Raw genomic sequence first — 72,089 nt, 5'->3', positions numbered from 1 at the left:
GTCTTTTTCTGTGGAAATATGTTCATTGGTAGAAATCTTAGGATAACATGTATAAATGATATCATAGGATATTTGTTATTCCCTTTTGAATAACTTAACCTAATATGATTATTTCTAGGCTCATCTGTAGTCCTGAAAACGGCACTGTTCATTTTTTTCTGAGGCTACTATTCCATTCAGTACGTATACCACTTCTTCTTTGTCCATTTATCTGATGATGGACATTTTGTTTGTATCCATGTCTTAGCTATTGTAAATACTGCTGCAATACACGATTTTCCATCCCGTGTCTTTTTGATTCTGGCTTTCACAAGTGACAGGCCCAATAGTGGGCCTTCCGGATCATATGGTGACTCAATTTTTACCTTTAAACGCACTGCCATTCTGTTCCTATTATTGGCTGTTACCAGTTTACATCCCACTTAGACCGAGAGGTTACACTATTCTCCACAACTTCTTCAACATCTATTGTTTGTTGACTTTTTGCTGATGGTCATTGTGACTGGTGTTAGGTGATACCTTTGTGTAGATTGGATTTGCATGCGTCTAATAATTCCTGATGTTTTGCATTTCTCAGTGTCCTTTTCATTTTTTTTAAGATTGAGCTAAACTTACAACTTCAAATTGCCTTCTTGAAAAATTTACCGCGTTTGGATTTTTATGGCCATTCCCTACCCCAGGACATTTTTTGAGGGCATGAGTCATTTACAGCCCTGCCGTCCTTGTGAATATTAGTGACCATGAGCAGTAGATTTAAAGCTGCTCTTTGAGGAAACGGCCTTAGGGTGGCAGCATTTCTAAGTTGCCAACTCTGCTTGCTAGGGAAACAGAACCTTGCTGCAAGTTGTGCTTTGAGGTTGCAGATTAGAGTGGAATGTGCCAGGACAAACCCCGATAAGTTTTAGCCTCCTTAATTCTTGTTTGTGTCTTTAAGTTGTAGTTTTTATCAGAGCAAATTTGATTGAAAAATGTCTTTTGTTCTAGGTGTACAGAATCTTGTTCATTTACACATATACATATATCTATTGATCTTTGGGTCCTTTTCCATGTCGGTTATTACAGAGTGTTGAGTAGACCACTCTTGGTATTCCATAGGTCTTTGGGGATTGTATTTTTTATATGTATTAGTATATGTGTGTTAACCCCAATATCCTAATTTATCCATTCTTCACACCATTTCTTTGGCTTAACCATAAGTTGTCTTCTCAGTCTGAGATTGTCTTTCTCTATGGAAATATGTTCATGTTTATGAATTTTCAGATAACATAAGGGATATCATAGGACATTTGTCTTTCGCATTCTGACTTACTTCACGTTGTGTGATTATCTCTAGGCTCATCTGTGGTGCTGCATATGCCATTCTTTTATTTTTTTCGTGACTGATATTCCATTCTGTCCATATACCACTTCTTCTCTGTCCATTCATCTGTTTATGGACCTTCTTTTGGCTTCCATGTCGTGGCTATTTCAATATTGCTGCAGTGCACATTTGCCTGCCTCTGTCTTTCCGATTCTGGTGGTCTTCGGTTATAGGCCCAAAAGGTGCCCTGCCGCATCATATGGTAGCTCAATTTTTACCTTTTAAAGCAGCTGCATTCAGTTTTCGTTAGTGCTGTTACCAATTACATCCCACCAGCAGCTAGAAGGTACACAGTTCTCTAAAACCCCTTCAGCATTTCTAGTTTGTAGACTGTTTGCTGATGGTCATTTGACTGGTGTGAGCTGAAACCTTTTTGGAGGTTGGATTTGTATGTGGCTAATAATTCCTTGTACTGAGCTTTAGGCATGTCCATTTTTTTGTTTTCCTTTTTTTTTTAAAGTGTGAGTACAACTTCCCTCTTCATGTTGACTTCTTGAAAGATTTGTCATGTGTTGAATTTTCTTGCCTATTCCCTACCCCAGGGCATTTTTTGAGGGCAGATGCCATTTACAGCCCTGAGTCCTTGTGACTATTAAGCAACCATTAGCACTGGGTTTAAAGCTGCTGTTGTGGGAAACACCCACTAGGCGGCAGCATCATTACGTTCTCAACTCTTGTTATTAGGGCACCAGAGTCTTCCTGGACGTAGTGTTCCGAGGTTGTAAATTAGAGGGGAATGTGCTGGGACAAGCCCCCAGAAGTTTATGTCTCCTTACTTCTGTTTGTTTTTTAATTTAATTTCTATTTCTTATCGGAGAATATTGGATTAGAGTGTTGTGATTGTCTGGCTGTACAGAATCTGCTCAATGATTCATACATATGTCTGTTCATGTTCGGATTCTGTTACCATGTGTCTTATTACAGAATGTTGAGTAGACCTTGCATGGTATTTGGTAGGTGTTTTGTCATTATATATTTTATATGTATTGGTGATTATATAATTCATAGAGTTTATATGTTATATGTTTATATACATTTAACATACATTAGGATATGTATGTTAGCCCCATAATCCTAATGTATCCATCCTCCCACCTTTCATTTTGGTTAACCAGTAGTTTCTTTTATAAGTCTGTGAGTGTCTTTTTCTGTGGAAATATGTCCATTTGTAGCAATCTTAGGATAACAGGTATAAATGATATCATAGGATATTTGTCATTCCCTTTTGACTTACTTAACCTGATATGATTATTTCTAGGCTCATCTGTAGTCCTGAAAACGGCATTTTTCATTTTTTTCCCGAGGCTACTATTCCATTTAGTCCGTATACCACTTCTTCTTTGTCCATTCATCTGTTTATGGACCTTTTTTTTGCTTCCACGTCTTGGCTATTTCAGTAATGCTGCAGTGCACATTTGCCTGCCTCTGTCTTTCCGATTCTGGTGGTCTTAGGTTACAGGCCCAGAAGGTGCCCTGCCGCGTCATATGGTAGCTCAATTTTTACCTTTTAAAGCAGCTCCATTCAGTTTTCGTTAGTGCTCTTACCACTTTACATCCCACCAGCAGCTACAAGGTACACAGTTCTCTAAAATCCCTTCAGCATTTACAGTTTGTAGACTGTTTGCTGATGGTCATTTGACTGGTGTGAGCTGAAACCTTTTTGGAGGTTGGATTTGCATGTGACTAATAATTCCTTATACTGAGCTTTAGGCATGTGCTTTTTATTCTTTTCCTTTTTTTTTTAAAGAGTGAGTACAACTTCCCTCTTCATATTGACTTCTTCAAAAACTTGTCAAAGAAAACTTGAATTTTCTTGCCTATTCCCTACCCCAGGGCATTTTTTGAGGGCAGGTGTCATTTACAGCCCTGCAGTCCTTGTGACTATTAAGCAACCATTAGCACTGGGTTTAAAGCTGCTGTTGTGGGAAACAGCCACAAGGCGGCAGCATTATTACGTTCTCACCTCTTGTTACTAGGGCAACAGAGTCTTCCTGGAGGTAGTGTTACGAGGTTGTAAATTAGAGAGGAGTGTGCTGGGATAAGCCCCCAGAAGTTTATGTCTCCTTACTTATGTTTGTTTTTTAAATTTAATTTCTCTTTCTTATCGGAGTAAATTCGATTAGAGTGTTGTGATTGTCTGGCTGTACAGAATGTGCTCAATGATTCATACATATGTCTGTTCATCTTCGGATCCTGTTACCATGTAATTTTTTACAGGATGTTGAGTAGACGTCCCTTGGTATTTGGCAGGTGTTTCGTGATTATATATCTTATATGTATTGGTGATTATATAATTCATAGAGTTTATATGTTATATGTTTATATACATTTAACATACATTAGTATATGTATGTTATCCCCATAGTCCTAATTTATCCATCCTCCCACCTTTCATTTTGGCGAACCATTCGTTTGTTTTATAAGTCTGTGAGTGTCTTTTTCTGTGGAAATATGTTCATTGGTAGAAATCTTAGGATAACATGTATAAATGATATCATAGGATATTTGTTATTCCCTTTTGAATAACTTAACCTAATATGATTATTTCTAGGCTCATCTGTAGTCCTGAAAACGGCACTGTTCATTTTTTTCTGAGGCTACTATTCCATTCGGTACGTATACCACTTCTTCTTTGTCCATTTATCTGATGATGGACATTTTGTTTGTATCCATGTCTTAGCTATTGTAAATACTGCTGCAATACACGATTTTCCATCCCGTGTCTTTTTGATTCTGGCTTTCACAAGTGACAGGCCCAATAGTGGGCCTTCCGGATCATATGGTGACTCAATTTTTACCTTTAAACGCACTGCCATTCTGTTCCTATTATTGGCTGTTACCAGTTTACATCCCACGTAGACCGAGAGGTTACACTATTCTCCACAACTTCTTCAACATCTATTGTTTGTTGACTTTTTGCTGATGGTCATTGTGACTGGTGTTAGGTGATACCTTTGTGTAGATTGGATTTGCATGCGTCTAATAATTCCTGATGTTTTGCATTTCTCAGTGTCCTTTTCATTTTTTTTAAGATTGAGCTAAACTTACAACTTCAAATTGCCTTCTTGAAAAATTTACCGCGTTTGGATTTTTATGGCCATTCCCTACCCCAGGACATTTTTTGAGGGCATGAGTCATTTACAGCCCTGCCGTCCTTGTGAATATTAGTGACCATGAGCAGTAGATTTAAAGCTGCTCTTTGAGGAAACGGCCTTAGGGTGGCAGCATTTCTAAGTTGCCAACTCTGCTTGCTAGGGAAACAGAACCTTGCTGCAAGTTGTGCTTTGAGGTTGCAGATTAGAGTGGAATGTGCCAGGACAAACCCCGATAAGTTTTAGCCTCCTTAATTCTTGTTTGTGTCTTTAAGTTGTAGTTTTTATCAGAGCAAATTTGATTGAAAAATGTCTTTTGTTCTAGGTGTACAGAATCTTGTTCATTTACACATATACATATATCTATTGATCTTTGGGTCCTTTTCCATGTCGGTTATTACAGAGTGTTGAGTAGACCACTCTTGGTATTCCATAGCTCTTTGGGGATTGTATTTTCTATATGTATTAGTATATGTGTGTTAACCCCAATATCCTAATTTATCCATTCTTCACACCATTTCTTTGGCTTAACCATAAGTTGTCTTCTCAGTCTGAGATTGTCTTTCTCTATGGAAATATGTTCATGTTTATGAATTTTCAGATAACATAAGGGATATCATAGGACATTTGTCTTTCGCATTCTGACTTACTTCACGTTGTGTGATTATCTCTAGGCTCACCTGTGGTGCTGCATATGCCATTCTTTTATTTTTTTCGTGACTGATATTCCATTCTGTCCATATACCACTTCTTCTCTGTCCATTCATCTGTTTATGGACCTTCTTTTGGCTTCCATGTCGTGGCTATTTCAATATTGCTGCAGTGCACATTTGCCTGCCTCTGTCTTTCCGATTCTGGTGGTCTTAGGTTATAGGCCCAAAAGGTGCCCTGCCGCATCATATGGTAGCTCAATTTTTACCTTTTAAAGCAGCTGCATTCAGTTTTCGTTAGTGCTGTTACCAATTACATCCCACCAGCAGCTAGAAGGTACACAGTTCTCTAAAACCCCTTCAGCATTTCTAGTTTGTAGACTGTTTGCTGATGGTCATTTGACTGGTGTGAGCTGAAACCTTTTTGGAGGTTGGATTTGTATGTGGCTAATAATTCCTTGTACTGAGCTTTAGGCATGTCCATTTTTTTGTTTTCCTTTTTTTTTTAAAGTGTGAGTACAACTTCCCTCTTCATGTTGACTTCTTGAAAGATTTGTCATGTGTTGAATTTTCTTGCCTATTCCCTACCCCAGGGCATTTTTTGAGGGCAGATGCCATTTACAGCCCTGAGTCCTTGTGACTATTAAGCAACCATTAGCACTGGGTTTAAAGCTGCTGTTGTGGGAAACACCCACTAGGCGGCAGCATCATTACGTTCTCAACTCTTGTTATTAGGGCACCAGAGTCTTCCTGGACGTAGTGTTCCGAGGTTGTAAATTAGAGGGGAATGTGCTGGGACAAGCCCCCAGAAGTTTATGTCTCCTTACTTCTGTTTGTTTTTTAATTTAATTTCTGTTTCTTATCGGAGAATATTGGATTAGAGTGTTGTGATTGTCTGGCTGTACAGAATCTGCTCAATGATTCATACATATGTCTGTTCATGTTCGGATTCTGTTACCATGTGTCTTATTACAGAATGTTGAGTAGACCTCGCATGGTATTTGGTAGGTGTTTTGTCATTATATATTTTATATGTATTGGTGATTATATAATTCATAGAGTTTATATGTTATATGTTTATATACATTTAACATACATTAGGATATGTATGTTAGCCCCATAATCCTAATGTATCCATCCTCCCACCTTTCATTTTGGTTAACCAGTAGTTTCTTTTATAAGTCTGTGAGTGTCTTTTTCTGTGGAAATATGTCCATTTGTAGCAATCTTAGGATAACAGGTATAAATGATATCATAGGATATTTGTCATTCCCTTTTGACTTACTTAACCTGATATGATTATTTCTAGGCTCATCTGTAGTCCTGAAAACGGCATTTTTCATTTTTTTCCCGAGGCTACTATTCCATTTAGTCCGTATACCACTTCTTCTTTGTCCATTCATCTGTTTATGGACCTTTTTTTTGCTTCCACGTCTTGGCTATTTCAGTAATGCTGCAGTGCACATTTGCCTGCCTCTGTCTTTCCGATTCTGGTGGTCTTAGGTTACAGGCCCAGAAGGTGCCCTGCCGCGTCATATGGTAGCTCAATTTTTACCTTTTAAAGCAGCTCCATTCAGTTTTCGTTAGTGCTCTTACCACTTTACATCCCACCAGCAGCTACAAGGTACACAGTTCTCTAAAATCCCTTCAGCATTTACAGTTTGTAGACTGTTTGCTGATGGTCATTTGACTGGTGTGAGCTGAAACCTTTTTGGAGGTTGGATTTGCATGTGACTAATAATTCCTTATACTGAGCTTTAGGCATGTGCTTTTTATTCTTTTCCTTTTTTTTTTTAAAGAGTGAGTACAACTTCCCTCTTCATATTGACTTCTTCAAAAACTTGTCAAAGAAAACTTGAATTTTCTTGCCTATTCCCTACCCCAGGGCATTTTTTGAGGGCAGGTGTCATTTACAGCCCTGCAGTCCTTGTGACTATTAAGCAACCATTAGCACTGGGTTTAAAGCTGCTGTTGTGGGAAACAGCCACAAGGCGGCAGCATTATTACGTTCTCACCTCTTGTTACTAGGGCAACAGAGTCTTCCTGGAGGTAGTGTTCCGAGGTTGTAAATTAGAGAGGAGTGTGCTGGGATAAGCCCCCAGAAGTTTATGTCTCCTTACTTATGTTTGTTTTTTAAATTTAATTTCTCTTTCTTATCGGAGTAAATTCGATTAGAGTGTTGTGATTGTCTGGCTGTACAGAATGTGCTCAATGATTCATACATATGTCTGTTCATCTTCGGATCCTGTTACCATGTAATTTTTTACAGGATGTTGAGTAGACGTCCCTTGGTATTTGGCAGGTGTTTCGTGATTATATATTTTATATGTATTGGTGATTATATAATTCATAGAGTTTATATGTTATATGTTTATATACATTTAACATACATTAGTATATGTATGTTATCCCCATAGTCCTAATTTATCCATCCTCCCACCTTTCATTTTGGCGAACCATTCGTTTGTTTTATAAGTCTGTGAGTGTCTTTTTCTGTGGAAATATGTTCATTGGTAGAAATCTTAGGATAACATGTATAAATGATATCATAGGATATTTGTTATTCCCTTTTGAATAACTTAACCTAATATGATTATTTCTAGGCTCATCTGTAGTCCTGAAAACGGCACTGTTCATTTTTTTCTGAGGCTACTATTCCATTCGGTACGTATACCACTTCTTCTTTGTCCATTTATCTGATGATGGACATTTTGTTTGTATCCATGTCTTAGCTATTGTAAATACTGCTGCAATACACGATTTTCCATCCCGTGTCTTTTTGATTCTGGCTTTCACAAGTGACAGGCCCAATAGTGGGCCTTCCGGATCATATGGTGACTCAATTTTTACCTTTAAACGCACTGCCATTCTGTTCCTATTATTGGCTGTTACCAGTTTACATCCCACGTAGACCGAGAGGTTACACTATTCTCCACAACTTCTTCAACATCTATTGTTTGTTGACTTTTTGCTGATGGTCATTGTGACTGGTGTTAGGTGATACCTTTGTGTAGATTGGATTTGCATGCGTCTAATAATTCCTGATGTTTTGCATTTCTCAGTGTCCTTTTCATTTTTTTTAAGATTGAGCTAAACTTACAACTTCAAATTGCCTTCTTGAAAAATTTACCGCGTTTGGATTTTTATGGCCATTCCCTACCCCAGGACATTTTTTGAGGGCATGAGTCATTTACAGCCCTGCCGTCCTTGTGAATATTAGTGACCATGAGCAGTAGATTTAAAGCTGCTCTTTGAGGAAACGGCCTTAGGGTGGCAGCATTTCTAAGTTGCCAACTCTGCTTGCTAGGGAAACAGAACCTTGCTGCAAGTTGTGCTTTGAGGTTGCAGATTAGAGTGGAATGTGCCAGGACAAACCCCGATAAGTTTTAGCCTCCTTAATTCTTGTTTGTGTCTTTAAGTTGTAGTTTTTATCAGAGCAAATTTGATTGAAAAATGTCTTTTGTTCTAGGTGTACAGAATCTTGTTCATTTACACATATACATATATCTATTGATCTTTGGGTCCTTTTCCATGTCGGTTATTACAGAGTGTTGAGTAGACCACTCTTGGTATTCCATAGGTCTTTGGGGATTGTATTTTCTATATGTATTAGTATATGTGTGTTAACCCCAATATCCTAATTTATCCATTCTTCACACCATTTCTTTGGCTTAACCATAAGTTGTCTTCTCAGTCTGAGATTGTCTTTCTCTATGGAAATATGTTCATGTTTATGAATTTTCAGATAACATAAGGGATATCATAGGACATTTGTCTTTCGCATTCTGACTTACTTCACGTTGTGTGATTATCTCTAGGCTCATCTGTGGTGCTGCATATGCCATTCTTTTATTTTTTTCGTGACTGATATTCCATTCTGTCCATATACCACTTCTTCTCTGTCCATTCATCTGTTTATGGACCTTCTTTTGGCTTCCATGTCGTGGCTATTTCAATATTGCTGCAGTGCACATTTGCCTGCCTCTGTCTTTCCGATTCTGGTGGTCTTCGGTTATAGGCCCAAAAGGTGCCCTGCCGCATCATATGGTAGCTCAATTTTTACCTTTTAAAGCAGCTGCATTCAGTTTTCGTTAGTGCTGTTACCAATTACATCCCACCAGCAGCTAGAAGGTACACAGTTCTCTAAAACCCCTTCAGCATTTCTAGTTTGTAGACTGTTTGCTGATGGTCATTTGACTGGTGTGAGCTGAAACCTTTTTGGAGGTTGGATTTGTATGTGGCTAATAATTCCTTGTACTGAGCTTTAGGCATGTCCATTTTTTTGTTTTCCTTTTTTTTTTAAAGTGTGAGTACAACTTCCCTCTTCATGTTGACTTCTTGAAAGATTTGTCATGTGTTGAATTTTCTTGCCTATTCCCTACCCCAGGGCATTTTTTGAGGGCAGATGCCATTTACAGCCCTGAGTCCTTGTGACTATTAAGCAACCATTAGCACTGGGTTTAAAGCTGCTGTTGTGGGAAACACCCACTAGGCGGCAGCATCATTACGTTCTCAACTCTTGTTATTAGGGCACCAGAGTCTTCCTGGACGTAGTGTTCCGAGGTTGTAAATTAGAGGGGAATGTGCTGGGACAAGCCCCCAGAAGTTTATGTCTCCTTACTTCTGTTTGTTTTTTAATTTAATTTCTATTTCTTATCGGAGAATATTGGATTAGAGTGTTGTGATTGTCTGGCTGTACAGAATCTGCTCAATGATTCATACATATGTCTGTTCATGTTCGGATTCTGTTACCATGTGTCTTATTACAGAATGTTGAGTAGACCTCGCATGGTATTTGGTAGGTGTTTTGTCATTATATATTTTATATGTATTGGTGATTATATAATTCATAGAGTTTATATGTTATATGTTTATATACATTTAACATACATTAGGATATGTATGTTAGCCCCATAATCCTAATGTATCCATCCTCCCACCTTTCATTTTGGTTAACCAGTAGTTTCTTTTATAAGTCTGTGAGTGTCTTTTTCTGTGGAAATATGTCCATTTGTAGCAATCTTAGGATAACAGGTATAAATGATATCATAGGATATTTGTCATTCCCTTTTGACTTACTTAACCTGATATGATTATTTCTAGGCTCATCTGTAGTCCTGAAAACGGCATTTTTCATTTTTTTCCCGAGGCTACTATTCCATTTAGTCCGTATACCACTTCTTCTTTGTCCATTCATCTGTTTATGGACCTTTTTTTTGCTTCCACGTCTTGGCTATTTCAGTAATGCTGCAGTGCACATTTGCCTGCCTCTGTCTTTCCGATTCTGGTGGTCTTAGGTTACAGGCCCAGAAGGTGCCCTGCCGCGTCATATGGTAGCTCAATTTTTACCTTTTAAAGCAGCTCCATTCAGTTTTCGTTAGTGCTCTTACCACTTTACATCCCACCAGCAGCTACAAGGTACACAGTTCTCTAAAATCCCTTCAGCATTTACAGTTTGTAGACTGTTTGCTGATGGTCATTTGACTGGTGTGAGCTGAAACCTTTTTGGAGGTTGGATTTGCATGTGACTAATAATTCCTTATACTGAGCTTTAGGCATGTGCTTTTTATTCTTTTCCTTTTTTTTTTTTAAAGAGTGAGTACAACTTCCCTCTTCATATTGACTTCTTCAAAAACTTGTCAAAGAAAACTTGAATTTTCTTGCCTATTCCCTACCCCAGGGCATTTTTTGAGGGCAGGTGTCATTTACAGCCCTGCAGTCCTTGTGACTATTAAGCAACCATTAGCACTGGGTTTAAAGCTGCTGTTGTGGGAAACAGCCACAAGGCGGCAGCATTATTACGTTCTCACCTCTTGTTACTAGGGCAACAGAGTCTTCCTGGAGGTAGTGTTCCGAGGTTGTAAATTAGAGAGGAGTGTGCTGGGATAAGCCCCCAGAAGTTTATGTCTCCTTACTTATGTTTGTTTTTTAAATTTAATTTCTCTTTCTTATCGGAGTAAATTCGATTAGAGTGTTGTGATTGTCTGGCTGTACAGAATGTGCTCAATGATTCATACATATGTCTGTTCATCTTCGGATCCTGTTACCATGTAATTTTTTACAGGATGTTGAGTAGACGTCCCTTGGTATTTGGCAGGTGTTTCGTGATTATATATTTTATATGTATTGGTGATTATATAATTCATAGAGTTTATATGTTATATGTTTATATACATTTAACATACATTAGTATATGTATGTTATCCCCATAGTCCTAATTTATCCATCCTCCCACCTTTCATTTTGGCGAACCATTCGTTTGTTTTATAAGTCTGTGAGTGTCTTTTTCTGTGGAAATATGTTCATTGGTAGAAATCTTAGGATAACATGTATAAATGATATCATAGGATATTTGTTATTCCCTTTTGAATAACTTAACCTAATATGATTATTTCTAGGCTCATCTGTAGTCCTGAAAACGGCACTGTTCATTTTTTTCTGAGGCTACTATTCCATTCGGTACGTATACCACTTCTTCTTTGTCCATTTATCTGATGATGGACATTTTGTTTGTATCCATGTCTTAGCTATTGTAAATACTGCTGCAATACACGATTTTCCATCCCGTGTCTTTTTGATTCTGGCTTTCACAAGTGACAGGCCCAATAGTGGGCCTTCCGGATCATATGGTGACTCAATTTTTACCTTTAAACGCACTGCCATTCTGTTCCTATTATTGGCTGTTACCAGTTTACATCCCACTTAGACCGAGAGGTTACACTATGCTTCACAACTTCTTCAACATCTATTGTTTGTTGACTTTTTGCTGATGGTCATTGTGACTGGTGTTAGGTGATACCTTTGTGTAGATTGGATTTGCATGCGTCTAATAAAATTCCTGATGTTTTGCATTTCTCAGTGTCCTTTTCATTTTTTTTAAGATTGAGCTAAACTTACAACTTCAAATTGCCTTCTTGAAAAATTTACCGCGTTTGGATTTTTATGGCCATTCCCTACCCCAGGACATTTTTTGAGGGCATGAGTCATTTACAGCCCTGCCGTCCTTGTGAATATTAGTGACCATGAGCAGTAGATTTAAAGCTGCTCTTTGAGGAAACGGCCTTAGGGTGGCAGCATTTCTAAGTTGCCAACTCTGCTTGCTAGGGAAACAGAACCTTGCTGCAAGTTGTGCTTTGAGGTTGCAGATTAGAGTGGAATGTGCCAGGACAAACCCCGATAAGTTTTAGCCTCCTTAATTCTTGTTTGTGTCTTTAAGTTGTAGTTTTTATCAGAGCAAATTTGATTGAAAAATGTCTTTTGTTCTAGGTGTACAGAATCTTGTTCATTTACACATATACATATATCTATTGATCTTTGGGTCCTTTTTGCATGTCGGTTATTACAGAGTGTTGAGTAGACCACTCTTGGTATTCCATAGGTCTTTGGGGATTATATTTTTTATATGTATTAGTATATGTGTGTTAACCCCAATATCCTAATTTATCCATTCCTCACACCTTTTCTTTGGCTTAACCATAAGTTGTCTTCTCATTCTGAGATTGTCTTTCTCTATGGAAATATGTTCATTTTTATGAATTTTCAGATAACATAAGGGATATCATAGGACATTTGTCTTTCGCATTCTGACTTACTTCACGTTGTGTGATTATCTCTAGGCTCATCTGTGGTGCTGCATATGCCATTCTTTTATTTTTTTCGTGACTGATATTCCATTCTGTCCATATACCACTTCTTCTCTGTCCATTCATCTGTTTATGGACCTTCTTTTGGCTTCCATGTCGTGGCTATTTCAATATTGCTGCAGTGCACATTTGCCTGCCTCTGTCTTTCCGATTCTGGTGGTCTTCGGTTATAGGCCCAAAAGGTGCCCTGCCGCATCATATGGTAGCTCAATTTTTACCTTTTAAAGCAGCTGCATTCAGTTTTCGTTAGTGCTGTTACCAATTACATCCCACCAGCAGCTAGAAGGTACACAGTTCTCTAAAACCCCTTCAGCATTTCTAGTTTGTAGACTGTTTGCTGATGGTCATTTGACTGGTGTGAGCTGAAACCTTTTTGGAGGTTGGATTTGTATGTGGCTAATAATTCCTTGTACTGAGCTTTAGGCATGTCCATTTTTTTGTTTTCCTTTTTTTTTTAAAGTGTGAGTACAACTTCCCTCTTCATGTTGACTTCTTGAAAGATTTGTCATGTGTTGAATTTTCTTGCCTATTCCCTACCCCAGGGCATTTTTTGAGGGCAGATGCCATTTACAGCCCTGAGTCCTTGTGACTATTAAGCAACCATTAGCACTGGGTTTAAAGCTGCTGTTGTGGGAAACACCCACTAGGCGGCAGCATCATTACGTTCTCAACTCTTGTTATTAGGGCACCAGAGTCTTCCTGGACGTAGTGTTCCGAGGTTGTAAATTAGAGGGGAATGTGCTGGGACAAGCCCCCAGAAGTTTATGTCTCCTTACTTCTGTTTGTTTTTTAATTTAATTTCTATTTCTTATCGGAGAATATTGGATTAGAGTGTTGTGATTGTCTGGCTGTACAGAATCTGCTCAATGATTCATACATATGTCTGTTCATGTTCGGATTCTGTTACCATGTGTCTTATTACAGAATGTTGAGTAGACCTCGCATGGTATTTGGTAGGTGTTTTGTCATTATATATTTTATATGTATTGGTGATTATATAATTCATAGAGTTTATATGTTATATGTTTATATACATTTAACATACATTAGGATATGTATGTTAGCCCCATAATCCTAATGTATCCATCCTCCCACCTTTCATTTTGCTTAACCATTAGTTTCTTTTATAAGTCTGTGAGTGTCTTTTTCTGTGGAAATATGTCCATTTGTAGCAATCTTAGGATAACAGGTATAAATGATATCATAGGATATTTGTCATTCCCTTTTGACTTACTTAACCTGATATGATTATTTCTAGGCTCATCTGTAGTCCTGAAAACGGCATTTTTCATTTTTTTCCCGAGGCTACTATTCCATTTAGTCCGTATACCACTTCTTCTTTGTCCATTCATCTGTTTATGGACCTTTCTTTTGCTTCCACGTCTTGGCTATTTCAGTAATGCTGCAGTGCACATTTGCCTGCCTCTGTCTTTCCGATTCTGGTGGTCTTAGGTTACAGGCCCAGAAGGTGCCCTGCCGCGTCATATGGTAGCTCAATTTTTACCTTTTAAAGCAGCTCCATTCAGTTTTCGTTAGTGCTCTTACCACTTTACATCCCACCAGCAGCTACAAGGTACACAGTTCTCTAAAATCCCTTCAGCATTTACAGTTTGTAGACTTTTTGCTGATGGTCATTTGACTGGTGTGAGCTGAAACCTTTTTGGAGGTTGGATTTGCATGTGACTAATAATTCCTTATACTGAGCTTTAGGCATGTGCTTTTTATTCTTTTCCTTTTTTTTTTTAAAGAGTGAGTACAACTTCCCTCTTCATATTGACTTCTTCAAAAACTTGTCAAAGAAAACTTGAATTTTCTTGCCTATTCCCTACCCCAGGGCATTTTTTGAGGGCAGGTGTCATTTACAGCCCTGCAGTCCTTGTGACTATTAAGCAACCATTAGCACTGGGTTTAAAGCTGCTGTTGTGGGAAACAGCCACAAGGCGGCAGCATTATTACGTTCTCACCTCTTGTTACTAGGGCAACAGAGTCTTCCTGGAGGTAGTGTTCCGAGGTTGTAAATTAGAGAGGAGTGTGCTGGGATAAGCCCCCAGAAGTTTATGTCTCCTTACTTATGTTTGTTTTTTAAATTTAATTTCTCTTTCTTATCGGAGTAAATTCGATTAGAGTGTTGTGATTGTCTGGCTGTACAGAATGTGCTCAATGATTCATACATATGTCTGTTCATCTTCGGATCCTGTTACCATGTAATTTTTTACAGGATGTTGAGTAGACGTCCCTTGGTATTTGGCAGGTGTTTCGTGATTATATATTTTATATGTATTGGTGATTATATAATTCATAGAGTTTATATGTTATATGTTTATATACATTTAACATACATTAGTATATGTATGTTATCCCCATAGTCCTAATTTATCCATCCTCCCACCTTTCATTTTGGCGAACCATTCGTTTGTTTTATAAGTCTGTGAGTGTCTTTTTCTGTGGAAATATGTTCATTGGTAGAAATCTTAGGATAACATGTATAAATGATATCATAGGATATTTGTTATTCCCTTTTGAATAACTTAACCTAATATGATTATTTCTAGGCTCATCTGTAGTCCTGAAAACGGCACTGTTCATTTTTTTCTGAGGCTACTATTCCATTCGGTACGTATACCACTTCTTCTTTGTCCATTTATCTGATGATGGACATTTTGTTTGTATCCATGTCTTAGCTATTGTAAATACTGCTGGAATACACGGTTTTCCATCCCGTGTCTTTTTGATTCTGGCTTTCACAAGTGACAGGCCCAATAGTGGGCCTTCCGGATCATATGGTGACTCAATTTTTACCTTTAAACGCACTGCCATTCTGTTCCTATTATTGGCTGTTACCAGTTTACATCCCACTTAGACCGAGAGGTTACACTATGCTCCACAACTTCTTCAACATCTATTGTTTGTTGACTTTTTGCTGATGGTCATTGTGACTGGTGTTAGGTGATACCTTTGTGTAGATTGGATTTGCATGCGTCTAATAATTCCTGATGTTTTGCATTTCTCAGTGTCCTTTTCATTTTTTTTAAGATTGAGCTAAACTTACAACTTCAAATTGCCTTCTTGAAAAATTTACCGCGTTTGGATTTTTATGGCCATTCCCTACCCCAGGACATTTTTTGAGGGCATGAGTCATTTACAGCCCTGCCGTCCTTGTGAATATTAGTGACCATGAGCAGTAGATTTAAAGCTGCTCTTTGAGGAAACGGCCTTAGGGTGGCAGCATTTCTAAGTTGCCAACTCTGCTTGCTAGGGAAACAGAACCTTGCTGCAAGTTGTGCTTTGAGGTTGCAGATTAGAGTGGAATGTGCCAGGACAAACCCCGATAAGTTTTAGCCTCCTTAATTCTTGTTTGTGTCTTTAAGTTGTAGTTTTTATCAGAGCAAATTTGATTGAAAAATGTCTTTTGTTCTAGGTGTACAGAATCTTGTTCATTTACACATATACATATATCTATTGATCTTTGGGTCCTTTTCCATGTCAGTTATTACAGAGTGTTGAGTAGACCACTCTTGGTATTCCATAGGTCTTTGGGGATTATATTTTTTATATGTATTAGTATATGTGTGTTAACCCCAATATCCTAATTTATCCATTCCTCACACCATTTCTTTGGCTTAACCATAAGTTGTCTTCTCATTCTGAGATTGTCTTTCTCTATGGAAATATGTTCATGTTTATGAATTTTCAGATAACATAAGGGATATCATAGGACATTTGTCTTTCGCATTCTGACTTACTTCACGTTGTGTGATTATCTCTAGGCTCATCTGTGGTGCTGCATATGCCATTCTTTTATTTTTTTCGTGACTGATATTCCATTCTGTCCATATACCACTTCTTCTCTGTCCATTCATCTGTTTATGGACCTTCTTTTGGCTTCCATGTCGTGGCTATTTCAATATTGCTGCAGTGCACATTTGCCTGCCTCTGTCTTTCCGATTCTGGTGGTCTTCGGTTATAGGCCCAAAAGGTGCCCTGCCGCATCATGTGGTAGCTCAATTTTTACCTTTTAAAGCAGCTGCATTCAGTTTTCGTTAGTGCTGTTACCAATTACATCCCACCAGCAGCTAGAAGGTACACAGTTCTCTAAAACCCCTTCAGCATTTCTAGTTTGTAGACTGTTTGCTGATGGTCATTTGACTGGTGTGAGCTGAAACCTTTTTGGAGGTTGGATTTGTATGTGGCTAATAATTCCTTGTACTGAGCTTTAGGCATGTCCATTTTTTTGTTTTCCTTTTTTTTTTAAAGTGTGAGTACAACTTCCCTCTTCATGTTGACTTCTTGAAAGATTTGTCATGTGTTGAATTTTCTTGCCTATTCCCTACCCCAGGGCATTTTTTGAGGGCAGATGCCATTTACAGCCCTGAGTCCTTGTGACTATTAAGCAACCATTAGCACTGGGTTTAAAGCTGCTGTTGTGGGAAACACCCACTAGGCGGCAGCATCATTACGTTCTCAACTCTTGTTATTAGGGCACCAGAGTCTTCCTGGACGTAGTGTTCCGAGGTTGTAAATTAGAGGGGAATGTGCTGGGACAAGCCCCCAGAAGTTTATGTCTCCTTACTTCTGTTTGTTTTTTAATTTAATTTCTGTTTCTTATCGGAGAATATTGGATTAGAGTGTTGTGATTGTCTGGCTGTACAGAATCTGCTCAATGATTCATACATATGTCTGTTCATGTTCGGATTCTGTTACCATGTGTCTTATTACAGAATGTTGAGTAGACCTCGCATGGTATTTGGTAGGTGTTTTGTCATTATATATTTTATATGTATTGGTGATTATATAATTCATAGAGTTTATATGTTATATGTTTATATACATTTAACATACATTAGGATATGTATGTTAGCCCCATAATCCTAATGTATCCATCCTCCCACCTTTCATTTTGGTTAACCAGTAGTTTCTTTTATAAGTCTGTGAGTGTCTTTTTCTGTGGAAATATGTCCATTTGTAGCAATCTTAGGATAACAGGTATAAATGATATCATAGGATATTTGTCATTCCCTTTTGACTTACTTAACCTGATATGATTATTTCTAGGCTCATCTGTAGTCCTGAAAACGGCATTTTTCATTTTTTTCCCGAGGCTACTATTCCATTTAGTCCGTATACCACTTCTTCTTTGTCCATTCATCTGTTTATGGACCTTTTTTTTGCTTCCACGTCTTGGCTATTTCAGTAATGCTGCAGTGCACATTTGCCTGCCTCTGTCTTTCCGATTCTGGTGGTCTTAGGTTACAGGCCCAGAAGGTGCCCTGCCGCGTCATATGGTAGCTCAATTTTTACCTTTTAAAGCAGCTCCATTCAGTTTTCGTTAGTGCTCTTACCACTTTACATCCCACCAGCAGCTACAAGGTACACAGTTCTCTAAAATCCCTTCAGCATTTACAGTTTGTAGACTGTTTGCTGATGGTCATTTGACTGGTGTGAGCTGAAACCTTTTTGGAGGTTGGATTTGCATGTGACTAATAATTCCTTATACTGAGCTTTAGGCATGTGCTTTTTATTCTTTTCCTTTTTTTTTTTTTAAAGAGTGAGTACAACTTCCCTCTTCATATTGACTTCTTCAAAAACTTGTCAAAGAAAACTTGAATTTTCTTGCCTATTCCCTACCCCAGGGCATTTTTTGAGGGCAGGTGTCATTTACAGCCCTGCAGTCCTTGTGACTATTAAGCAACCATTAGCACTGGGTTTAAAGCTGCTGTTGTGGGAAACAGCCACAAGGCGGCAGCATTATTACGTTCTCACCTCTTGTTACTAGGGCAACAGAGTCTTCCTGGAGGTAGTGTTCCGAGGTTGTAAATTAGAGAGGAGTGTGCTGGGATAAGCCCCCAGAAGTTTATGTCTCCTTACTTATGTTTGTTTTTTAAATTTAATTTCTCTTTCTTATCGGAGTAAATTCGATTAGAGTGTTGTGATTGTCTGGCTGTACAGAATGTGCTCAATGATTCATACATATGTCTGTTCATCTTCGGATCCTGTTACCATGTAATTTTTTACAGAATGTTGAGTAGACCTCCCTTGGTATTTGGCAGGTGTTTCGTGATTATATATCTTATATGTATTGGTGATTATATAATTCATAGAGTTTATATGTTATATGTTTATATACATTTAACATACATTAGTATATGTATGTTATCCCCATAGTCCTAATTTATCCATCCTCCCACCTTTCATTTTGGCGAACCATTCGTTTGTTTTATAAGTCTGTGAGTGTCTTTTTCTGTGGAAATATGTTCATTGGTAGAAATCTTAGGATAACATGTATAAATGATATCATAGGATATTTGTTATTCCCTTTTGAATAACTTAACCTAATATGATTATTTCTAGGCTCATCTGTAGTCCTGAAAACGGCACTGTTCATTTTTTTCTGAGGCTACTATTCCATTCGGTACGTATACCACTTCTTCTTTGTCCATTTATCTGATGATGGACATTTTGTTTGTATCCATGTCTTAGCTATTGTAAATACTGCTGCAATACACGATTTTCCATCCCGTGTCTTTTTGATTCTGGCTTTCACAAGTGACAGGCCCAATAGTGGGCCTTCCGGATCATATGGTGACTCAATTTTTACCTTTAAACGCACTGCCATTCTGTTCCTATTATTGGCTGTTACCAGTTTACATCCCACTTAGACCGAGAGGTTACACTATGCTCCACAACTTCTTCAACATCTATTGTTTGTTGACTTTTTGCTGATGGTCATTGTGACTGGTGTTAGGTGATACCTTTGTGTAGATTGGATTTGCATGCGTCTAATAATTCCTGATGTTTTGCATTTCTCAGTGTCCTTTTCATTTTTTTTAAGATTGAGCTAAACTTACAACTTCAAATTGCCTTCTTGAAAAATTTACCGCGTTTGGATTTTTATGGCCATTCCCTACCCCAGGACATTTTTTGAGGGCATGAGTCATTTACAGCCCTGCCGTCCTTGTGAATATTAGTGACCATGAGCAGTAGATTTAAAGCTGCTCTTTGAGGAAACGGCCTTAGGGTGGCAGCATTTCTAAGTTGCCAACTCTGCTTGCTAGGGAAACAGAACCTTGCTGCAAGTTGTGCTTTGAGGTTGCAGATTAGAGTGGAATGTGCCAGGACAAACCCCGATAAGTTTTAGCCTCCTTAATTCTTGTTTGTGTCTTTAAGTTGTAGTTTTTATCAGAGCAAATTTGATTGAAAAATGTCTTTTGTTCTAGGTGTACAGAATCTTGTTCATTTACACATATACATATATCTATTGATCTTTGGGTCCTTTTTGCATGTCGGTTATTACAGAGTGTTGAGTAGACCACTCTTGGTATTCCATAGGTCTTTGGGGATTATATTTTTTATATGTATTAGTATATGTGTGTTAACCCCAATATCCTAATTTATCCATTCCTCACACCTTTTCTTTGGCTTAACCATAAGTTGTCTTCTCATTCTGAGATTGTCTTTCTCTATGGAAATATGTTCATGTTTATGAATTTTCAGATAACATAAGGGATATCATAGGACATTTGTCTTTCGCATTCTGACTTACTTCACGTTGTGTGATTATCTCTAGGCTCATCTGTGGTGCTGCATATGCCATTCTTTTATTTTTTTCGTGACTGATATTCCATTCTGTCCATATACCACTTCTTCTCTGTCCATTCATCTGTTTATGGACCTTCTTTTGGCTTCCATGTCGTGGCTATTTCAATATTGCTGCAGTGCACATTTGCCTGCCTCTGTCTTTCCGATTCTGGTGGTCTTCGGTTATAGGCCCAAAAGGTGCCCTGCCGCATCATGTGGTAGCTCAATTTTTACCTTTTAAAGCAGCTGCATTCAGTTTTCGTTAGTGCTGTTACCAATTACATCCCACCAGCAGCTAGAAGGTACACAGTTCTCTAAAACCCCTTCAGCATTTCTAGTTTGTAGACTGTTTGCTGATGGTCATTTGACTGGTGTGAGCTGAAACCTTTTTGGAGGTTGGATTTGTATGTGGCTAATAATTCCTTGTACTGAGCTTTAGGCATGTCCATGTTGTTCTTTTCCTTTTTTTTTTAAAGTGTGAGTACAACTTCCCTCTTCATGTTGACTTCTTGAAAGATTTGTCATGTGTTGAATTTTCTTGCCTATTCCCTACCCCAGGGCATTTTTTGAGGGCAGATGCCATTTACAGCCCTGAGTCCTTGTGACTATTAAGCAACCATTAGCACTGGGTTTAAAGCTGCTGTTGTGGGAAACACCCACTAGGCGGCAGCATCATTACGTTCTCAACTCTTGTTATTAGGGCACCAGAGTCTTCCTGGACGTAGTGTTCCGAGGTTGTAAATTAGAGGGGAATGTGCTGGGACAAGCCCCCAGAAGTTTATGTCTCCTTACTTCTGTTTGTTTTTTAATTTAATTTCTATTTCTTATCGGAGAATATTGGATTAGAGTGTTGTGATTGTCTGGCTGTACAGAATCTGCTCAATGATTCATACATATGTCTGTTCATGTTCGGATTCTGTTACCATGTGTCTTATTACAGAATGTTGAGTAGACCTCGCATGGTATTTGGTAGGTGTTTTGTCATTATATATTTTATATGTATTGGTGATTATATAATTCATAGAGTTTATATGTTATATGTTTATATACATTTAACATACATTAGGATATGTATGTTAGCCCCATAATCCTAATGTATCCATCCTCCCACCTTTCATTTTGGTTAACCATTAGTTTCTTTTATAAGTCTGTGAGTGTCTTTTTCTGTGGAAATATGTCCATTTGTAGCAATCTTAGGATAACAGGTATAAATGATATCATAGGATATTTGTCATTCCCTTTTGACTTACTTAACCTGATATGATTATTTCTAGGCTCATCTGTAGTCCTGAAAACGGCATTTTTCATTTTTTTCCCGAGGCTACTATTCCATTTAGTCCGTATACCACTTCTTCTTTGTCCATTCATCTGTTTATGGACCTTTTTTTTGCTTCCACGTCTTGGCTATTTCAGTAATGCTGCAGTGCACATTTGCCTGCCTCTGTCTTTCCGATTCTGGTGGTCTTAGGTTACAGGCCCAGAAGGTGCCCTGCCGCGTCATATGGTAGCTCAATTTTTACCTTTTAAAGCAGCTCCATTCAGTTTTCGTTAGTGCTCTTACCACTTTACATCCCACCAGCAGCTACAAGGTACACAGTTCTCTAAAATCCCTTCAGCATTTACAGTTTGTAGACTTTTTGCTGATGGTCATTTGACTGGTGTGAGCTGAAACCTTTTTGGAGGTTGGATTTGCATGTGACTAATAATTCCTTATACTGAGCTTTAGGCATGTGCTTTTTATTCTTTTCCTTTTTTTTTTTTAAAGAGTGAGTACAACTTCCCTCTTCATATTGACTTCTTCAAAAACTTGTCAAAGAAAACTTGAATTTTCTTGCCTATTCCCTACCCCAGGGCATTTTTTGAGGGCAGGTGTCATTTACAGCCCTGCAGTCCTTGTGACTATTAAGCAACCATTAGCACTGGGTTTAAAGCTGCTGTTGTGGGAAACAGCCACAAGGCGGCAGCATTATTACGTTCTCACCTCTTGTTACTAGGGCAACAGAGTCTTCCTGGAGGTAGTGTTCCGAGGTTGTAAATTAGAGAGGAGTGTGCTGGGATAAGCCCCCAGAAGTTTATGTCTCCTTACTTATGTTTGTTTTTTAAATTTAATTTCTCTTTCTTATCGGAGTAAATTCGATTAGAGTGTTGTGATTGTCTGGCTGTACAGAATGTGCTCAATGATTCATACATATGTCTGTTCATCTTCGGATCCTGTTACCATGTAATTTTTTACAGGATGTTGAGTAGACGTCCCTTGGTATTTGGCAGGTGTTTCGTGATTATATATTTTATATGTATTGGTGATTATATAATTCATAGAGTTTATATGTTATATGTTTATATACATTTAACATACATTAGTATATGTATGTTATCCCCATAGTCCTAATTTATCCATCCTCCCACCTTTCATTCTGGCGAACCATTCGTTTGTTTTATAAGTCTGTGAGTGTCTTTTTCTGTGGAAATATGTTCATTGGTAGAAATCTTAGGATAACATGTATAAATGATATCATAGGATATTTGTTATTCCCTTTTGAATAACTTAACCTAATATGATTATTTCTAGGCTCATCTGTAGTCCTGAAAACGGCACTGTTCATTTTTTTCTGAGGCTACTATTCCATTCGGTACGTATACCACTTCTTCTTTGTCCATTTATCTGATGATGGACATTTTGTTTGTATCCATGTCTTAGCTATTGTAAATACTGCTGCAATACACGATTTTCCATCCCGTGTCTTTTTGATTCTGGCTTTCACAAGTGACAGGCCCAATAGTGGGCCTTCCGGATCATATGGTGACTCAATTTTTACCTTTAAACGCACTGCCATTCTGTTCCTATTATTGGCTGTTACCAGTTTACATCCCACTTAGACCGAGAGGTTACACTATGCTCCACAACTTCTTCAACATCTATTGTTTGTTGACTTTTTGCTGATGGTCATTGTGACTGGTGTTAGGTGATACCTTTGTGTAGATTGGATTTGCATGCGTCTAATAATTCCTGATGTTTTGCATTTCTCAGTGTCCTTTTCATTTTTTTTAAGATTGAGCTAAACTTACAACTTCAAATTGCCTTCTTGAAAAATTTACCGCGTTTGGATTTTTATGGCCATTCCCTACCCCAGGACATTTTTTGAGGGCATGAGTCATTTACAGCCCTGCCGTCCTTGTGAATATTAGTGACCATGAGCAGTAGATTTAAAGCTGCTCTTTGAGGAAACGGCCTTAGGGTGGCAGCATTTCTAAGTTGCCAACTCTGCTTGCTAGGGAAACAGAACCTTGCTGCAAGTTGTGCTTTGAGGTTGCAGATTAGAGTGGAATGTGCCAGGACAAACCCCGATAAGTTTTAGCCTCCTTAATTCTTGTTTGTGTCTTTAAGTTGTAGTTTTTATCAGAGCAAATTTGATTGAAAAATGTCTTTTGTTCTAGGTGTACAGAATCTTGTTCATTTACACATATACATATATCTATTGATCTTTGGGTCCTTTTTGCATGTCGGTTATTACAGAGTGTTGAGTAGACCACTCTTGGTATTCCATAGGTCTTTGGGGATTATATTTTTTATATGTATTAGTATATGTGTGTTAACCCCAATATCCTAATTTATCCATTCCTCACACCTTTTCTTTGGCTTAACCATAAGTTGTCTTCTCATTCTGAGATTGTCTTTCTCTATGGAAATATGTTCATGTTTATGAATTTTCAGATAACATAAGGGATATCATAGGACATTTGTCTTTCGCATTCTGACTTACTTCACGTTGTGTGATTATCTCTAGGCTCATCTGTGGTGCTGCATATGCCATTCTTTTATTTTTTTCGTGACTGATATTCCATTCTGTCCATATACCACTTCTTCTCTGTCCATTCATCTGTTTATGGACCTTCTTTTGGCTTCCATGTCGTGGCTATTTCAATATTGCTGCAGTGCACATTTGCCTGCCTCTGTCTTTCCGATTCTGGTGGTCTTCGGTTATAGGCCCAAAAGGTGCCCTGCCGCATCATATGGTAGCTCAATTTTTACCTTTTAAAGCAGCTGCATTCAGTTTTCGTTAGTGCTGTTACCAATTACATCCCACCAGCAGCTAGAAGGTACACAGTTCTCTAAAACCCCTTCAGCATTTCTAGTTTGTAGACTGTTTGCTGATGGTCATTTGACTGGTGTGAGCTGAAACCTTTTTGGAGGTTGGATTTGTATGTGGCTAATAATTCCTTGTACTGAGCTTTAGGCATGTCCATGTTGTTCTTTTCCTTTTTTTTTTAAAGTGTGAGTACAACTTCCCTCTTCATGTTGACTTCTTGAAAGATTTGTCATGTGTTGAATTTTCTTGCCTATTCCCTACCCCAGGGCATTTTTTGAGGGCAGATGCCATTTACAGCCCTGAGTCCTTGTGACTATTAAGCAACCATTAGCACTGGGTTTAAAGCTGCTGTTGTGGGAAACACCCACTAGGCGGCAGCATCATTACGTTCTCAACTCTTGTTATTAGGGCACCAGAGTCTTCCTGGACGTAGTGTTCCGAGGTTGTAAATTAGAGGGGAATGTGCTGGGACAAGCCCCCAGAAGTTTATGTCTCCTTACTTCTGTTTGTTTTTTAATTTAATTTCTATTTCTTATCGGAGAATATTGGATTAGAGTGTTGTGATTGTCTGGCTGTACAGAATCTGCTCAATGATTCATACATATGTCTGTTCATGTTCGGATTCTGTTACCATGTGTCTTATTACAGAATGTTGAGTAGACCTCGCATGGTATTTGGTAGGTGTTTTGTCATTATATATTTTATATGTATTGGTGATTATATAATTCATAGAGTTTATATGTTATATGTTTATATACATTTAACATACATTAGGATATGTATGTTAGCCCCATAATCCTAATGTATCCATCCTCCCACCTTTCATTTTGGTTAACCATTAGTTTCTTTTATAAGTCTGTGAGTGTCTTTTTCTGTGGAAATATGTCCATTTGTAGCAATCTTAGGATAACAGGTATAAATGATATCATAGGATATTTGTCATTCCCTTTTGACTTACTTAACCTGATATGATTATTTCTAGGCTCATCTGTAGTCCTGAAAACGGCATTTTTCATTTTTTTCCCGAGGCTACTATTCCATTTAGTCCGTATACCACTTCTTCTTTGTCCATTCATCTGTTTATGGACCTTTTTTTTGCTTCCACGTCTTGGCTATTTCAGTAATGCTGCAGTGCACATTTGCCTGCCTCTGTCTTTCCGATTCTGGTGGTCTTAGGTTACAGGCCCAGAAGGTGCCCTGCCGCGTCATATGGTAGCTCAATTTTTACCTTTTAAAGCAGCTCCATTCAGTTTTCGTTAGTGCTCTTACCACTTTACATCCCACCAGCAGCTACAAGGTACACAGTTCTCTAAAATCCCTTCAGCATTTACAGTTTGTAGACTGTTTGCTGATGGTCATTTGACTGGTGTGAGCTGAAACCTTTTTGGAGGTTGGATTTGCATGTGACTAATAATTCCTTATACTGAGCTTTAGGCATGTGCTTTTTATTCTTTTCCTTTTTTTTTTAAAGAGTGAGTACAACTTCCCTCTTCATATTGACTTCTTCAAAAACTTGTCAAAGAAAACTTGAATTTTCTTGCCTATTCCCTACCCCAGGGCATTTTTTGAGGGCAGGTGTCATTTACAGCCCTGCAGTCCTTGTGACTATTAAGCAACCATTAGCACTGGGTTTAAAGCTGCTGTTGTGGGAAACAGCCACAAGGCGGCAGCATTATTACGTTCTCACCTCTTGTTACTAGGGCAACAGAGTCTTCCTGGAGGTAGTGTTCCGAGGTTGTAAATTAGAGAGGAGTGTGCTGGGATAAGCCCCCAGAAGTTTATGTCTCCTTACTTATGTTTGTTTTTTAAATTTAATTTCTCTTTCTTATCGGAGTAAATTCGATTAGAGTGTTGTGATTGTCTGGCTGTACAGAATGTGCTCAATGATTCATACATATGTCTGTTCATCTTCGGATCCTGTTACCATGTAATTTTTTACAGAATGTTGAGTAGACCTCCCTTGGTATTTGGCAGGTGTTTCGTGATTATATATTTTATATGTATTGGTGATTATATAATTCATAGAGTTTATATGTTATATGTTTATATACATTTAACATACATTAGTATATGTATGTTATCCCCATAGTCCTAATTTATCCATCCTCCCACCTTTCATTTTGGCGAACCATTCGTTTGTTTTATAAGTCTGTGAGTGTCTTTTTCTGTGGAAATATGTTCATTGGTAGAAATCTTAGGATAACATGTATAAATGATATCATAGGATATTTGTTATTCCCTTTTGAATAACTTAACCTAATATGATTATTTCCAGGCTCATCTGTAGTCCTGAAAACGGCACTGTTCATTTTTTTCTGAGGCTACTATTCCATTCGGTACGTATACCACTTCTTCTTTGTCCATTTATCTGATGATGGACATTTTGTTTGTATCCATGTCTTAGCTATTGTAAATACTGCTGCAATACACGATTTTCCATCCCGTGTCTTTTTGATTCTGGCTTTCACAAGTGACAGGCCCAATAGTGGGCCTTCCGGATCATATGGTGACTCAATTTTTACCTTTAAACGCACTGCCATTCTGTTCCTATTATTGGCTGTTACCAGTTTACATCCCACTTAGACCGAGAGGTTACACTATGCTCCACAACTTCTTCAACATCTATTGTTTGTTGACTTTTTGCTGATGGTCATTGTGACTGGTGTTAGGTGATACCTTTGTGTAGATTGGATTTGCATGCGTCTAATAATTCCTGATGTTTTGCATTTCTCAGTGTCCTTTTCATTTTTTTTAAGATTGAGCTAAACTTACAACTTCAAATTGCCTTCTTGAAAAATTTACCGCGTTTGGATTTTTATGGCCATTCCCTACCCCAGGACATTTTTTGAGGGCATGAGTCATTTACAGCCCTGCCGTCCTTGTGAATATTAGTGACCATGAGCAGTAGATTTAAAGCTGCTCTTTGAGGAAACGGCCTTAGGGTGGCAGCATTTCTAAGTTGCCAACTCTGCTTGCTAGGGAAACAGAACCTTGCTGCAAGTTGTGCTTTGAGGTTGCAGATTAGAGTGGAATGTGCCAGGACAAACCCCGATAAGTTTTAGCCTCCTTAATTCTTGTTTGTGTCTTTAAGTTGTAGTTTTTATCAGAGCAAATTTGATTGAAAAATGTCTTTTGTTCTAGGTGTACAGAATCTTGTTCATTTACACATATACATATATCTATTGATCTTTGGGTCCTTTTTGCATGTCGGTTATTACAGAGTGTTGAGTAGACCACTCTTGGTATTCCATAGGTCTTTGGGGATTATATTTTTTATATGTATTAGTATATGTGTGTTAACCCCAATATCCTAATTTATCCATTCCTCACACCTTTTCTTTGGCTTAACCATAAGTTGTCTTCTCATTCTGAGATTGTCTTTCTCTATGGAAATATGTTCATGTTTATGAATTTTCAGATAACATAAGGGATATCATAGGACATTTGTCTTTCGCATTCTGACTTACTTCACGTTGTGTGATTATCTCTAGGCTCATCTGTGGTGCTGCATATGCCATTCTTTTATTTTTTTCGTGACTGATATTCCATTCTGTCCATATACCACTTCTTCTCTGTCCATTCATCTGTTTATGGACCTTCTTTTGGCTTCCATGTCGTGGCTATTTCAATATTGCTGCAGTGCACATTTGCCTGCCTCTGTCTTTCCGATTCTGGTGGTCTTCGGTTATAGGCCCAAAAGGTGCCCTGCCGCATCATATGGTAGCTCAATTTTTACCTTTTAAAGCAGCTGCATTCAGTTTTCGTTAGTGCTGTTACCAATTACATCCCACCAGCAGCTAGAAGGTACACAGTTCTCTAAAACCCCTTCAGCATTTCTAGTTTGTAGACTGTTTGCTGATGGTCATTTGACTGGTGTGAGCTGAAACCTTTTTGGAGGTTGGATTTGTATGTGGCTAATAATTCCTTGTACTGAGCTTTAGGCATGTCCATGTTGTTCTTTTCCTTTTTTTTTTAAAGTGTGAGTACAACTTCCCTCTTCATGTTGACTTCTTGAAAGATTTGTCATGTGTTGAATTTTCTTGCCTATTCCCTACCCCAGGGCATTTTTTGAGGGCAGATGCCATTTACAGCCCTGAGTCCTTGTGACTATTAAGCAACCATTAGCACTGGGTTTAAAGCTGCTGTTGTGGGAAACACCCACTAGGCGGCAGCATCATTACGTTCTCAACTCTTGTTATTAGGGCACCAGAGTCTTCCTGGACGTAGTGTTCCGAGGTTGTAAATTAGAGGGGAATGTGCTGGGACAAGCCCCCAGAAGTTTATGTCTCCTTACTTCTGTTTGTTTTTTAATTTAATTTCTATTTCTTATCGGAGAATATTGGATTAGAGTGTTGTGATTGTCTGGCTGTACAGAATCTGCTCAATGATTCATACATATGTCTGTTCATGTTCGGATTCTGTTACCATGTGTCTTATTACAGAATGTTGAGTAGACCTCGCATGGTATTTGGTAGGTGTTTTGTCATTATATATTTTATATGTATTGGTGATTATATAATTCATAGAGTTTATATGTTATATGTTTATATACATTTAACATACATTAGGATATGTATGTTAGCCCCATAATCCTAATGTATCCATCCTCCCACCTTTCATTTTGGTTAACCAGTAGTTTCTTTTATAAGTCTGTGAGTGTCTTTTTCTGTGGAAATATGTCCATTTGTAGCAATCTTAGGATAACAGGTATAAATGATATCATAGGATATTTGTCATTCCCTTTTGACTTACTTAACCTGATATGATTATTTCTAGGCTCATCTGTAGTCCTGAAAACGGCATTTTTCATTTTTTTCCCGAGGCTACTATTCCATTTAGTCCGTATACCACTTCTTCTTTGTCCATTCATCTGTTTATGGACCTTTTTTTTGCTTCCACGTCTTGGCTATTTCAGTAATGCTGCAGTGCACATTTGCCTGCCTCTGTCTTTCCGATTCTGGTGGTCTTAGGTTACAGGCCCAGAAGGTGCCCTGCCGCGTCATATGGTAGCTCAATTTTTACCTTTTAAAGCAGCTCCATTCAGTTTTCGTTAGTGCTCTTACCACTTTACATCCCACCAGCAGCTACAAGGTACACAGTTCTCTAAAATCCCTTCAGCATTTACAGTTTGTAGACTGTTTGCTGATGGTCATTTGACTGGTGTGAGCTGAAACCTTTTTGGAGGTTGGATTTGCATGTGACTAATAATTCCTTATACTGAGCTTTAGGCATGTGCTTTTTATTCTTTTCCTTTTTTTTTTAAAGAGTGAGTACAACTTCCCTCTTCATATTGACTTCTTCAAAAACTTGTCAAAGAAAACTTGAATTTTCTTGCCTATTCCCTACCCCAGGGCATTTTTTGAGGGCAGGTGTCATTTACAGCCCTGCAGTCCTTGTGACTATTAAGCAACCATTAGCACTGGGTTTAAAGCTGCTGTTGTGGGAAACAGCCACAAGGCGGCAGCATTATTACGTTCTCACCTCTTGTTACTAGGGCAACAGAGTCTTCCTGGAGGTAGTGTTCCGAGGTTGTAAATTAGAGAGGAGTGTGCTGGGATAAGCCCCCAGAAGTTTATGTCTCCTTACTTATGTTTGTTTTTTAAATTTAATTTCTCTTTCTTATCGGAGTAAATTCGATTAGAGTGTTGTGATTGTCTGGCTGTACAGAATGTGCTCAATGATTCATACATATGTCTGTTCATCTTCGGATCCTGTTACCATGTAATTTTTTACAGAATGTTGAGTAGACCTCCCTTGGTATTTGGCAGGTGTTTCGTGATTATATATTTTATATGTATTGGTGATTATATAATTCATAGAGTTTATATGTTATATGTTTATATACATTTAACATACATTAGTATATGTATGTTATCCCCATAGTCCTAATTTATCCATCCTCCCACCTTTCATTTTGGCGAACCATTCGTTTGTTTTATAAGTCTGTGAGTGTCTTTTTCTGTGGAAATATGTTCATTGGTAGAAATCTTAGGATAACATGTATAAATGATATCATAGGATATTTGTTATTCCCTTTTGAATAACTTAACCTAATATGATTATTTCCAGGCTCATCTGTAGTCCTGAAAACGGCACTGTTCATTTTTTTCTGAGGCTACTATTCCATTCGGTACGTATACCACTTCTTCTTTGTCCATTTATCTGATGATGGACATTTTGTTTGTATCCATGTCTTAGCTATTGTAAATACTGCTGCAATACACGATTTTCCATCCCGTGTCTTTTTGATTCTGGCTTTCACAAGTGACAGGCCCAATAGTGGGCCTTCCGGATCATATGGTGACTCAATTTTTACCTTTAAACGCACTGCCATTCTGTTCCTATTATTGGCTGTTACCAGTTTACATCCCACTTAGACCGAGAGGTTACACTATGCTTCACAACTTCTTCAACATCTATTGTTTGTTGACTTTTTGCTGATGGTCATTGTGACTGGTGTTAGGTGATACCTTTGTGTAGATTGGATTTGCATGCGTCTAATAAAATTCCTGATGTTTTGCATTTCTCAGTGTCCTTTTCATTTTTTTTAAGATTGAGCTAAACTTACAACTTCAAATTGCCTTCTTGAAAAATTTACCGCGTTTGGATTTTTATGGCCATTCCCTACCCCAGGACATTTTTTGAGGGCATGAGTCATTTACAGCCCTGCCGTCCTTGTGAATATTAGTGACCATGAGCAGTAGATTTAAAGCTGCTCTTTGAGGAAACGGCCTTAGGGTGGCAGCATTTCTAAGTTGCCAACTCTGCTTGCTAGGGAAACAGAACCTTGCTGCAAGTTGTGCTTTGAGGTTGCAGATTAGAGTGGAATGTGCCAGGACAAACCCCGATAAGTTTTAGCCTCCTTAATTCTTGTTTGTGTCTTTAAGTTGTAGTTTTTATCAGAGCAAATTTGATTGAAAAATGTCTTTTGTTCTAGGTGTACAGAATCTTGTTCATTTACACATATACATATATCTATTGATCTTTGGGTCCTTTTCCATGTCGGTTATTACAGAGTGTTGAGTAGACCACTCTTGGTATTCCATAGGTCTTTGGGGATTATATTTTTTATATGTATTAGTATATGTGTGTTAACCCCAATATCCTAATTTATCCATTCCTCACACCATTTCTTTGGCTTAACCATAAGTTGTCTTCTCATTCTGAGATTGTCTTTCTCTATGGAAATATGTTCATGTTTATGAATTTTCAGATAACATAAGGGATATCATAGGACATTTGTCTTTCGCATTCTGACTTACTTCACGTTGTGTGATTATCTCTAGGCTCATCTGTGGTGCTGCATATGCCATTCTTTTATTTTTTTCGTGACTGATATTCCATTCTGTCCATATACCACTTCTTCTCTGTCCATTCATCTGTTTATGGACCTTCTTTTGGCTTCCATGTCGTGGCTATTTCAATATTGCTGCAGTGCACATTTGCCTGCCTCTGTCTTTCCGATTCTGGTGGTCTTCGGTTATAGGCCCAAAAGGTGCCCTGCCGCATCATATGGTAGCTCAATTTTTACCTTTTAAAGCAGCTGCATTCAGTTTTCGTTAGTGCTGTTACCAATTACATCCCACCAGCAGCTAGAAGGTACACAGTTCTCTAAAACCCCTTCAGCATTTCTAGTTTGTAGACTGTTTGCTGATGGTCGTTTGACTGGTGTGAGCTGAAACCTTTTTGGAGGTTGGATTTGCATGTGACTAATAATTCCTTATACTGAGCTTTAGGCATGTGCTTTTTATTCTTTTCCTTTTTTTTTTAAAGAGTGAGTACAACTTCCCTCTTCATATTGACTTCTTCAAAAACTTGTCAAAGAAAACTTGAATTTTCTTGCCTATTCCCTACCCCAGGGCATTTTTTGAGGGCAGGTGTCAATTACAGCCCTGCAGTCCTTGTGACTATTAAGCAACCATTAGCACTGGGTTTAAAGCTGCTGTTGTGGGAAACAGCCACAAGGCGGCAGCATTATTACGTTCTCACCTCTTGTTACTAGGGCAACAGAGTCTTCCTGGAGGTAGTGTTCCGAGGTTGTAAATTAGAGAGGAGTGTGCTGGGATAAGCCCCCAGAAGTTTATGTCTCCTTACTTATGTTTGTTTTTTAAATTTAATTTCTCTTTCTTATCGGAGTAAATTCGATTAGAGTGTTGTGATTGTCTGGCTGTACAGAATGTGCTCAATGATTCATACATATGTCTGTTCATCTTCGGATCCTGTTACCATGTAATTTTTTACAGGATGTTGAGTAGACGTCCCTTGGTATTTGGCAGGTGTTTCGTGATTATATATCTTATATGTATTGGTGATTATATAATTCATAGAGTTTATATGTTATATGTTTATATACATTTAACATACATTAGTATATGTATGTTATCCCCATAGTCCTAATTTATCCATCCTCCCACCTTTCATTTTGGCGAACCATTCGTTTGTTTTATAAGTCTGTGAGTGTCTTTTTCTGTGGAAATATGTTCATTGGTAGAAATCTTAGGATAACATGTATAAATGATATCATAGGATATTTGTTATTCCCTTTTGAATAACTTAACCTAATATGATTATTTCTAGGCTCATCTGTAGTCCTGAAAACGGCACTGTTCATTTTTTTCTGAGGCTACTATTCCATTCGGTACGTATACCACTTCTTCTTTGTCCATTTATCTGATGATGGACATTTTGTTTGTATCCATGTCTTAGCTATTGTAAATACTGCTGCAATACACGATTTTCCATCCCGTGTCTTTTTGATTCTGGCTTTCACAAGTGACAGGCCCAATAGTGGGCCTTCCGGATCATATGGTGACTCAATTTTTACCTTTAAACGCACTGCCATTCTGTTCCTATTATTGGCTGTTACCAGTTTACATCCCACGTAGACCGAGAGGTTACACTATTCTCCACAACTTCTTCAACATCTATTGTTTGTTGACTTTTTGCTGATGGTCATTGTGACTGGTGTTAGGTGATACCTTTGTGTAGATTGGATTTGCATGCGTCTAATAATTCCTGATGTTTTGCATTTCTCAGTGTCCTTTTCATTTTTTTTAAGATTGAGCTAAACTTACAACTTCAAATTGCCTTCTTGAAAAATTTACCGCGTTTGGATTTTTATGGCCATTCCCTACCCCAGGACATTTTTTGAGGGCATGAGTCATTTACAGCCCTGCCGTCCTTGTGAATATTAGTGACCATGAGCAGTAGATTTAAAGCTGCTCTTTGAGGAAACGGCCTTAGGGTGGCAGCATTTCTAAGTTGCCAACTCTGCTTGCTAGGGAAACAGAACCTTGCTGCAAGTTGTGCTTTGAGGTTGCAGATTAGAGTGGAATGTGCCAGGACAAACCCCGATAAGTTTTAGCCTCCTTAATTCTTGTTTGTGTCTTTAAGTTGTAGTTTTTATCAGAGCAAATTTGATTGAAAAATGTCTTTTGTTCTAGGTGTACAGAATCTTGTTCATTTACACATATACATATATCTATTGATCTTTGGGTCCTTTTCCATGTCGGTTATTACAGAGTGTTGAGTAGACCACTCTTGGTATTCCATAGGTCTTTGGGGATTGTATTTTCTATATGTATTAGTATATGTGTGTTAACCCCAATATCCTAATTTATCCATTCTTCACACCATTTCTTTGGCTTAACCATAAGTTGTCTTCTCAGTCTGAGATTGTCTTTCTCTATGGAAATATGTTCATGTTTATGAATTTTCAGATAACATAAGGGATATCATAGGACATTTGTCTTTCGCATTCTGACTTACTTCACGTTGTGTGATTATCTCTAGGCTCACCTGTGGTGCTGCATATGCCATTCTTTTATTTTTTTCGTGACTGATATTCCATTCTGTCCATATACCACTTCTTCTCTGTCCATTCATCTGTTTATGGACCTTCTTTTGGCTTCCATGTCGTGGCTATTTCAATATTGCTGCAGTGCACATTTGCCTGCCTCTGTCTTTCCGATTCTGGTGGTCTTCGGTTATAGGCCCAAAAGGTGCCCTGCCGCATCATATGGTAGCTCAATTTTTACCTTTTAAAGCAGCTGCATTCAGTTTTCGTTAGTGCTGTTACCAATTACATCCCACCAGCAGCTAGAAGGTACACAGTTCTCTAAAACCCCTTCAGCATTTCTAGTTTGTAGACTGTTTGCTGATGGTCATTTGACTGGTGTGAGCTGAAACCTTTTTGGAGGTTGGATTTGTATGTGGCTAATAATTCCTTGTACTGAGCTTTAGGCATGTCCATTTTTTTGTTTTCCTTTTTTTTTTAAAGTGTGAGTACAACTTCCCTCTTCATGTTGACTTCTTGAAAGATTTGTCATGTGTTGAATTTTCTTGCCTATTCCCTACCCCAGGGCATTTTTTGAGGGCAGATGCCATTTACAGCCCTGAGTCCTTGTGACTATTAAGCAACCATTAGCACTGGGTTTAAAGCTGCTGTTGTGGGAAACACCCACTAGGCGGCAGCATCATTACGTTCTCAACTCTTGTTATTAGGGCACCAGAGTCTTCCTGGACGTAGTGTTCCGAGGTTGTAAATTAGAGGGGAATGTGCTGGGACAAGCCCCCAGAAGTTTATGTCTCCTTACTTCTGTTTGTTTTTTAATTTAATTTCTGTTTCTTATCGGAGAATATTGGATTAGAGTGTTGTGATTGTCTGGCTGTACAGAATCTGCTCAATGATTCATACATATGTCTGTTCATGTTCGGATTCTGTTACCATGTGTCTTATTACAGAATGTTGAGTAGACCTCGCATGGTATTTGGTAGGTGTTTTGTCATTATATATTTTATATGTATTGGTGATTATATAATTCATAGAGTTTATATGTTATATGTTTATATACATTTAACATACATTAGGATATGTATGTTAGCCCCATAATCCTAATGTATCCATCCTCCCACCTTTCATTTTGGTTAACCAGTAGTTTCTTTTATAAGTCTGTGAGTGTCTTTTTCTGTGGAAATATGTCCATTTGTAGCAATCTTAGGATAACAGGTATAAATGATATCATAGGATATTTGTCATTCCCTTTTGACTTACTTAACCTGATATGATTATTTCTAGGCTCATCTGTAGTCCTGAAAACGGCATTTTTCATTTTTTTCCCGAGGCTACTATTCCATTTAGTCCGTATACCACTTCTTTGTCAATTCATCTGTTTATGGACCTTTTTTTTGCTTCCACGTCTTGGCTATTTCAGTAATGCTGCAGTGCACATTTGCCTGCCTCTGTCTTTCCGATTCTGGTGGTCTTAGGTTACAGGCCCAGAAGGTGCCCTGCCGCGTCATATGGTAGCTCAATTTTTACCTTTTAAAGCAGCTCCATTCAGTTTTCGTTAGTGCTCTTACCACTTTACATCCCACCAGCAGCTACAAGGTACACAGTTCTCTAAAATCCCTTCAGCATTTACAGTTTGTAGACTGTTTGCTGATGGTCATTTGACTGGTGTGAGCTGAAACCTTTTTGGAGGTTGGATTTGCATGTGACTAATAATTCCTTATACTGAGCTTTAGGCATGTGCTTTTTATTCTTTTCCTTTTTTTTTTTAAAGAGTGAGTACAACTTCCCTCTTCATATTGACTTCTTCAAAAACTTGTCAAAGAAAACTTGAATTTTCTTGCCTATTCCCTACCCCAGGGCATTTTTTGAGGGCAGGTGTCAATTACAGCCCTGCAGTCCTTGTGACTATTAAGCAACCATTAGCACTGGGTTTAAAGCTGCTGTTGTGGGAAACAGCCACAAGGCGGCAGCATTATTACGTTCTCACCTCTTGTTACTAGGGCAACAGAGTCTTCCTGGAGGTAGTGTTCCGAGGTTGTAAATTAGAGAGGAGTGTGCTGGGATAAGCCCCCAGAAGTTTATGTCTCCTTACTTATGTTTGTTTTTTAAATTTAATTTCTCTTTCTTATCGGAGTAAATTCGATTAGAGTGTTGTGATTGTCTGGCTGTACAGAATGTGCTCAATGATTCATACATATGTCTGTTCATCTTCGGATCCTGTTACCATGTAATTTTTTACAGAATGTTGAGTAGACCTCCCTTGGTATTTGGCAGGTGTTTCGTGATTATATATCTTATATGTATTGGTGATTATATAATTCATAGAGTTTATATGTTATATGTTTATATACATTTAACATACATTAGTATATGTATGTTATCCCCATAGTCCTAATTTATCCATCCTCCCACCTTTCATTTTGGCGAACCATTCGTTTGTTTTATAAGTCTGTGAGTGTCTTTTTCTGTGGAAATATGTTCATTGGTAGAAATCTTAGGATAACATGTATAAATGATATCATAGGATATTTGTTATTCCCTTTTGAATAACTTAACCTAATATGATTATTTCTAGGCTCATCTGTAGTCCTGAAAACGGCACTGTTCATTTTTTTCTGAGGCTACTATTCCATTCGGTACGTATACCACTTCTTCTTTGTCCATTTATCTGATGATGGACATTTTGTTTGTATCCATGTCTTAGCTATTGTAAATACTGCTGCAATACACGATTTTCCATCCCGTGTCTTTTTGATTCTGGCTTTCACAAGTGACAGGCCCAATAGTGGGCCTTCCGGATCATATGGTGACTCAATTTTTACCTTTAAACGCACTGCCATTCTGTTCCTATTATTGGCTGTTACCAGTTTACATCCCACTTAGACCGAGAGGTTACACTATGCTCCACAACTTCTTCAACATCTATTGTTTGTTGACTTTTTGCTGATGGTCATTGTGACTGGTGTTAGGTGATACCTTTGTGTAGATTGGATTTGCATGCGTCTAATAATTCCTGATGTTTTGCATTTCTCAGTGTCCTTTTCATTTTTTTTAAGATTGAGCTAAACTTACAACTTCAAATTGCCTTCTTGAAAAATTTACCGCGTTTGGATTTTTATGGCCATTCCCTACCCCAGGACATTTTTTGAGGGCATGAGTCATTTACAGCCCTGCCGTCCTTGTGAATATTAGTGACCATGAGCAGTAGATTTAAAGCTGCTCTTTGAGGAAACGGCCTTAGGGTGGCAGCATTTCTAAGTTGCCAACTCTGCTTGCTAGGGAAACAGAACCTTGCTGCAAGTTGTGCTTTGAGGTTGCAGATTAGAGTGGAATGTGCCAGGACAAACCCCGATAAGTTTTAGCCTCCTTAATTCTTGTTTGTGTCTTTAAGTTGTAGTTTTTATCAGAGCAAATTTGATTGAAAAATGTCTTTTGTTCTAGGTGTACAGAATCTTGTTCATTTACACATATACATATATCTATTGATCTTTGGGTCCTTTTCCATGTCGGTTATTACAGAGTGTTGAGTAGACCACTCTTGGTATTCCATAGGTCTTTGGGGATTGTATTTTTTATATGTATTAGTATATGTGTGTTAACCCCAATATCCTAATTTATCCATTCTTCACACCATTTCTTTGGCTTAACCATAAGTTGTCTTCTCAGTCTGAGATTGTCTTTCTCTATGGAAATATGTTCATGTTTATGAATTTTCAGATAACATAAGGGATATCATAGGACATTTGTCTTTCGCATTCTGACTTACTTCACGTTGTGTGATTATCTCTAGGCTCATCTGTGGTGCTGCATATGCCATTCTTTTATTTTTTTCGTGACTGATATTCCATTCTGTCCATATACCACTTCTTCTCTGTCCATTCATCTGTTTATGGACCTTCTTTTGGCTTCCATGTCGTGGCTATTTCAATATTGCTGCAGTGCACATTTGCCTGCCTCTGTCTTTCCGATTCTGGTGGTCTTCGGTTATAGGCCCAAAAGGTGCCCTGCCGCATCATATGGTAGCTCAATTTTTACCTTTTAAAGCAGCTGCATTCAGTTTTCGTTAGTGCTGTTACCAATTACATCCCACCAGCAGCTAGAAGGTACACAGTTCTCTAAAACCCCTTCAGCATTTCTAGTTTGTAGACTGTTTGCTGATGGTCATTTGACTGGTGTGAGCTGAAACCTTTTTGGAGGTTGGATTTGTATGTGGCTAATAATTCCTTGTACTGAGCTTTAGGCATGTCCATTTTTTTGTTTTCCTTTTTTTTTTAAAGTGTGAGTACAACTTCCCTCTTCATGTTGACTTCTTGAAAGATTTGTCATGTGTTGAATTTTCTTGCCTATTCCCTACCCCAGGGCATTTTTTGAGGGCAGATGCCATTTACAGCCCTGAGTCCTTGTGACTATTAAGCAACCATTAGCACTGGGTTTAAAGCTGCTGTTGTGGGAAACACCCACTAGGCGGCAGCATCATTACGTTCTCAACTCTTGTTATTAGGGCACCAGAGTCTTCCTGGACGTAGTGTTCCGAGGTTGTAAATTAGAGGGGAATGTGCTGGGACAAGCCCCCAGAAGTTTATGTCTCCTTACTTCTGTTTGTTTTTTAATTTAATTTCTGTTTCTTATCGGAGAATATTGGATTAGAGTGTTGTGATTGTCTGGCTGTACAGAATCTGCTCAATGATTCATACATATGTCTGTTCATGTTCGGATTCTGTTACCATGTGTCTTATTACAGAATGTTGAGTAGACCTCGCATGGTATTTGGTAGGTGTTTTGTCATTATATATTTTATATGTATTGGTGATTATATAATTCATAGAGTTTATATGTTATATGTTTATATACATTTAACATACATTAGGATATGTATGTTAGCCCCATAATCCTAATGTATCCATCCTCCCACCTTTCATTTTGGTTAACCAGTAGTTTCTTTTATAAGTCTGTGAGTGTCTTTTTCTGTGGAAATATGTCCATTTGTAGCAATCTTAGGATAACAGGTATAAATGATATCATAGGATATTTGTCATTCCCTTTTGACTTACTTAACCTGATATGATTATTTCTAGGCTCATCTGTAGTCCTGAAAACGGCATTTTTCATTTTTTTCCCGAGGCTACTATTCCATTTAGTCCGTATACCACTTCTTCTTTGTCCATTCATCTGTTTATGGACCTTTTTTTTGCTTCCACGTCTTGGCTATTTCAGTAATGCTGCAGTGCACATTTGCCTGCCTCTGTCTTTCCGATTCTGGTGGTCTTAGGTTACAGGCCCAGAAGGTGCCCTGCCGCGTCATATGGTAGCTCAATTTTTACCTTTTAAAGCAGCTCCATTCAGTTTTCGTTAGTGCTCTTACCACTTTACATCCCACCAGCAGCTACAAGGTACACAGTTCTCTAAAATCCCTTCAGCATTTACAGTTTGTAGACTGTTTGCTGATGGTCATTTGACTGGTGTGAGCTGAAACCTTTTTGGAGGTTGGATTTGCATGTGACTAATAATTCCTTATACTGAGCTTTAGGCATGTGCTTTTTATTCTTTTCCTTTTTTTTTTAAAGAGTGAGTACAACTTCCCTCTTCATATTGACTTCTTCAAAAACTTGTCAAAGAAAACTTGAATTTTCTTGCCTATTCCCTACCCCAGGGCATTTTTTGAGGGCAGGTGTCATTTACAGCCCTGCAGTCCTTGTGACTATTAAGCAACCATTAGCACTGGGTTTAAAGCTGCTGTTGTGGGAAACAGCCACAAGGCGGCAGCATTATTACGTTCTCACCTCTTGTTACTAGGGCAACAGAGTCTTCCTGGAGGTAGTGTTCCGAGGTTGTAAATTAGAGAGGAGTGTGCTGGGATAAGCCCCCAGAAGTTTATGTCTCCTTACTTATGTTTGTTTTTTAAATTTAATTTCTCTTTCTTATCGGAGTAAATTCGATTAGAGTGTTGTGATTGTCTGGCTGTACAGAATGTGCTCAATGATTCATACATATGTCTGTTCATCTTCGGATCCTGTTACCATGTAATTTTTTACAGAATGTTGAGTAGACCTCCCTTGGTATTTGGCAGGTGTTTCGTGATTATATATTTTATATGTATTGGTGATTATATAATTCATAGAGTTTATATGTTATATGTTTATATACATTTAACATACATTAGTATATTTATGTTATCCCCATAGTCCTAATTTATCCATCCTCCCACCTTTCATTTTGGCGAACCATTCGTTTGTTTTATAAGTCTGTGAGTGTCTTTTTCTGTGGAAATATGTTCATTGGTAGAAATCTTAGGATAACATGTATAAATGATATCATAGGATATTTGTTATTCCCTTTTGAATAACTTAACCTAATATGATTATTTCCAGGCTCATCTGTAGTCCTGAAAACGGCACTGTTCATTTTTTTCTGAGGCTACTATTCCATTCGGTACGTATACCACTTCTTCTTTGTCCATTTATCTGATGATGGACATTTTGTTTGTATCCATGTCTTAGCTATTGTAAATACTGCTGCAATACACGATTTTCCATCCCGTGTCTTTTTGATTCTGGCTTTCACAAGTGACAGGCCCAATAGTGGGCCTTCCGGATCATATGGTGACTCAATTTTTACCTTTAAACGCACTGCCATTCTGTTCCTATTATTGGCTGTTACCAGTTTACATCCCACTTAGACCGAGAGGTTACACTATGCTTCACAACTTCTTCAACATCTATTGTTTGTTGACTTTTTGCTGATGGTCATTGTGACTGGTGTTAGGTGATACCTTTGTGTAGATTGGATTTGCATGCGTCTAATAAAATTCCTGATGTTTTGCATTTCTCAGTGTCCTTTTCATTTTTTTTAAGATTGAGCTAAACTTACAACTTCAAATTGCCTTCTTGAAAAATTTACCGCGTTTGGATTTTTATGGCCATTCCCTACCCCAGGACATTTTTTGAGGGCATGAGTCATTTACAGCCCTGCCGTCCTTGTGAATATTAGTGACCATGAGCAGTAGATTTAAAGCTGCTCTTTGAGGAAACGGCCTTAGGGTGGCAGCATTTCTAAGTTGCCAACTCTGCTTGCTAGGGAAACAGAACCTTGCTGCAAGTTGTGCTTTGAGGTTGCAGATTAGAGTGGAATGTGCCAGGACAAACCCCGATAAGTTTTAGCCTCCTTAATTCTTGTTTGTGTCTTTAAGTTGTAGTTTTTATCAGAGCAAATTTGATTGAAAAATGTCTTTTGTTCTAGGTGTACAGAATCTTGTTCATTTACACATATACATATATCTATTGATCTTTGGGTCCTTTTCCATGTCGGTTATTACAGAGTGTTGAGTAGACCACTCTTGGTATTCCATAGGTCTTTGGGGATTGTATTTTCTATATGTATTAGTATATGTGTGTTAACCCCAATATCCTAATTTATCCATTCTTCACACCATTTCTTTGGCTTAACCATAAGTTGTCTTCTCAGTCTGAGATTGTCTTTCTCTATGGAAATATGTTCATGTTTATGAATTTTCAGATAACATAAGGGATATCATAGGACATTTGTCTTTCGCATTCTGACTTACTTCACGTTGTGTGATTATCTCTAGGCTCATCTGTGGTGCTGCATATGCCATTCTTTTATTTTTTTCGTGACTGATATTCCATTCTGTCCATATACCACTTCTTCTCTGTCCATTCATCTGTTTATGGACCTTCTTTTGGCTTCCATGTCGTGGCTATTTCAATATTGCTGCAGTGCACATTTGCCTGCCTCTGTCTTTCCGATTCTGGTGGTCTTCGGTTATAGGCCCAAAAGGTGCCCTGCCGCATCATATGGTAGCTCAATTTTTACCTTTTAAAGCAGCTGCATTCAGTTTTCGTTAGTGCTGTTACCAATTACATCCCACCAGCAGCTAGAAGGTACACAGTTCTCTAAAACCCCTTCAGCATTTCTAGTTTGTAGACTGTTTGCTGATGGTCATTTGACTGGTGTGAGCTGAAACCTTTTTGGAGGTTGGATTTGTATGTGGCTAATAATTCCTTGTACTGAGCTTTAGGCATGTCCATTTTTTTGTTTTCCTTTTTTTTTTAAAGTGTGAGTACAACTTCCCTCTTCATGTTGACTTCTTGAAAGATTTGTCATGTGTTGAATTTTCTTGCCTATTCCCTACCCCAGGGCATTTTTTGAGGGCAGATGCCATTTACAGCCCTGAGTCCTTGTGACTATTAAGCAACCATTAGCACTGGGTTTAAAGCTGCTGTTGTGGGAAACACCCACTAGGCGGCAGCATCATTACGTTCTCAACTCTTGTTATTAGGGCACCAGAGTCTTCCTGGACGTAGTGTTCCGAGGTTGTAAATTAGAGGGGAATGTGCTGGGACAAGCCCCCAGAAGTTTATGTCTCCTTACTTCTGTTTGTTTTTTAATTTAATTTCTGTTTCTTATCGGAGAATATTGGATTAGAGTGTTGTGATTGTCTGGCTGTACAGAATCTGCTCAATGATTCATACATATGTCTGTTCATGTTCGGATTCTGTTACCATGTGTCTTATTACAGAATGTTGAGTAGACCTCGCATGGTATTTGGTAGGTGTTTTGTCATTATATATTTTATATGTATTGGTGATTATATAATTCATAGAGTTTATATGTTATATGTTTATATACATTTAACATACATTAGGATATGTATGTTAGCCCCATAATCCTAATGTATCCATCCTCCCACCTTTCATTTTGGTTAACCAGTAGTTTCTTTTATAAGTCTGTGAGTGTCTTTTTCTGTGGAAATATGTCCATTTGTAGCAATCTTAGGATAACAGGTATAAATGATATCATAGGATATTTGTCATTCCCTTTTGACTTACTTAACCTGATATGATTATTTCTAGGCTCATCTGTAGTCCTGAAAACGGCATTTTTCATTTTTTTCCCGAGGCTACTATTCCATTTAGTCCGTATACCACTTCTTCTTTGTCCATTCATCTGTTTATGGACCTTTTTTTTGCTTCCACGTCTTGGCTATTTCAGTAATGCTGCAGTGCACATTTGCCTGCCTCTGTCTTTCCGATTCTGGTGGTCTTAGGTTACAGGCCCAGAAGGTGCCCTGCCGCGTCATATGGTAGCTCAATTTTTACCTTTTAAAGCAGCTCCATTCAGTTTTCGTTAGTGCTCTTACCACTTTACATCCCACCAGCAGCTACAAGGTACACAGTTCTCTAAAATCCCTTCAGCATTTACAGTTTGTAGACTGTTTGCTGATGGTCATTTGACTGGTGTGAGCTGAAACCTTTTTGGAGGTTGGATTTGCATGTGACTAATAATTCCTTATACTGAGCTTTAGGCATGTGCTTTTTATTCTTTTCCTTTTTTTTTTTTAAAGAGTGAGTACAACTTCCCTCTTCATATTGACTTCTTCAAAAACTTGTCAAAGAAAACTTGAATTTTCTTGCCTATTCCCTACCCCAGGGCATTTTTTGAGGGCAGGTGTCATTTACAGCCCTGCAGTCCTTGTGACTATTAAGCAACCATTAGCACTGGGTTTAAAGCTGCTGTTGTGGGAAACAGCCACAAGGCGGCAGCATTATTACGTTCTCACCTCTTGTTACTAGGGCAACAGAGTCTTCCTGGAGGTAGTGTTCCGAGGTTGTAAATTAGAGAGGAGTGTGCTGGGATAAGCCCCCAGAAGTTTATGTCTCCTTACTTATGTTTGTTTTTTAAATTTAATTTCTCTTTCTTATCGGAGTAAATTCGATTAGAGTGTTGTGATTGTCTGGCTGTACAGAATGTGCTCAATGATTCATACATATGTCTGTTCATCTTCGGATCCTGTTACCATGTAATTTTTTACAGAATGTTGAGTAGACCTCCCTTGGTATTTGGCAGGTGTTTCGTGATTATATATTTTATATTTATTGGTGATTATATAATTCATAGAGTTTATATGTTATATGTTTATATACATTTAACATACATTAGTATATGTATGTTATCCCCATAGTCCTAATTTATCCATCCTCCCACCTTTCATTTTGGCGAACCATTCGTTTGTTTTATAAGTCTGTGAGTGTCTTTTTCTGTGGAAATATGTTCATTGGTAGAAATCTTAGGATAACATGTATAAATGATATCATAGGATATTTGTTATTCCCTTTTGAATAACTTAACCTAATATGATTATTTCCAGGCTCATCTGTAGTCCTGAAAACGGCACTGTTCATTTTTTTCTGAGGCTACTATTCCATTCGGTACGTATACCACTTCTTCTTTGTCCATTTATCTGATGATGGACATTTTGTTTGTATCCATGTCTTAGCTATTGTAAATACTGCTGCAATACACGATTTTCCATCCCGTGTCTTTTTGATTCTGGCTTTCACAAGTGACAGGCCCAATAGTGGGCCTTCCGGATCATATGGTGACTCAATTTTTACCTTTAAACGCACTGCCATTCTGTTCCTATTATTGGCTGTTACCAGTTTACATCCCACTTAGACCGAGAGGTTACACTATGCTTCACAACTTCTTCAACATCTATTGTTTGTTGACTTTTTGCTGATGGTCATTGTGACTGGTGTTAGGTGATACCTTTGTGTAGATTGGATTTGCATGCGTCTAATAAAATTCCTGATGTTTTGCATTTCTCAGTGTCCTTTTCATTTTTTTTAAGATTGAGCTAAACTTACAACTTCAAATTGCCTTCTTGAAAAATTTACCGCGTTTGGATTTTTATGGCCATTCCCTACCCCAGGACATTTTTTGAGGGCATGAGTCATTTACAGCCCTGCCGTCCTTGTGAATATTAGTGACCATGAGCAGTAGATTTAAAGCTGCTCTTTGAGGAAACGGCCTTAGGGTGGCAGCATTTCTAAGTTGCCAACTCTGCTTGCTAGGGAAACAGAACCTTGCTGCAAGTTGTGCTTTGAGGTTGCAGATTAGAGTGGAATGTGCCAGGACAAACCCCGATAAGTTTTAGCCTCCTTAATTCTTGTTTGTGTCTTTAAGTTGTAGTTTTTATCAGAGCAAATTTGATTGAAAAATGTCTTTTGTTCTAGGTGTACAGAATCTTGTTCATTTACACATATACATATATCTATTGATCTTTGGGTCCTTTTCCATGTCGGTTATTACAGAGTGTTGAGTAGACCACTCTTGGTATTCCATAGGTCTTTGGGGATTGTATTTTCTATATGTATTAGTATATGTGTGTTAACCCCAATATCCTAATTTATCCATTCTTCACACCATTTCTTTGGCTTAACCATAAGTTGTCTTCTCAGTCTGAGATTGTCTTTCTCTATGGAAATATGTTCATGTTTATGAATTTTCAGATAACATAAGGGATATCATAGGACATTTGTCTTTCGCATTCTGACTTACTTCACGTTGTGTGATTATCTCTAGGCTCATCTGTGGTGCTGCATATGCCATTCTTTTATTTTTTTCGTGACTGATATTCCATTCTGTCCATATACCACTTCTTCTCTGTCCATTCATCTGTTTATGGACCTTCTTTTGGCTTCCATGTCGTGGCTATTTCAATATTGCTGCAGTGCACATTTGCCTGCCTCTGTCTTTCCGATTCTGGTGGTCTTAGGTTATAGGCCCAAAAGGTGCCCTGCCGCATCATATGGTAGCTCAATTTTTACCTTTTAAAGCAGCTGCATTCAGTTTTCGTTAGTGCTGTTACCAATTACATCCCACCAGCAGCTAGAAGGTACACAGTTCTCTAAAACCCCTTCAGCATTTCTAGTTTGTAGACTGTTTGCTGATGGTCATTTGACTGGTGTGAGCTGAAACCTTTTTGGAGGTTGGATTTGTATGTGGCTAATAATTCCTTGTACTGAGCTTTAGGCATGTCCATTTTTTTGTTTTCCTTTTTTTTTTAAAGTGTGAGTACAACTTCCCTCTTCATGTTGACTTCTTGAAAGATTTGTCATGTGTTGAATTTTCTTGCCTATTCCCTACCCCAGGGCATTTTTTGAGGGCAGATGCCATTTACAGCCCTGAGTCCTTGTGACTATTAAGCAACCATTAGCACTGGGTTTAAAGCTGCTGTTGTGGGAAACACCCACTAGGCGGCAGCATCATTACGTTCTCAACTCTTGTTATTAGGGCACCAGAGTCTTCCTGGACGTAGTGTTCCGAGGTTGTAAATTAGAGGGGAATGTGCTGGGACAAGCCCCCAGAAGTTTATGTCTCCTTACTTCTGTTTGTTTTTTAATTTAATTTCTGTTTCTTATCGGAGAATATTGGATTAGAGTGTTGTGATTGTCTGGCTGTACAGAATCTGCTCAATGATTCATACATATGTCTGTTCATGTTCGGATTCTGTTACCATGTGTCTTATTACAGAATGTTGAGTAGACCTCGCATGGTATTTGGTAGGTGTTTTGTCATTATATATTTTATATGTATTGGTGATTATATAATTCATAGAGTTTATATGTTATATGTTTATATACATTTAACATACATTAGGATATGTATGTTAGCCCCATAATCCTAATGTATCCATCCTCCCACCTTTCATTTTGGTTAACCAGTAGTTTCTTTTATAAGTCTGTGAGTGTCTTTTTCTGTGGAAATATGTCCATTTGTAGCAATCTTAGGATAACAGGTATAAATGATATCATAGGATATTTGTCATTCCCTTTTGACTTACTTAACCTGATATGATTATTTCTAGGCTCATCTGTAGTCCTGAAAACGGCATTTTTCATTTTTTTCCCGAGGCTACTATTCCATTTAGTCCGTATACCACTTCTTCTTTGTCCATTCATCTGTTTATGGACCTTTTTTTTGCTTCCACGTCTTGGCTATTTCAGTAATGCTGCAGTGCACATTTGCCTGCCTCTGTCTTTCCGATTCTGGTGGTCTTAGGTTACAGGCCCAGAAGGTGCCCTGCCGCGTCATATGGTAGCTCAATTTTTACCTTTTAAAGCAGCTCCATTCAGTTTTCGTTAGTGCTCTTACCACTTTACATCCCACCAGCAGCTACAAGGTACACAGTTCTCTAAAATCCCTTCAGCATTTACAGTTTGTAGACTGTTTGCTGATGGTCATTTGACTGGTGTGAGCTGAAACCTTTTTGGAGGTTGGATTTGCATGTGACTAATAATTCCTTATACTGAGCTTTAGGCATGTGCTTTTTATTCTTTTCCTTTTTTTTTTTAAAGAGTGAGTACAACTTCCCTCTTCATATTGACTTCTTCAAAAACTTGTCAAAGAAAACTTGAATTTTCTTGCCTATTCCCTACCCCAGGGCATTTTTTGAGGGCAGGTGTCAATTACAGCCCTGCAGTCCTTGTGACTATTAAGCAACCATTAGCACTGGGTTTAAAGCTGCTGTTGTGGGAAACAGCCACAAGGCGGCAGCATTATTACGTTCTCACCTCTTGTTACTAGGGCAACAGAGTCTTCCTGGAGGTAGTGTTCCGAGGTTGTAAATTAGAGAGGAGTGTGCTGGGATAAGCCCCCAGAAGTTTATGTCTCCTTACTTATGTTTGTTTTTTAAATTTAATTTCTCTTTCTTATCGGAGTAAATTCGATTAGAGTGTTGTGATTGTCTGGCTGTACAGAATGTGCTCAATGATTCATACATATGTCTGTTCATCTTCGGATCCTGTTACCATGTAATTTTTTACAGAATGTTGAGTAGACCTCCCTTGGTATTTGGCAGGTGTTTCGTGATTATATATTTTATATGTATTGGTGATTATATAATTCATAGAGTTTATATGTTATATGTTTATATACATTTAACATACATTAGTATATGTATGTTATCCCCATAGTCCTAATTTATCCATCCTCCCACCTTTCATTTTGGCGAACCATTCGTTTGTTTTATAAGTCTGTGAGTGTCTTTTTCTGTGGAAATATGTTCATTGGTAGAAATCTTAGGATAACATGTATAAATGATATCATAGGATATTTGTTATTCCCTTTTGAATAACTTAACCTAATATGATTATTTCCAGGCTCATCTGTAGTCCTGAAAACGGCACTGTTCATTTTTTTCTGAGGCTACTATTCCATTCGGTACGTATACCACTTCTTCTTTGTCCATTTATCTGATGATGGACATTTTGTTTGTATCCATGTCTTAGCTATTGTAAATACTGCTGCAATACACGATTTTCCATCCCGTGTCTTTTTGATTCTGGCTTTCACAAGTGACAGGCCCAATAGTGGGCCTTCCGGATCATATGGTGACTCAATTTTTACCTTTAAACGCACTGCCATTCTGTTCCTATTATTGGCTGTTACCAGTTTACATCCCACTTAGACCGAGAGGTTACACTATGCTTCACAACTTCTTCAACATCTATTGTTTGTTGACTTTTTGCTGATGGTCATTGTGACTGGTGTTAGGTGATACCTTAGTGTAGATTGGATTTGCATGCGTCTAATAAAATTCCTGATGTTTTGCATTTCTCAGTGTCCTTTTCATTTTTTTTAAGATTGAGCTAAACTTACAACTTCAAATTGCCTTCTTGAAAAATTTACCGCGTTTGGATTTTTATGGCCATTCCCTACCCCAGGACATTTTTTGAGGGCATGAGTCATTTACAGCCCTGCCGTCCTTGTGAATATTAGTGACCATGAGCAGTAGATTTAAAGCTGCTCTTTGAGGAAACGGCCTTAGGGTGGCAGCATTTCTAAGTTGCCAACTCTGCTTGCTAGGGAAACAGAACCTTGCTGCAAGTTGTGCTTTGAGGTTGCAGATTAGAGTGGAATGTGCCAGGACAAACCCCGATAAGTTTTAGCCTCCTTAATTCTTGTTTGTGTCTTTAAGTTGTAGTTTTTATCAGAGCAAATTTGATTGAAAAATGTCTTTTGTTCTAGGTGTACAGAATCTTGTTCATTTACACATATACATATATCTATTGATCTTTGGGTCCTTGTTGCATGTCGGTTATTACAGAGTGTTGAGTAGACCACTCTTGGTATTCCATAGGTCTTTGGGGATTATATTTTTTATATGTATTAGTATATGTGTGTTAACCCCAATATCCTAATTTATCCATTCCTCACACCATTTCTTTGGCTTAACCATAAGTTGTCTTCTCATTCTGAGATTGTCTTTCTCTATGGAAATATGTTCATGTTTATGAATTTTCAGATAACATAAGGGATATCATAGGACATTTGTCTTTCGCATTCTGACTTACTTCACGTTGTGTGATTATCTCTAGGCTCATCTGTGGTGCTGCATATGCCATTCTTTTATTTTTTTCGTGACTGATATTCCATTCTGTCCATATACCACTTCTTCTCTGTCCATTCATCTGTTTTATGGACCTTCTTTTGGCTTCCATGTCGTGGCTATTTCAATATTGCTGCAGTGCACATTTGCCTGCCTCTGTCTTTCCGATTCTGGTGGTCTTAGGTTATAGGCCCAAAAGGTGCCCTGCCGCATCATATGGTAGCTCAATTTTTACCTTTTAAAGCAGCTGCATTCAGTTTTCGTTAGTGCTGTTACCAATTACATCCCACCAGCAGCTAGAAGGTACACAGTTCTCTAAAACCCCTTCAGCATTTCTAGTTTGTAGACTGTTTGCTGATGGTCATTTGACTGGTGTGAGCTGAAACCTTTTTGGAGGTTGGATTTGCATGTGACTAATAATTCCTTATACTGAGCTTTAGGCATGTGCTTTTTATTCTTTTCCTTTTTTTTTTAAAGAGTGAGTACAACTTCCCTCTTCATATTGACTTCTTCAAAAACTTGTCAAAGAAAACTTGAATTTTCTTGCCTATTCCCTACCCCAGGGCATTTTTTGAGGGCAGGTGTCAATTACAGCCCTGCAGTCCTTGTGACTATTAAGCAACCATTAGCACTGGGTTTAAAGCTGCTGTTGTGGGAAACAGCCACAAGGCGGCAGCATTATTACGTTCTCACCTCTTGTTACTAGGGCAACAGAGTCTTCCTGGAGGTAGTGTTCCGAGGTTGTAAATTAGAGAGGAGTGTGCTGGGATAAGCCCCCAGAAGTTTATGTCTCCTTACTTATGTTTGTTTTTTAAATTTAATTTCTCTTTCTTATCGGAGTAAATTCGATTAGAGTGTTGTGATTGTCTGGCTGTACAGAATGTGCTCAATGATTCATACATATGTCTGTTCATCTTCGGATCCTGTTACCATGTAATTTTTTACAGAATGTTGAGTAGACCTCCCTTGGTATTTGGCAGGTGTTTCGTGATTATATATTTTATATGTATTGGTGATTATATAATTCATAGAGTTTATATGTTATATGTTTATATACATTTAACATACATTAGTATATGTATGTTATCCCCATAGTCCTAATTTATCCATCCTCCCACCTTTCATTTTGGCGAACCATTCGTTTGTTTTATAAGTCTGTGAGTGTCTTTTTCTGTGGAAATATGTTCATTGGTAGAAATCTTAGGATAACATGTATAAATGATATCATAGGATATTTGTTATTCCCTTTTGAATAACTTAACCTAATATGATTATTTCCAGGCTCATCTGTAGTCCTGAAAACGGCACTGTTCATTTTTTTCTGAGGCTACTATTCCATTCAGTACGTATACCACTTCTTCTTTGTCCATTTATCTGATGATGGACATTTTGTTTGTATCCATGTCTTAGCTATTGTAAATACTGCTGCAATACACGATTTTCCATCCCGTGTCTTTTTGATTCTGGCTTTCACAAGTGACAGGCCCAATAGTGGGCCTTCCGGATCATATGGTGACTCAATTTTTACCTTTAAACGCACTGCCATTCTGTTCCTATTATTGGCTGTTACCAGTTTACATCCCACTTAGACCGAGAGGTTACACTATGCTTCACAACTTCTTCAACATCTATTGTTTGTTGACTTTTTGCTGATGGTCATTGTGACTGGTGTTAGGTGATACCTTTGTGTAGATTGGATTTGCATGCGTCTAATAAAATTCCTGATGTTTTGCATTTCTCAGTGTCCTTTTCATTTTTTTTAAGATTGAGCTAAACTTACAACTTCAAATTGCCTTCTTGAAAAATTTACCGCGTTTGGATTTTTATGGCCATTCCCTACCCCAGGACATTTTTTGAGGGCATGAGTCATTTACAGCCCTGCCGTCCTTGTGAATATTAGTGACCATGAGCAGTAGATTTAAAGCTGCTCTTTGAGGAAACGGCCTTAGGGTGGCAGCATTTCTAAGTTGCCAACTCTGCTTGCTAGGGAAACAGAACCTTGCTGCAAGTTGTGCTTTGAGGTTGCAGATTAGAGTGGAATGTGCCAGGACAAACCCCGATAAGTTTTAGCCTCCTTAATTCTTGTTTGTGTCTTTAAGTTGTAGTTTTTATCAGAGCAAATTTGATTGAAAAATGTCTTTTGTTCTAGGTGTACAGAATCTTGTTCATTTACACATATACATATATCTATTGATCTTTGGGTCCTTTTCCATGTCGGTTATTACAGAGTGTTGAGTAGACCACTCTTGGTATTCCATAGGTCTTTGGGGATTGTATTTTCTATATGTATTAGTATATGTGTGTTAACCCCAATATCCTAATTTATCCATTCTTCACACCATTTCTTTGGCTTAACCATAAGTTGTCTTCTCAGTCTGAGATTGTCTTTCTCTATGGAAATATGTTCATGTTTATGAATTTTCAGATAACATAAGGGATATCATAGGACATTTGTCTTTCGCATTCTGACTTACTTCACGTTGTGTGATTATCTCTAGGCTCATCTGTGGTGCTGCATATGCCATTCTTTTATTTTTTTCGTGACTGATATTCCATTCTGTCCATATACCACTTCTTCTCTGTCCATTCATCTGTTTATGGACCTTCTTTTGGCTTCCATGTCGTGGCTATTTCAATATTGCTGCAGTGCACATTTGCCTGCCTCTGTCTTTCCGATTCTGGTGGTCTTAGGTTATAGGCCCAAAAGGTGCCCTGCCGCATCATATGGTAGCTCAATTTTTACCTTTTAAAGCAGCTGCATTCAGTTTTCGTTAGTGCTGTTACCAATTACATCCCACCAGCAGCTAGAAGGTACACAGTTCTCTAAAACCCCTTCAGCATTTCTAGTTTGTAGACTGTTTGCTGATGGTCATTTGACTGGTGTGAGCTGAAACCTTTTTGGAGGTTGGATTTGTATGTGGCTAATAATTCCTTGTACTGAGCTTTAGGCATGTCCATTTTTTTGTTTTCCTTTTTTTTTTAAAGTGTGAGTACAACTTCCCTCTTCATGTTGACTTCTTGAAAGATTTGTCATGTGTTGAATTTTCTTGCCTATTCCCTACCCCAGGGCATTTTTTGAGGGCAGATGCCATTTACAGCCCTGAGTCCTTGTGACTATTAAGCAACCATTAGCACTGGGTTTAAAGCTGCTGTTGTGGGAAACACCCACTAGGCGGCAGCATCATTACGTTCTCAACTCTTGTTATTAGGGCACCAGAGTCTTCCTGGACGTAGTGTTCCGAGGTTGTAAATTAGAGGGGAATGTGCTGGGACAAGCCCCCAGAAGTTTATGTCTCCTTACTTCTGTTTGTTTTTTAATTTAATTTCTGTTTCTTATCGGAGAATATTGGATTAGAGTGTTGTGATTGTCTGGCTGTACAGAATCTGCTCAATGATTCATACATATGTCTGTTCATGTTCGGATTCTGTTACCATGTGTCTTATTACAGAATGTTGAGTAGACCTCGCATGGTATTTGGTAGGTGTTTTGTCATTATATATTTTATATGTATTGGTGATTATATAATTCATAGAGTTTATATGTTATATGTTTATATACATTTAACATACATTAGGATATGTATGTTAGCCCCATAATCCTAATGTATCCATCCTCCCACCTTTCATTTTGGTTAACCAGTAGTTTCTTTTATAAGTCTGTGAGTGTCTTTTTCTGTGGAAATATGTCCATTTGTAGCAATCTTAGGATAACAGGTATAAATGATATCATAGGATATTTGTCATTCCCTTTTGACTTACTTAACCTGATATGATTATTTCTAGGCTCATCTGTAGTCCTGAAAACGGCATTTTTCATTTTTTTCCCGAGGCTACTATTCCATTTAGTCCGTATACCACTTCTTTGTCAATTCATCTGTTTATGGACCTTTTTTTTGCTTCCACGTCTTGGCTATTTCAGTAATGCTGCAGTGCACATTTGCCTGCCTCTGTCTTTCCGATTCTGGTGGTCTTAGGTTACAGGCCCAGAAGGTGCCCTGCCGCGTCATATGGTAGCTCAATTTTTACCTTTTAAAGCAGCTCCATTCAGTTTTCGTTAGTGCTCTTACCACTTTACATCCCACCAGCAGCTACAAGGTACACAGTTCTCTAAAATCCCTTCAGCATTTACAGTTTGTAGACTGTTTGCTGATGGTCATTTGACTGGTGTGAGCTGAAACCTTTCTGGAGGTTGGATTTGCATGTGACTAATAATTCCTTATACTGAGCTTTAGGCATGTGCTTTTTATTCTTTTCCTTTTTTTTTTAAAGTGTGAGTACAACTTCCCTCTTCATATTGACTTCTTCAAAAACTTGTCAAAGAAAACTTGAATTTTCTTGCCTATTCCCTACCCCAGGGCATTTTTTGAGGGCAGGTGTCATTTACAGCCCTGCAGTCCTTGTGACTATTAAGCAACCATTAGCACTGGGTTTAAAGCTGCTGTTGTGGGAAACAGCCACAAGGCGGCAGCATTATTACGTTCTCACCTCTTGTTACTAGGGCAACAGAGTCTTCCTGGAGGTAGTGTTCCGAGGTTGTAAATTAGAGAGGAGTGTGCTGGGATAAGCCCCCAGAAGTTTATGTCTCCTTACTTATGTTTGTTTTTTAAATTTAATTTCTCTTTCTTATCGGAGTAAATTCGATTAGAGTGTTGTGATTGTCTGGCTGTACAGAATGTGCTCAATGATTCATACATATGTCTGTTCATCTTCGGATCCTGTTACCATGTAATTTTTTACAGGATGTTGAGTAGACGTCCCTTGGTATTTGGCAGGTGTTTCGTGATTATATATTTTATATGTATTGGTGATTATATAATTCATAGAGTTTATATGTTATATGTTTATATACATTTAACATACATTAGTATATGTATGTTATCCCCATAGTCCTAATTTATCCATCCTCCCACCTTTCATTTTGGCGAACCATTCGTTTGTTTTATAAGTCTGTGAGTGTCTTTTTCTGTGGAAATATGTTCATTGGTAGAAATCTTAGGATAACATGTATAAATGATATCATAGGATATTTGTTATTCCCTTTTGAATAACTTAACCTAATATGATTATTTCTAGGCTCATCTGTAGTCCTGAAAACGGCACTGTTCATTTTTTTCTGAGGCTACTATTCCATTCGGTACGTATACCACTTCTTCTTTGTCCATTTATCTGATGATGGACATTTTGTTTGTATCCATGTCTTAGCTATTGTAAATACTGCTGCAATACACGATTTTCCATCCCGTGTCTTTTTGATTCTGGCTTTCACAAGTGACAGGCCCAATAGTGGGCCTTCCGGATCATATGGTGACTCAATTTTTACCTTTAAACGCACTGCCATTCTGTTCCTATTATTGGCTGTTACCAGTTTACATCCCACTTAGACCGAGAGGTTACACTATTCTCCACAACTTCTTCAACATCTATTGTTTGTTGACTTTTTGCTGATGGTCATTGTGACTGGTGTTAGGTGATACCTTTGTGTAGATTGGATTTGCATGCGTCTAATAATTCCTGATGTTTTGCATTTCTCAGTGTCCTTTTCATTTTTTTTAAGATTGAGCTAAACTTACAACTTCAAATTGCCTTCTTGAAAAATTTACCGCGTTTGGATTTTTATGGCCATTCCCTACCCCAGGACATTTTTTGAGGGCATGAGTCATTTACAGCCCTGCCGTCCTTGTGAATATTAGTGACCATGAGCAGTAGATTTAAAGCTGCTCTTTGAGGAAACGGCCTTAGGGTGGCAGCATTTCTAAGTTGCCAACTCTGCTTGCTAGGGAAACAGAACCTTGCTGCAAGTTGTGCTTTGAGGTTGCAGATTAGAGTGGAATGTGCCAGGACAAACCCCGATAAGTTTTAGCCTCCTTAATTCTTGTTTGTGTCTTTAAGTTGTAGTTTTTATCAGAGCAAATTTGATTGAAAAATGTCTTTTGTTCTAGGTGTACAGAATCTTGTTCATTTACACATATACATATATCTATTGATCTTTGGGTCCTTTTCCATGTCGGTTATTACAGAGTGTTGAGTAGACCACTCTTGGTATTCCATAGGTCTTTGGGGATTGTATTTTTTATATGTATTAGTATATGTGTGTTAACCCCAATATCCTAATTTATCCATTCTTCACACCATTTCTTTGGCTTAACCATAAGTTGTCTTCTCAGTCTGAGATTGTCTTTCTCTATGGAAATATGTTCATGTTTATGAATTTTCAGATAACATAAGGGATATCATAGGACATTTGTCTTTCGCATTCTGACTTACTTCACGTTGTGTGATTATCTCTAGGCTCATCTGTGGTGCTGCATATGCCATTCTTTTATTTTTTTCGTGACTGATATTCCATTCTGTCCATATACCACTTCTTCTCTGTCCATTCATCTGTTTATGGACCTTCTTTTGGCTTCCATGTCGTGGCTATTTCAATATTGCTGCAGTGCACATTTGCCTGCCTCTGTCTTTCCGATTCTGGTGGTCTTAGGTTATAGGCCCAAAAGGTGCCCTGCCGCATCATATGGTAGCTCAATTTTTACCTTTTAAAGCAGCTGCATTCAGTTTTCGTTAGTGCTGTTACCAATTACATCCCACCAGCAGCTAGAAGGTACACAGTTCTCTAAAACCCCTTCAGCATTTCTAGTTTGTAGACTGTTTGCTGATGGTCATTTGACTGGTGTGAGCTGAAACCTTTTTGGAGGTTGGATTTGTATGTGGCTAATAATTCCTTGTACTGAGCTTTAGGCATGTCCATTTTTTTGTTTTCCTTTTTTTTTTAAAGTGTGAGTACAACTTCCCTCTTCATGTTGACTTCTTGAAAGATTTGTCATGTGTTGAATTTTCTTGCCTATTCCCTACCCCAGGGCATTTTTTGAGGGCAGATGCCATTTACAGCCCTGAGTCCTTGTGACTATTAAGCAACCATTAGCACTGGGTTTAAAGCTGCTGTTGTGGGAAACACCCACTAGGCGGCAGCATCATTACGTTCTCAACTCTTGTTATTAGGGCACCAGAGTCTTCCTGGACGTAGTGTTCCGAGGTTGTAAATTAGAGGGGAATGTGCTGGGACAAGCCCCCAGAAGTTTATGTCTCCTTACTTCTGTTTGTTTTTTAATTTAATTTCTGTTTCTTATCGGAGAATATTGGATTAGAGTGTTGTGATTGTCTGGCTGTACAGAATCTGCTCAATGATTCATACATATGTCTGTTCATGTTCGGATTCTGTTACCATGTGTCTTATTACAGAATGTTGAGTAGACCTCGCATGGTATTTGGTAGGTGTTTTGTCATTATATATTTTATATGTATTGGTGATTATATAATTCATAGAGTTTATATGTTATATGTTTATATACATTTAACATACATTAGGATATGTATGTTAGCCCCATAATCCTAATGTATCCATCCTCCCACCTTTCATTTTGGTTAACCAGTAGTTTCTTTTATAAGTCTGTGAGTGTCTTTTTCTGTGGAAATATGTCCATTTGTAGCAATCTTAGGATAACAGGTATAAATGATATCATAGGATATTTGTCATTCCCTTTTGACTTACTTAACCTGATATGATTATTTCTAGGCTCATCTGTAGTCCTGAAAACGGCATTTTTCATTTTTTTCCCGAGGCTACTATTCCATTTAGTCCGTATACCACTTCTTCTTTGTCCATTCATCTGTTTATGGACCTTTTTTTTGCTTCCACGTCTTGGCTATTTCAGTAATGCTGCAGTGCACATTTGCCTGCCTCTGTCTTTCCGATTCTGGTGGTCTTAGGTTACAGGCCCAGAAGGTGCCCTGCCGCGTCATATGGTAGCTCAATTTTTACCTTTTAAAGCAGCTCCATTCAGTTTTCGTTAGTGCTCTTACCACTTTACATCCCACCAGCAGCTACAAGGTACACAGTTCTCTAAAATCCCTTCAGCATTTACAGTTTGTAGACTGTTTGCTGATGGTCATTTGACTGGTGTGAGCTGAAACCTTTTTGGAGGTTGGATTTGCATGTGACTAATAATTCCTTATACTGAGCTTTAGGCATGTGCTTTTTATTCTTTTCCTTTTTTTTTTAAAGAGTGAGTACAACTTCCCTCTTCATATTGACTTCTTCAAAAACTTGTCAAAGAAAACTTGAATTTTCTTGCCTATTCCCTACCCCAGGGCATTTTTTGAGGGCAGGTGTCATTTACAGCCCTGCAGTCCTTGTGACTATTAAGCAACCATTAGCACTGGGTTTAAAGCTGCTGTTGTGGGAAACAGCCACAAGGCGGCAGCATTATTACGTTCTCACCTCTTGTTACTAGGGCAACAGAGTCTTCCTGGAGGTAGTGTTCCGAGGTTGTAAATTAGAGAGGAGTGTGCTGGGATAAGCCCCCAGAAGTTTATGTCTCCTTACTTATGTTTGTTTTTTAAATTTAATTTCTCTTTCTTATCGGAGTAAATTCGATTAGAGTGTTGTGATTGTCTGGCTGTACAGAATGTGCTCAATGATTCATACATATGTCTGTTCATCCTCGGATCCTGTTACCATGTAATTTTTTACAGAATGTTGAGTAGACCTCCCTTGGTATTTGGCAGGTGTTTCGTGATTATATATCTTATATGTATTGGTGATTATATAATTCATAGAGTTTATATGTTATATGTTTATATACATTTAACATACATTAGTATATGTATGTTATCCCCATAGTCCTAATTTATCCATCCTCCCACCTTTCATTTTGGCGAACCATTCGTTTGTTTTATAAGTCTGTGAGTGTCTTTTTCTGTGGAAATATGTTCATTGGTAGAAATCTTAGGATAACATGTATAAATGATATCATAGGATATTTGTTATTCCCTTTTGAATAACTTAACCTAATATGATTATTTCTAGGCTCATCTGTAGTCCTGAAAACGGCACTGTTCATTTTTTTCTGAGGCTACTATTCCATTCGGTACGTATACCACTTCTTCTTTGTCCATTTATCTGATGATGGACATTTTGTTTGTATCCATGTCTTAGCTATTGTAAATACTGCTGCAATACACGATTTTCCATCCCGTGTCTTTTTGATTCTGGCTTTCACAAGTGACAGGCCCAATAGTGGGCCTTCCGGATCATATGGTGACTCAATTTTTACCTTTAAACGCACTGCCATTCTGTTCCTATTATTGGCTGTTACCAGTTTACATCCCACTTAGACCGAGAGGTTACACTATTCTCCACAACTTCTTCAACATCTATTGTTTGTTGACTTTTTGCTGATGGTCATTGTGACTGGTGTTAGGTGATACCTTTGTGTAGATTGGATTTGCATGCGTCTAATAATTCCTGATGTTTTGCATTTCTCAGTGTCCTTTTCATTTTTTTTAAGATTGAGCTAAACTTACAACTTCAAATTGCCTTCTTGAAAAATTTACCGCGTTTGGATTTTTATGGCCATTCCCTACCCCAGGACATTTTTTGAGGGCATGAGTCATTTACAGCCCTGCCGTCCTTGTGAATATTAGTGACCATGAGCAGTAGATTTAAAGCTGCTCTTTGAGGAAACGGCCTTAGGGTGGCAGCATTTCTAAGTTGCCAACTCTGCTTGCTAGGGAAACAGAACCTTGCTGCAAGTTGTGCTTTGAGGTTGCAGATTAGAGTGGAATGTGCCAGGACAAACCCCGATAAGTTTTAGCCTCCTTAATTCTTGTTTGTGTCTTTAAGTTGTAGTTTTTATCAGAGCAAATTTGATTGAAAAATGTCTTTTGTTCTAGGTGTACAGAATCTTGTTCATTTACACATATACATATATCTATTGATCTTTGGGTCCTTGTTGCATGTCGGTTATTACAGAGTGTTGAGTAGACCACTCTTGGTATTCCATAGGTCTTTGGGGATTATATTTTTTATATGTATTAGTATATGTGTGTTAACCCCAATATCCTAATTTATCCATTCCTCACACCATTTCTTTGGCTTAACCATAAGTTGTCTTCTCATTCTGAGATTGTCTTTCTCTATGGAAATATGTTCATGTTTATGAATTTTCAGATAACATAAGGGATATCATAGGACATTTGTCTTTCGCATTCTGACTTACTTCACGTTGTGTGATTATCTCTAGGCTCATCTGTGGTGCTGCATATGCCATTCTTTTATTTTTTTCGTGACTGATATTCCATTCTGTCCATATACCACTTCTTCTCTGTCCATTCATCTGTTTTATGGACCTTCTTTTGGCTTCCATGTCGTGGCTATTTCAATATTGCTGCAGTGCACATTTGCCTGCCTCTGTCTTTCCGATTCTGGTGGTCTTAGGTTATAGGCCCAAAAGGTGCCCTGCCGCATCATATGGTAGCTCAATTTTTACCTTTTAAAGCAGCTGCATTCAGTTTTCGTTAGTGCTGTTACCAATTACATCCCACCAGCAGCTAGAAGGTACACAGTTCTCTAAAACCCCTTCAGCATTTCTAGTTTGTAGACTGTTTGCTGATGGTCATTTGACTGGTGTGAGCTGAAACCTTTTTGGAGGTTGGATTTGTATGTGGCTAATAATTCCTTGTACTGAGCTTTAGGCATGTCCATTTTTTTGTTTTCCTTTTTTTTTTAAAGTGTGAGTACAACTTCCCTCTTCATGTTGACTTCTTGAAAGATTTGTCATGTGTTGAATTTTCTTGCCTATTCCCTACCCCAGGGCATTTTTTGAGGGCAGATGCCATTTACAGCCCTGAGTCCTTGTGACTATTAAGCAACCATTAGCACTGGGTTTAAAGCTGCTGTTGTGGGAAACACCCACTAGGCGGCAGCATCATTACGTTCTCACCTCTTGTTATTAGGGCACCAGAGTCTTCCTGGACGTAGTGTTCCGAGGTTGTAAATTAGAGGGGAATGTGCTGGGACAAGCCCCCAGAAGTTTATGTCTCCTTACTTCTGTTTGTTTTTTAATTTAATTTCTATTTCTTATCGGAGAATATTGGTTTAGAGTGTTGTGATTGTCTGGCTGTACAGAATCTGCTCAATGATTCATACATATGTCTGTTCATTTTCGGATTCTGTTACCATGTGTCTTATTACAGAATGTTGAGTAGACCTCGCATGGTATTTGGTAGGTGTTTTGTCATTATATATTTTATATGTATTGGTGATTATATAATTCATAGAGTTTATATGTTATATGTTTATATACATTTAACATACATTAGGATATGTATGTTAGCCCCATAATCCTAATTTATCCATCCTCCCACCTTTCATTTTGGTTAACCAGTAGTTTCTTTTATAAGTCTGTGAGTGTCTTTTTCTGTGGAAATATGTCCATTTGTAGCAATCTTAGGATAACAGGTATAAATGATATCATAGGATATTTGTCATTCCCTTTTGACTTACTTAACCTGATATGATTATTTCTAGGCTCATCTGTAGTCCTGAAAACGGCATTTTTCATTTTTTTCCCGAGGCTACTATTCCATTTAGTCCGTATACCACTTCTTCTTTGTCCATTCATCTGTTTATGGACCTTTTTTTTGCTTCCACGTCTTGGCTGTTTCAGTAATGCTGCAGTGCACATTTGCCTGCCTCTGTCTTTCCGATTCTGGTGGTCTTAGGTTACAGGCCCAAAAGGTGCCCTGCCGCGTCATATGGTAGCTCAATTTTTACCTTTTAAAGCAGCTCCATTCAGTTTTCGTTAGTGCTCTTACCACTTTACATCCCAACAGCAGCTACAAGGTACACAGTTCTCTAAAATCCCTTCAGCATTTACAGTTTGTAGACTGTTTGCTGATGGTCATTTGACTGGTGTGAGCTGAAACCTTTTTGGAGGTTGGATTTGCATGTGACTAATAATTCCTTATACTGAGCTTTAGGCATGTGCTTTTTATTCTTTTCCTTTTTTTTTTAAAGTGTGAGTACAACTTCCCTCTTCATATTGACTTCTTCAAAAACTTGTCAAAGAAAACTTGAATTTTCTTGCCTATTCCCTACCCCAGGGCATTTTTTGAGGGCAGGTGTCATTTACAGCCCTGCAGTCCTTGTGACTATTAAGCAACCATTAGCACTGGGTTTAAAGCTGCTGTTGTGGGAAACAGCCACAAGGCGGCAGCATTATTACGTTCTCACCTCTTGTTACTAGGGCAACAGAGTCTTCCTGGAGGTAGTGTTCCGAGGTTGTAAATTAGAGAGGAGTGTGCTGGGATAAGCCCCCAGAAGTTTATGTCTCCTTACTTATGTTTGTTTTTTAAATTTAATTTCTCTTTCTTATCGGAGTAAATTCGATTAGAGTGTTGTGATTGTCTGGCTGTACAGAATGTGCTCAATGATTCATACATATGTCTGTTCATCTTCGGATCCTGTTACCATGTAATTTTTTACAGGATGTTGAGTAGACGTCCCTTGGTATTTGGCAGGTGTTTCGTGATTATATATTTTATATGTATTGGTGATTATATAATTCATAGAGTTTATATGTTATATGTTTATATACATTTAACATACATTAGTATATGTATGTTATCCCCATAGTCCTAATTTATCCATCCTCCCACCTTTCATTTTGGCGAACCATTCGTTTGTTTTATAAGTCTGTGAGTGTCTTTTTCTGTGGAAATATGTTCATTGGTAGAAATCTTAGGATAACATGTATAAATGATATCATAGGATATTTGTTATTCCCTTTTGAATAACTTAACCTAATATGATTATTTCCAGGCTCATCTGTAGTCCTGAAAACGGCACTGTTCATTTTTTTCTGAGGCTACTATTCCATTCGGTACGTATACCACTTCTTCTTTGTCCATTTATCTGATGATGGACATTTTGTTTGTATCCATGTCTTAGCTATTGTAAATACTGCTGCAATACACGATTTTCCATCCCGTGTCTTTTTGATTCTGGCTTTCACAAGTGACAGGCCCAATAGTGGGCCTTCCGGATCATATGGTGACTCAATTTTTACCTTTAAACGCACTGCCATTCTGTTCCTATTATTGGCTGTTACCAGTTTACATCCCACTTAGACCGAGAGGTTACACTATTCTCCACAACTTCTTCAACATCTATTGTTTGTTGACTTTTTGCTGATGGTCATTGTGACTGGTGTTAGGTGATACCTTTGTGTAGATTGGATTTGCATGCGTCTAATAATTCCTGATGTTTTGCATTTCTCAGTGTCCTTTTCATTTTTTTTAAGATTGAGCTAAACTTACAACTTCAAATTGCCTTCTTGAAAAATTTACCGCGTTTGGATTTTTATGGCCATTCCCTACCCCAGGACATTTTTTGAGGGCATGAGTCATTTACAGCCCTGCCGTCCTTGTGAATATTAGTGACCATGAGCAGTAGATTTAAAGCTGCTCTTTGAGGAAACGGCCTTAGGGTGGCAGCATTTCTAAGTTGCCAACTCTGCTTGCTAGGGAAACAGAACCTTGCTGCAAGTTGTGCTTTGAGGTTGCAGATTAGAGTGGAATGTGCCAGGACAAACCCCGATAAGTTTTAGCCTCCTTAATTCTTGTTTGTGTCTTTAAGTTGTAGTTTTTATCAGAGCAAATTTGATTGAAAAATGTCTTTTGTTCTAGGTGTACAGAATCTTGTTCATTTACACATATACATATATCTATTGATCTTTGGGTCCTTTTCCATGTCGGTTATTACAGAGTGTTGAGTAGACCACTCTTGGTATTCCATAGGTCTTTGGGGATTATATTTTTTATATGTATTAGTATATGTGTGTTAACCCCAATATCCTAATTTATCCATTCCTCACACCATTTCTTTGGCTTAACCATAAGTTGTCTTCTCATTCTGAGATTGTCTTTCTCTATGGAAATATGTTCATGTTTATGAATTTTCAGATAACATAAGGGATATCATAGGACATTTGTCTTTCGCATTCTGACTTACTTCACGTTGTGTGATTATCTCTAGGCTCATCTGTGGTGCTGCATATGCCATTCTTTTATTTTTTTCGTGACTGATATTCCATTCTGTCCATATACCACTTCTTCTCTGTCCATTCATCTGTTTTATGGACCTTCTTTTGGCTTCCATGTCGTGGCTATTTCAATATTGCTGCAGTGCACATTTGCCTGCCTCTGTCTTTCCGATTCTGGTGGTCTTAGGTTATAGGCCCAAAAGGTGCCCTGCCGCATCATATGGTAGCTCAATTTTTACCTTTTAAAGCAGCTGCATTCAGTTTTCGTTAGTGCTGTTACCAATTACATCCCACCAGCAGCTAGAAGGTACACAGTTCTCTAAAACCCCTTCAGCATTTCTAGTTTGTAGACTGTTTGCTGATGGTCATTTGACTGGTGTGAGCTGAAACCTTTTTGGAGGTTGGATTTGTATGTGGCTAATAATTCCTTGTACTGAGCTTTAGGCATGTCCATTTTTTTGTTTTCCTTTTTTTTTTAAAGTGTGAGTACAACTTCCCTCTTCATGTTGACTTCTTGAAAGATTTGTCATGTGTTGAATTTTCTTGCCTATTCCCTACCCCAGGGCATTTTTTGAGGGCAGATGCCATTTACAGCCCTGAGTCCTTGTGACTATTAAGCAACCATTAGCACTGGGTTTAAAGCTGCTGTTGTGGGAAACACCCACTAGGCGGCAGCATCATTACGTTCTCACCTCTTGTTATTAGGGCACCAGAGTCTTCCTGGACGTAGTGTTCCGAGGTTGTAAATTAGAGGGGAATGTGCTGGGACAAGCCCCCAGAAGTTTATGTCTCCTTACTTCTGTTTGTTTTTTAATTTAATTTCTATTTCTTATCGGAGAATATTGGATTAGAGTGTTGTGATTGTCTGGCTGTACAGAATCTGCTCAATGATTCATACATATGTCTGTTCATGTTCGGATTCTGTTACCATGTGTCTTATTACAGAATGTTGAGTAGACCTCGCATGGTATTTGGTAGGTGTTTTGTCATTATATATTTTATATGTATTGGTGATTATATAATTCATAGAGTTTATATGTTATATGTTTATATACATTTAACATACATTAGGATATGTATGTTAGCCCCATAATCCTAATGTATCCATCCTCCCACCTTTCATTTTGGTTAACCAGTAGTTTCTTTTATAAGTCTGTGAGTGTCTTTTTCTGTGGAAATATGTCCATTTGTAGCAATCTTAGGATAACAGGTATAAATGATATCATAGGATATTTGTCATTCCCTTTTGACTTACTTAACCTGATATGATTATTTCTAGGCTCATCTGTAGTCCTGAAAACGGCATTTTTCATTTTTTTCCCGAGGCTACTATTCCATTTAGTCCGTATACCACTTCTTCTTTGTCCATTCATCTGTTTATGGACCTTTTTTTTGCTTCCACGTCTTGGCTATTTCAGTAATGCTGCAGTGCACATTTGCCTGCCTCTGTCTTTCCGATTCTGGTGGTCTTAGGTTACAGGCCCAAAAGGTGCCCTGCTGCGTAATATGGTAGCTCAATTTTTACCTTTTAAAGCAGCTCCATTCAGTTTTCGTTAGTGCTCTTACCACTTTACATCCCACCAGCAGCTACAAGGTACACAGTTCTCTAAAATCCCTTCAGCATTTACAGTTTGTAGACTGTTTGCTGATGGTCATTTGACTGGTGTGAGCTGAAACCTTTTTGGAGGTTGGATTTGCATGTGACTAATAATTCCTTATACTGAGCTTTAGGCATGTGCTTTTTATTCTTTTCCTTTTTTTTTTTTAAAGAGTGAGTACAACTTCCCTCTTCATATTGACTTCTTCAAAAACTTGTCAAAGAAAACTTGAATTTTCTTGCCTATTCCCTACCCCAGGGCATTTTTTGAGGGCAGGTGTCATTTACAGCCCTGCAGTCCTTCTGACTATTAAGCAACCATTAGCACTGGGTTTAAAGCTGCTGTTGTGGGAAACAGCCACAAGGCGGCAGCATTATTACGTTCTCACCTCTTGTTACTAGGGCAACAGAGTCTTCCTGGAGGTAGTGTTCCGAGGTTGTAAATTAGAGAGGAGTGTGCTGGGATAAGCCCCCAGAAGTTTATGTCTCCTTACTTATGTTTGTTTTTTAAATTTAATTTCTCTTTCTTATCGGAGTAAATTCGATTAGAGTGTTGTGATTGTCTGGCTGTACAGAATGTGCTCAATGATTCATACATATGTCTGTTCATCTTCGGATCCTGTTACCATGTAATTTTTTACAGGATGTTGAGTAGACGTCCCTTGGTATTTGGCAGGTGTTTCGTGATTATATATTTTATATGTATTGGTGATTATATAATTCATAGAGTTTATATGTTATATGTTTATATACATTTAACATACATTAGTATATGTATGTTATCCCCATAGTCCTAATTTATCCATCCTCCCACCTTTCATTTTGGCGAACCATTCGTTTGTTTTATAAGTCTGTGAGTGTCTTTTTCTGTGGAAATATGTTCATTGGTAGAAATCTTAGGATAACATGTATAAATGATATCATAGGATATTTGTTATTCCCTTTTGAATAACTTAACCTAATATGATTATTTCTAGGCTCATCTGTAGTCCTGAAAACGGCACTGTTCATTTTTTTCTGAGGCTACTATTCCATTCGGTACGTATACCACTTCTTCTTTGTCCATTTATCTGATGATGGACATTTTGTTTGTATCCATGTCTTAGCTATTGTAAATACTGCTGCAATACACGATTTTCCATCCCGTGTCTTTTTGATTCTGGCTTTCACAAGTGACAGGCCCAATAGTGGGCCTTCCGGATCATATGGTGACTCAATTTTTACCTTTAAACGCACTGCCATTCTGTTCCTATTATTGGCTGTTACCAGTTTACATCCCACTTAGACCGAGAGGTTACACTATTCTCCACAACTTCTTCAACATCTATTGTTTGTTGACTTTTTGCTGATGGTCATTGTGACTGGTGTTAGGTGATACCTTTGTGTAGATTGGATTTGCATGCGTCTAATAATTCCTGATGTTTTGCATTTCTCAGTGTCCTTTTCATTTTTTTTAAGATTGAGCTAAACTTACAACTTCAAATTGCCTTCTTGAAAAATTTACCGCGTTTGGATTTTTATGGCCATTCCCTACCCCAGGACATTTTTTGAGGGCATGAGTCATTTACAGCCCTGCCGTCCTTGTGAATATTAGTGACCATGAGCAGTAGATTTAAAGCTGCTCTTTGAGGAAACGGCCTTAGGGTGGCAGCATTTCTAAGTTGCCAACTCTGCTTGCTAGGGAAACAGAACCTTGCTGCAAGTTGTGCTTTGAGGTTGCAGATTAGAGTGGAATGTGCCAGGACAAACCCCCATAAGTTTTAGCCTCCTTAATTCTTGTTTGTGTCTTTAAGTTGTAGTTTTTATCAGAGCAAATTTGATTGAAAAATGTCTTTTGTTCTAGGTGTACAGAATCTTGTTCATTTACACATATACATATATCTATTGATCTTTGGGTCCTTTTCCATGTCGGTTATTACAGAGTGTTGAGTAGACCACTCTTGGTATTCCATAGGTCTTTGGGGATTGTATTTTTTATATGTATTAGTATATGTGTGTTAACCCCAATATCCTAATTTATCCATTCTTCACACCATTTCTTTGGCTTAACCATAAGTTGTCTTCTCAGTCTGAGATTGTCTTTCTCTATGGAAATATGTTCATGTTTATGAATTTTCAGATAACATAAGGGATATCATAGGACATTTGTCTTTCGCATTCTGACTTACTTCACGTTGTGTGATTATCTCTAGGCTCATCTGTGGTGCTGCATATGCCATTCTTTTATTTTTTTCGTGACTGATATTCCATTCTGTCCATATACCACTTCTTCTCTGTCCATTCATCTGTTTATGGACCTTCTTTTGGCTTCCATGTCGTGGCTATTTCAATATTGCTGCAGTGCACATTTGCCTGCCTCTGTCTTTCCGATTCTGGTGGTCTTAGGTTATAGGCCCAAAAGGTGCCCTGCCGCATCATATGGTAGCTCAATTTTTACCTTTTAAAGCAGCTGCATTCAGTTTTCATTAGTGCTGTTACCAATTACATCCCACCAGCAGCTAGAAGGTACACAGTTCTCTAAAACCCCTTCAGCATTTCTAGTTTGTAGACTGTTTGCTGATGGTCATTTGACTGGTGTGAGCTGAAACCTTTTTGGAGGTTGGATTTGTATGTGGCTAATAATTCCTTGTACTGAGCTTTAGGCATGTCCATTTTTTTGTTTTCCTTTTTTTTTTAAAGTGTGAGTACAACTTCCCTCTTCATGTTGACTTCTTGAAAGATTTGTCATGTGTTGAATTTTCTTGCCTATTCCCTACCCCAGGGCATTTTTTGAGGGCAGATGCCATTTACAGCCCTGAGTCCTTGTGACTATTAAGCAACCATTAGCACTGGGTTTAAAGCTGCTGTTGTGGGAAACACCCACTAGGCGGCAGCATCATTACGTTCTCAACTCTTGTTATTAGGGCACCAGAGTCTTCCTGGACGTAGTGTTCCGAGGTTGTAAATTAGAGGGGAATGTGCTGGGACAAGCCCCCAGAAGTTTATGTCTCCTTACTTCTGTTTGTTTTTTAATTTAATTTCTGTTTCTTATCGGAGAATATTGGATTAGAGTGTTGTGATTGTCTGGCTGTACAGAATCTGCTCAATGATTCATACATATGTCTGTTCATGTTCGGATTCTGTTACCATGTGTCTTATTACAGAATGTTGAGTAGACCTCGCATGGTATTTGGTAGGTGTTTTGTCATTATATATTTTATATGTATTGGTGATTATATAATTCATAGAGTTTATATGTTATATGTTTATATACATTTAACATACATTAGGATATGTATGTTAGCCCCATAATCCTAATGTATCCATCCTCCCACCTTTCATTTTGGTTAACCAGTAGTTTCTTTTATAAGTCTGTGAGTGTCTTTTTCTGTGGAAATATGTCCTTTTGTAGCAATCTTAGGATAACAGGTATAAATGATATCATAGGATATTTGTCATTCCCTTTTGACTTACTTAACCTGATATGATTATTTCTAGGCTCATCTGTAGTCCTGAAAACGGCATTTTTCATTTTTTTCCCGAGGCTACTATTCCATTTAGTCCGTATACCACTTCTTCTTTGTCCATTCATCTGTTTATGGACCTTTTTTTTGCTTCCACGTCTTGGCTATTTCAGTAATGCTGCAGTGCACATTTGCCTGCCTCTGTCTTTCCGATTCTGGTGGTCTTAGGTTACAGGCCCAGAAGGTGCCCTGCCGCGTCATATGGTAGCTCAATTTTTACCTTTTAAAGCAGCTCCATTCAGTTTTCGTTAGTGCTCTTACCACTTTACATCCCACCAGCAGCTACAAGGTACACAGTTCTCTAAAATCCCTTCAGCATTTACAGTTTGTAGACTGTTTGCTGATGGTCATTTGACTGGTGTGAGCTGAAACCTTTTTGGAGGTTGGATTTGCATGTGACTAATAATTCCTTATACTGAGCTTTAGGCATGTGCTTTTTATTCTTTTCCTTTTTTTTTTAAAGAGTGAGTACAACTTCCCTCTTCATATTGACTTCTTCAAAAACTTGTCAAAGAAAACTTGAATTTTCTTGCCTATTCCCTACCCCAGGGCATTTTTTGAGGGCAGGTGTCATTTACAGCCCTGCAGTCCTTGTGACTATTAAGCAACCATTAGCACTGGGTTTAAAGCTGCTGTTGTGGGAAACAGCCACAAGGCGGCAGCATTATTACGTTCTCACCTCTTGTTACTAGGGCAACAGAGTCTTCCTGGAGGTAGTGTTCCGAGGTTGTAAATTAGAGAGGAGTGTGCTGGGATAAGCCCCCAGAAGTTTATGTCTCCTTACTTATGTTTGTTTTTTAAATTTAATTTCTCTTTCTTATCGGAGTAAATTCGATTAGAGTGTTGTGATTGTCTGGCTGTACAGAATGTGCTCAATGATTCATACATATGTCTGTTCATCCTCGGATCCTGTTACCATGTAATTTTTTACAGAATGTTGAGTAGACCTCCCTTGGTATTTGGCAGGTGTTTCGTGATTATATATCTTATATGTATTGGTGATTATATAATTCATAGAGTTTATATGTTATATGTTTATATACATTTAACATACATTAGTATATGTATGTTATCCCCATAGTCCTAATTTATCCATCCTCCCACCTTTCATTTTGGCGAACCATTCGTTTGTTTTATAAGTCTGTGAGTGTCTTTTTCTGTGGAAATATGTTCATTGGTAGAAATCTTAGGATAACATGTATAAATGATATCATAGGATATTTGTTATTCCCTTTTGAATAACTTAACCTAATATGATTATTTCTAGGCTCATCTGTAGTCCTGAAAACGGCACTGTTCATTTTTTTCTGAGGCTACTATTCCATTCGGTACGTATACCACTTCTTCTTTGTCCATTTATCTGATGATGGACATTTTGTTTGTATCCATGTCTTAGCTATTGTAAATACTGCTGCAATACACGATTTTCCATCCCGTGTCTTTTTGATTCTGGCTTTCACAAGTGACAGGCCCAATAGTGGGCCTTCCGGATCATATGGTGACTCAATTTTTACCTTTAAACGCACTGCCATTCTGTTCCTATTATTGGCTGTTACCAGTTTACATCCCACTTAGACCGAGAGGTTACACTATTCTCCACAACTTCTTCAACATCTATTGTTTGTTGACTTTTTGCTGATGGTCATTGTGACTGGTGTTAGGTGATACCTTTGTGTAGATTGGATTTGCATGCGTCTAATAATTCCTGATGTTTTGCATTTCTCAGTGTCCTTTTCATTTTTTTTAAGATTGAGCTAAACTTACAACTTCAAATTGCCTTCTTGAAAAATTTACCGCGTTTGGATTTTTATGGCCATTCCCTACCCCAGGACATTTTTTGAGGGCATGAGTCATTTACAGCCCTGCCGTCCTTGTGAATATTAGTGACCATGAGCAGTAGATTTAAAGCTGCTCTTTGAGGAAACGGCCTTAGGGTGGCAGCATTTCTAAGTTGCCAACTCTGCTTGCTAGGGAAACAGAACCTTGCTGCAAGTTGTGCTTTGAGGTTGCAGATTAGAGTGGAATGTGCCAGGACAAACCCCGATAAGTTTTAGCCTCCTTAATTCTTGTTTGTGTCTTTAAGTTGTAGTTTTTATCAGAGCAAATTTGATTGAAAAATGTCTTTTGTTCTAGGTGTACAGAATCTTGTTCATTTACACATATACATATATCTATTGATCTTTGGGTCCTTGTTGCATGTCGGTTATTACAGAGTGTTGAGTAGACCACTCTTGGTATTCCATAGGTCTTTGGGGATTATATTTTTTATATGTATTAGTATATGTGTGTTAACCCCAATATCCTAATTTATCCATTCCTCACACCATTTCTTTGGCTTAACCATAAGTTGTCTTCTCATTCTGAGATTGTCTTTCTCTATGGAAATATGTTCATGTTTATGAATTTTCAGATAACATAAGGGATATCATAGGACATTTGTCTTTCGCATTCTGACTTACTTCACGTTGTGTGATTATCTCTAGGCTCATCTGTGGTGCTGCATATGCCATTCTTTTATTTTTTTCGTGACTGATATTCCATTCTGTCCATATACCACTTCTTCTCTGTCCATTCATCTGTTTTATGGACCTTCTTTTGGCTTCCATGTCGTGGCTATTTCAATATTGCTGCAGTGCACATTTGCCTGCCTCTGTCTTTCCGATTCTGGTGGTCTTAGGTTATAGGCCCAAAAGGTGCCCTGCCGCATCATATGGTAGCTCAATTTTTACCTTTTAAAGCAGCTGCATTCAGTTTTCGTTAGTGCTGTTACCAATTACATCCCACCAGCAGCTAGAAGGTACACAGTTCTCTAAAACCCCTTCAGCATTTCTAGTTTGTAGACTGTTTGCTGATGGTCATTTGACTGGTGTGAGCTGAAACCTTTTTGGAGGTTGGATTTGTATGTGGCTAATAATTCCTTGTACTGAGCTTTAGGCATGTCCATTTTTTTGTTTTCCTTTTTTTTTTAAAGTGTGAGTACAACTTCCCTCTTCATGTTGACTTCTTGAAAGATTTGTCATGTGTTGAATTTTCTTGCCTATTCCCTACCCCAGGGCATTTTTTGAGGGCAGATGCCATTTACAGCCCTGAGTCCTTGTGACTATTAAGCAACCATTAGCACTGGGTTTAAAGCTGCTGTTGTGGGAAACACCCACTAGGCGGCAGCATCATTACGTTCTCACCTCTTGTTATTAGGGCACCAGAGTCTTCCTGGACGTAGTGTTCCGAGGTTGTAAATTAGAGGGGAATGTGCTGGGACAAGCCCCCAGAAGTTTATGTCTCCTTACTTCTGTTTGTTTTTTAATTTAATTTCTATTTCTTATCGGAGAATATTGGTTTAGAGTGTTGTGATTGTCTGGCTGTACAGAATCTGCTCAATGATTCATACATATGTCTGTTCATTTTCGGATTCTGTTACCATGTGTCTTATTACAGAATGTTGAGTAGACCTCGCATGGTATTTGGTAGGTGTTTTGTCATTATATATTTTATATGTATTGGTGATTATATAATTCATAGAGTTTATATGTTATATGTTTATATACATTTAACATACATTAGGATATGTATGTTAGCCCCATAATCCTAATTTATCCATCCTCCCACCTTTCATTTTGGTTAACCAGTAGTTTCTTTTATAAGTCTGTGAGTGTCTTTTTCTGTGGAAATATGTCCATTTGTAGCAATCTTAGGATAACAGGTATAAATGATATCA

This window comes from Eubalaena glacialis, chromosome 2 (genome assembly GCF_028564815.1).
Source record: "Eubalaena glacialis isolate mEubGla1 chromosome 2, mEubGla1.1.hap2.+ XY, whole genome shotgun sequence".
Classification (NCBI taxonomy): Eukaryota; Metazoa; Chordata; class Mammalia; order Artiodactyla; family Balaenidae; genus Eubalaena; species Eubalaena glacialis.
Note: the sequence above shows the minus strand (reverse complement) of the source record.